Source organism: Lupinus angustifolius, chromosome LG12, assembly GCF_001865875.1.
Source record: "Lupinus angustifolius cultivar Tanjil chromosome LG12, LupAngTanjil_v1.0, whole genome shotgun sequence".
NCBI classification, from domain to species: domain Eukaryota; kingdom Viridiplantae; phylum Streptophyta; class Magnoliopsida; order Fabales; family Fabaceae; genus Lupinus; species Lupinus angustifolius.
The window spans coordinates 12,288,693-12,358,020 of record NC_032020.1 but is presented as its reverse complement, the minus strand read 5'-3'; the positions used below and the strand labels follow the sequence as shown (position 1 = coordinate 12,358,020).

Genomic DNA, 69,328 nt, shown 5'->3' with positions numbered 1-69,328 from the left:
TTAACTGCATATTTCCAAGTGTATTTTCAAATTGCAAAACTCAAATATGTTATGCACTTAATTTATACATGTTCAACACTAAGTTTATGCCTAGGATGCACATATTACATTTATTTATGTGATGCATGAACATATTATAAATGACATATCTCAAAACTAAATTTTTTTAAAGTTTTATGCATATGAGACATGTGTTGAGTTTACCTAAGCCTTAGACTCAACCTAAACTAATCACTAGTCTAAGTCTAATACCAATCTTGAGACTTAAGCACGTTGATTTGTTGATGATCTTCAAGCTCTTATAAACACAAGTTGTCCTCATCAAAACCAAAACATATAGTGAGAAAGCTTTCCAAAGTGCTCCTCTTGACATGCGCACTTTCAGTTTCTTCGGTCTGGACCATGGTTGTTCCATTTGGGTTTATGTATGGGCATAAACATTAGGTTATGGGAACAAAGTCATAGTCATAAGGACTTCCGCGTTTAATCTATGGATTTCGGATGGAGATATTCTCCAACAATATTACCATAAACATGACAGGTAATATGCATGGATGCAATTAGGCTTTGCCCTATTGTTGTGGCTGATATCTACAGAAATTCATCCACCCAACAAACAATTACAAGACACAAGAAGAATTAAAATTATCTTATCACATTACTAGTATCTATTCCTAGATATTCTAAGCCATCTCTTCAATCCATATGTTCAACTTTGTTTGTTGGTTATGTAGTAAACAAAAGTGCAAGGAAATGTATTAGGTAGAAGGTTTGATTTTATTTATCAACAAAAGACATAATTTATACGATATAAACAAGAAAACTGATACAAAAAAGAATAAACTTCTACTTGAATAGTATAATGAGCATCAATAAGTGCTCATAAGAATGTGAAATATTTGTAATAATCATATTGACTCTTTATTGACTCGTGAATAAAAACATAACATTTTCTGAATCATGCTAATTAACAATTCTAGCTTATACCATCCACTATCAGCTCTAAATACATCTATTTTGGAAGATTATTCAATTCCTGTCCTAGAAAATACCATAAATTTGGAAGCTATTATACATTTCTTAGTGGTATTACATTTGTTTAATACTGAAACAATAATTTTTTCTTGAATTATTTCTTGAAAATAGTTTTGTATTATTAATTGAAAAGATGAGAATAGTTTTCATTTAAAAATCGTAGAAATAATAAATTAGGGTCATACAACAATATACGAATGTTGAAGAATAAGAATTAGTTAACTTTATCAAACACATAATTTATATTTTAAATTTGATCGTTCAACCACACATTAATTTCTATTCAACATATATAAATTATATCAGGGAATATTGTAAAAAGATTGATCATAGCGATAAATAAAAAAATAAATTCAATATTATCTAGATATATGGATATATATTAAACCTTTTCTAGTTATTCTTTATGTAAAGTTTTTTTTGGATACAATAGAAATGAATAAAAAACAAAAAACTAGGAATAAAAATATATGTTGTATAATCATTTAATACTCAAAATATGCACTTTATTAAATTATTTCTTTAAAAATATTTTTAAATAAAAAGTTTAACAGATAAAAATATAGAAAAACTAATAATTAGATATCTATTAAAATAATTCTTATATAAAAATTGCAAATACAATAAAATTAAATTATAGATTTATGTGTGGACGATTAAACTTAAAAATAGGTATACATCATCATTAAAAAATAAAAATTATGTATATCTATCATTTAATTTTAGCAATTTAAATAAGATTAAACAGAATAATTTTATTATTATTCGAATCACTTTTCCTAATTAAATGTCATTCATACTCTACCTACCATATATATCAGTCTCTTGTATCAATCTTACATGTCTATATTTAGTATATATATTAATATAATATATTAATATTATATTTGCTTTGACTGATTGAAGAAAAGAAAAAAAAGATAGACACAAATTAAATTTCACATCATGTGATGTGACAACAACACATAATGATTCATCTTAGGAGAAGATAAGACACGAAGGAGTAGCAATTCTAACATCATCAATAAGATAAAACGTTTAATTTAATATATTCATTGATTATATTTTTTTTAATTTATAGCACATGTTTTTTATCATATGGGTAATAAATTAATTTTTTTTGGTTGTATGATTGATATTCTCAACAAGTGTTATTCTTAAGAATCAAACTTTAATTTTTTAATCATCTTGATAATCTAATAAAACCTTATGTCACTATACCAACATTTTGTTAGCATATCTTTTAATTTTGATTTTACATTTTTATTAATTGTTCTTATTTCTCATAACAATAGTTATTCTCATTTATTACATTACCATAATTAGATATGACACGTATCTGACTTATAACACGTACATGTCCTCTATATGGACATCTGTATTATTTTTTATTACAACAAATACCTATATAAATTAAATTATATTAGAGAACCCAAAAAAATTAATAAAAGAGATATATAAAATTATTTTCTTTTATTACATTGTCATAAGTAGATACCACCCTTATACTTGACCTATATAACATATAATTATCCTTACATAGAAATATTAATTTCCATTTGAACCAACACTATATAAATTAAATTATATCTAAATAAGAAAAATATATAAAATTATTCTCATTTATTATATTATTATGATTAGATATGACACTTATACTTTCCTATTATCTATATGGACATTCATATTAATTTTCATTCGAATCAAGCCTATATAAATTAAATTATATCAGAGAACCTGATAAGAAAATCGACAAGAGAGATAGACACAAAAATAAAAAGCATCTAAACATGTTGAACAGAAGAATATGGAAGAACTCAAGGAGAAGTAGAAGCAGAATCAAGAAGAAGGGAGAAGACAAACTGAGCAATTTACCTGATGAACTCATTCACCGTATTCTTTCCTTCGTTGATGCAAAAACTGCTGTTCAAACCAGTGTTCTCGCTCATCGATGGAAGAATATTTGGATTTCACTCCCTTTTCTTAACTTGCATAGCTCTTCTTTTGATCATGATTTTCTTTTCCAAGATTTCGTTCTTAATTTTCTTGCCAATAGAAATTCTGACTCCAAAATCGATGTTCTCAAGTTCGAATGCACCGGTGACGAACTTGAAGAAACAGGTGCACCCACCGTTGATTCCGTCGTCGATTATGTTGCATCAAAGGACATTCAGAATTTAACTATCGTTGCTGATTATGTTCTCGAGAGTCTACCTCGATTATTCACTTCTCGAACCCTAACTGTGCTCAATCTCAGTAACATATCCACTGAAACTTCAACCTTTGAATTTGTTTCGCTGCAAAAGTTGTCTCTTGTTGATTGCAAGTTTGAGATTAGGGACGTAGAGATTCTTGACCCTTTTCTCGGTTGTCCTAAATTGAGTTTTCTGTTATTTGACTGTTGTCAATTTTATGGAAAATTTGATAAATTTAAAATTCATGCTCCTCAGCTTACAGAGTTGAGCATATCATGTTTAAGGGTGGATGAAGAGTTTGATTCTGAGTGTGTGATCGAGCTTTTCACGCCGAAGCTTCGGTATTTTAGCTATGATGATCCCTTGAATCTTTATGCTTTTTCCATTCAGGCCAAGCTTCACTTTTTAGAGAAGCTGGTTATTGATGTGGATAGTTCAGAGGTACTTAATGCATTGGACAATACTGAGGGCACTAAATTGTCTATGAAGTTTATTGAACTGTTTGAAGCAATGGGGAGTGCAAAGTTTGTATATCTCTCACCCGACGTCGTCAAAGTATGTATATTTCTTTGTCAATCAATAGTTGTTAAAAGCTTAGTGCCTGATAAAGATAGTAGAATTGGATTACAATTTATACCTGTTATAAGTTTTCTGGATAGAAGCTTTTTTATGCTATTACTTTTATGTCTAAAGTTGCTTTCTCATTAGAATATTAGATTATTGAAATATTTCATGTTCGCGTTTGTCCATGATTATTTTTGCTAATGATTTGGAAGCTGTAATTTCTTGAATCTTAGTTCTTGTCTGTCTCTTGTTTCCTAGGTTCTGTCTTTGTTCCCTGCTCTATTCATGGGTCGGCTTTCTCCTTTCACCAGAGTTCAGACTTTTAAATTCATTGTGGATGTATATTCCTCCTTTCCTTTACCTACCAATGTCATGGCATACTTACTTCGCGGATCTCCTGGTTTTACCTGCTATCGAAGACAAGGTATAACTTTTATGGTATTCTTTTATCACTGATAGTAAATGCTCAAGCCTCAACATACATGTTTAAAAATATGGATAGCACTTAGCATTTATGTATCACTGATGGTAAATGTCCAAGCCTCAACATACATGCTTAAAAATCTAGATAGCACTTAGCATTTATGTGCTTACGATATCTGTGTTATGCATGTTGCGCTTCATAAATTAGGTGTGAAATTCAGCTCAACTTTCAATAATCAAACCGAGGGCTGAGAAATGAGAAGGCACATTTCAATCCTGTTTTGTTATTCCAAATTCACTATTTTCTAAGTCAAAGTGCATTATGTTGCACTTGCTATTGTAGTAGCTCTTTTGATGGTCAATATTGATCATATGCTAGAATTTTGTGTTCCAAACAGCATGCAGAGAGCAAGTTATGGTATAGTCTATTATGCCCTTGTTGAAATCAGTTTACAAATCCTTTATTTTGCTTTCAATTACAGGTTCATATAATGCTAAACAATCTGGTTGAAGAAAGATTCAGCTAATTTATGAGGTTTTATCCCTTTTGGGATTAATAGATGTTTTTTTCTGGTTATTAACAAAGAAGTCATGTTTTCTTCAAGGGATAGTCAGTGGGGGTGTGTTACTGACAAGTTTTGCAAGTGTGCAGCAAAGCAAATAGGAGTTGGGCTATTGTTCTTTATTCTGGCATTATATTTTGTTACCGATAGTCATTTTGTAATTTTTATAGGATATTTTGTGGTTGATAGCCTATTAGCAGAGCCTTTTCGGCTTCATTATGTTGTAAATATCTTAATATGTACAATGACAGTTAAGTCGGTTTCTTTTTTATGAGGATAAGTAAAGTTTTTTTTTTGGGTGAAAGTATAAGTGAAGTTTAATTCAAGAGAATGAGTAATTGACCTTTATTTAATATGTAATAATTTATATTGATTCTCTACGATGAGTTTGGTGCTGGTAAATATACGTTAATATTGTTTTTTAGGTGAGTATGTGATATATTACCATAAACATGACAAGTAAAATGCATGGATGCTATTAGGCTTTGCCCTATTGTTTTGGCTGATATCTATAGAAATTCATCCTACCAACAAACAATTATAAGACACAAGAAGAATTAAAACTATCTTATCACGTTACTTGTATCCATTCCTGGAGATCCTAAGCCATCTATTCAATCTTATCGTTGGTTATGGAGCAAAAAAAAGTGCAAGCCAATTTGATGTGTTCCTTTTATGGTTTTGTACCAGAAAATGTTAGTCATGCCTTTTTTGGTTGTAGTTCGTCAATGATTATTTGGAATTTAGTGACTAGGTGGATGAGTGTCCAATTTATAAATATAGTGTCTCCCGTTGAAAACTTCATGTATTTCACGTGTCTATTTCAAAATCAAAAGCAGCGCATGTTTGGGATGATCATATGGCTCTCGGTAACATGGTCATTATAGTTGGCTCGGAATGCTTCTATTTTTAGGAATGAGAATTTGGATGTGTTGCATGTATTGGATTTAATTAAAGTTCCTATTTGGCATTAGTTCAATAGTATAGGTGAGTTTGATATTTTCTTTGCAGACTAGTGTATGAATTCATCTGCTTGTATTATAAGTGTATGTTGACTCTTTTGTATTTGGTTGAGTATCCCTAGTACTCTCTTCTAATACATCTTGTCTTATCAAAAAAAGTGCTAGGAAATGTGTTATGTAGAAGGCTTGATTTTATTCATCAACAACATACAAATTTATTTTATACAGTATAAAAAACCGATACAAAAAAGAATAAGCAAGGCATATTGACTCTTCATTACCTAATGAATAAAAACATAACAACTTCTGACTCATATTAATCAACAGCTCCCTTCACTATCTGCTCTAAATACATCTACTTTTGTAACATTATTTGATTATGTCCTACAAAATACTACAAATTTGGCAGCTATGTGACTGAAGAGTACCTGCTGTTTAAGTCTTCTGCACTTCCATGTGTGCATAACTTGCTTGTTCCATTTTGCATACTGAATTGGAAACTCTTTTATGTTTAGCTTATATGCACTCAATTTGATTAGACTTTTGGGCAAGTTGCTGGAGAAGAAGAGACAATCCCTTATCTCCATTTCATATCCAATGAGTGAGCATAAGTCATTTACTATGACAACATTCACTCTTTGTTGTCTATCTCTGAATTACATTGATATTGTTATGACACAAACACATAGGACAATTTTGAAGTGCCAATGTTTGGTGTAGGCTAATGAAGTTGAACTATTTATTCCAACTTGGTAAGAATTTCTTTATGATATGTTCAGGTGGGTCAAACAAGTATTGCTCTTCATGAACTAATGAGAAGAACGTGACTTATGTACTTTACTATCTATGCTTGAAGATTTTATTCCATGCAGAATTGTTTCATATAGCAAATCCATGAAGGCATCTTATGCTCTATTCCTTTTAAACATTTCCACATAGGCTGCTGATGTTGATAGTATCAAATTGATGGTTTATACTATGTGGTGCATAACTTCTTAATGTTATACTTAGAAGAAGGAAAAAATTAAGTTATAAAAGTTATTTATGGTGCATTACCAAAGTTGGTGCACAATTTTTTTGTGCAAAAATTAGGAGTTAGTGTGGACCGAAAAGACCAAGATATAATCTCAAAATTCAAGTGGTCACGATTAATGGGTGAGGACTAAGGGAACTTCCAACAAAGGTTTTTGTAGCAGGGTTTTGGTTGGCACGTGGACTAGCTATTGATATGTGAGACGAGATTACCTATAGCAAAGGAGACACTAGGTGAATTTAGAGACTTAGGGACTTATAGGTAAAGAATAATGGTGATAAGGTAAAAGTATCCAATACAAATTTAAGGTGAAAATAGAATGTTATAAATCTCGATCCTTGTTTAAAAGTACTAATAGTTGAGAAAAAAATACAAGACATCTAAGAAAGTGACGACAATCTCACAGGGGATGTCTTAGAATTATGATCGTTTTGGCTTGAAGTCTTGAACTTTTTAAGTTGTAATTCGGTTTTGATGAATTATGGGGACTTTGAGATTTTTTGGTGAGGGAAATGGAAAAGATTATAAGGGGCAAAAATGTTTGATAAGCTAGTGTTATTTGCCACAAGGTAGGAAGCTTGATAAGAATTCATCAATGGTGACCACAACCAACAATGGAGTTTTTTAGGAGAATTCTCTCACCTAAAATAAGCACAAGGTTTTCTTAAAATTAAACTTAACTTTTATTAATGATCAAATAAAATATAAATAGCCAATATGTCTTGCTGAATAAAAATAAGACTAAGATAAAATCTTAATTATCTTCTAATAAACAAAATAAAATTCCTAATTAATCATGTAAATAAGATCCTAACTGATTATGTGCATCAAATTAGGTTGGTTGAGTAGAAATTGCTTGCTTGACTTGGTCTTCACGTTTTTGTTTGATCTCCAATGTCAAAGGTTGCCAAATTCAATTTGACTTGTGGTTGGCTGAATTGTGATGATTAAATCAACTTAATCTTCACATTATCTCTAAGTAAGAATATGAGATTAATTCCGATAAATCAAGCATGTTGGATTTCAGACTTTCATCTCCACATTATCTTCTTTAATTAATTTCCCAACCCATATTACATGAATAATTGAAATAAACACTTGAACATTTAAATGAAATAATTCTTAAGACAGAATTAAATCCTAAGACTACCCATGAAAATAAATTCTCATTTATTAAACTTAAGAAAATAAATAAATAAACTAAAAACTTTCATAATTTCTTTCCAATAATATGAACTACAAGTGGCTCTCCTAATTGTACGATTGTCCTCCACAAATCAAATATTGTCCCTCATCCCTTGGTTTACATCAGAAAGACACCAAGAAAGCAGTGAGTGAAGCAAGAAATGGGACATGCGAGGAGTTATACGTATCACCGGATAGCGTAGGAAGGGAAAGAATAACGGCTCACACAACTATTGTGATATATTAATTTGGTTTCACAAAGACTCCTCTTGCCTCTAATTCTTAGCCTTAGGAGATATTAGAGTCTCTCACTGAACTAGATTCCAACCACACTTGTAAGATTTGATTACCTCTATAGTTTTTTATTACTTTTCCCTAACCATTCAAGCTTGGAGCATAGTTGGTCTTGAATCCAAGAGATCTACTAATGGATAGATATATTTGGTGGATAATCCTCTTTATAATGGGATAGTTGTATCAAATGTAGTAGTAGGATCCATCAAATCATTTGCAAGTACGTGTGAGTATAAATTATAGACCGAAACAAACTATTCCTTCTAAAAAATACATTTTGTTATTTTGGTTGGTAACCCATAACAGAATGCATTCGATCAAATAAAGCAGATACTCCAAGTATCGCTTAGATGAAATATATCATGTTTATTGTGATATTAAAAATGTTTTGAGTAATTGACTAAAGAACTTTTGTATTGATTTATTACTCCAAGTTCTTTACTTTCCAAGTAAGGGTCATTTCCTCAACCTAATTGTATAATAACATGTTCAAATCTCTGAATAGGAGTTATTGTGTGACTAACTTCCTTTATTCCAAAATTATTATTTGGTTTTCCAACACATTGAAAACATGTCCTATAGTTACTCTTTTGAGTAGAACACTAAGAGGAACTCCAATGTCAATTACTTTCAATATTCTCAATAGATCATGTGAAACACAAATAATAACCCTAACTCAATTATTTCCTAATAATTTTTAAATATCATTAATTTACCAACGGGCGTTGGTTCAAGTGGTACATGTTTGATTCCCCTTAAGCAAGAACTCGGGTTCGAGTCTTGTGGATGGAAAAAATGTATGTTGGGAGAGTTAGCCCCACATACCTGTGGATGTTCCCGGCTCGAACAGGATTGCCTCCAGTGCAAGGATACCTGTGGGAAACCAAAAAAATATCATTAATTTGTTGACGAACAATATATTGTCCCTTTATCAAAGCTTTGACAATATATTTCTTGAAGGGAAAAACTACATTAGAATTAGACAAATCATTTAGACTCTACTTCATATTTTGTATTGATTAAGCACACAAATTGTAATAATAGAAGTGATAACATTCATTCTCATTATTAAATATATTCATTTTTATCAAAATAAATAATGAAAATCAAATAAAAGGAAACCCTTAAAAAGATATTAATAAATTTTGTCAAGTTGACATGTAAAAACTATTCATCTTAAGACATAGAGATAGGTGAAATGAGTTTTGCCTCTACCAAAAAATATTATTCATACACTCTATAAATATCGAAGTCTTGACATTAAGTTTATTTAACTAATCCATTTACCACTAATATTATGCTAGGTTAATAATGACGAAACAAGTTAATCCATAAAACTCAAATATTTTACCTATTTAATTTGTATGTTAAACCAACCAAAACCATTTTTAAAACTTGAACTTAACATAATATATTATCTAATACAAGTATACAACTAATACTTTATATTTCACAAATTAAAATACAATTTAGATTAAATAAAAAGATTAATTTAAATTCAGGCATTCAGCTATATATTATTTTTCTGCTTTTTTGCCATTCCATAAATACAAACATACACAGAATTTAGGTGTGTTGTGATTGCGTGAAGGTGAAAAGGAAGGTCGAAACCTACGAACATGGCATCATCATCATCGGAAGAAGAGGTAACATTAACGGTGAAATGGAGTGGAAAAGAATACACAGTGAGAGTGTGTGGTGATGACACTGTTGGTGAATTGAAACGCCGAATCTGTGAGTTAACCAATGTTTTACCCATTCGTCAGAAGCTTCTTTATCCAAAAGCTGGTTCTAAACTCAACGATGATTCTCTCTTTCTCTCTCAACTTCCTCTTAAATCCTCTTTCAAAATGACCATGATTGGGTATGATTATGGGTTTTCCCCTTTCTATAATTTCATTTATTTTGTTGCAAAGTGGATTATTATTGTGAATATGATGATGGGTTATGCTGTTAGGATAATAAAGGTTATAACTTTCTGTTCAAGTTCTCAGCTTTTTTAATTTGGTAATGCTTATTTGGAGTTTGGTCTTATAAAACAGTAAGGTTATTGGAGAAGCTTATGCCCTTATGTATATGTCTGCTTATTTTGTTGTGTGATGTATTGGGGTTCGTTGTTTAGGCTTAAGAAAAGTGATTCTGAAAAAATGATCTCTTTTGAGAAGCTGATTGGGAATAGCTGACCTTCCAATAAGCTTGTTTTTTGTTTTTTTCTTTCTTTCTATAAGCTGATTAGAGAAGCTTATGAAAATATGTTTTTCAGATTATTTAAAAAGCATTAAATTAAGTTGTTTAACCTGACACATTTATTTCACAGCCTCTTGTCTTGTGTTGTATAATGTATCGGCCAATTTATTTAGGCTTAAAAAGTTATTCTTTTGAGAAGCTGAGTAATATAGTTGATCAAAAAAGATGAATTTCAGCTTTTATGCACCTTCTGTTTTTTTTTTAATTTTTTTATGTAAAAGCCCAAACAAATGAATGTGTAAGTGTCATAAGCATAGTTATACGGTTCTCATTAACTTTCCGGACCAAATTTGTCATATTGTGTACCACATATCGGTCTCATTAATGTATAGAAAGTATTGTAATAGTAATGCAAAAAGGGAGAAGTTGTGTATCCAAATGAACCACAGATATGTACCTGGTTATTAAGGTTAGATGTGAGTTTTTTATTAAAATAGTCACTTTTTTGTGAAAACAAGTTGAACAAAAGGGCCCTTATTGATATAATGATATTAAAACTTCCTTGCAGTACTACTGAAGAAGACTTAATTGTTGATCCTGTGGAGTCCCCTGAGATTCTTGATGACTTTGAACTTGGTAAAGAAGAAACTGTAGACATCAAAGACATGGAAGTCAACAAGCAAAAGTTGATCAGACGTATCAGTCAATTCAAGGTAATTAAGTACATTTCTTCTGCATTGTTTGAAAAATTATTCAATTTGATCAGACTATCAGTCAATTCAAGGTAATTAAGCACATTTCATTTCGCTGTGTCTGAAAATTTATTAATGTTATGTCTTATGATCTGGTATTTTTGCATTGCATACAGATTGAGGTTCAAAATCCATGCCGGAAAGGAAAGAAACTCCTCGTTTTGGATATTGACTATACCCTCTTCGATCATCGATCAACTGCTGAAAATCCTCTTCAACTTATGAGACCTTGTAACCATCATCTTTATAATTGTGCATACTTTTGTTGGCTTCCTTGCTTTCAGTTATTTTTGGCTTGTTTCGAAGTTTTCATTTTCTTGTGCAGACCTTCACGAGTTTCTTACATCAGTTTATTCAGAGTATGACATTATGATATGGTCTGCAACAAGGTGACATCATTGATTATACTCACCCTATTGTTTATAACTGTATATTTGCTATCTAATTCTGTAGGGATAACTATGGAACACGTGAATTCTATACATGATACTAACTTAACTTTTACCTTTTTCATGGATTGAAATGGTTTGCTTCATGTAGCATGAAGTGGATTAAAGTCAAGATGGGGCAACTTGGGGTTCTGGACAATCCTAACTACAAAATCACAGCACTTCTTGATCACATGGCAATGATCACTGTTCAGTCATCATCTCGTGGTGTCTTTGATTGCAAACCACTAGGTTTGATTTGGGCTCAGTTCCCTGAGGTATAACAAATACCATGCCATTTATCTTATTTAACATGAACAAATTATTACCATATATCTTATATATTGTATCGTAGATTCCCATCCAGAATCAAATTACTGGTTTACTTTCTACCTAGGGTGATAAAGGATACCTAAAAACTGCTGCTACAATTCATCTCATCCTGAAAACTAAATAGATATTTAGTGGTGCGGCTGCACTATTGTGATTTCGGTAGTCACTGCACCCGCACCGTGGCCATATCAATTTCCCACAATTGTAATGCAATATTATCGCAAACATGATGGAGCCAAAATTCAAAACCAAGCGTGTGATAATAATCATTGGTAATAGCCTAGGTGGGTTATAGTAGATTATGTCAGAAATTGAAAATTTGGCTTTTTAACATCTGAGTTGTTGTAATTTGTATGTTTCATTTTTGTAACATTCAACCATGATCTAATTGTTTTGATGGTGGTTTCTTATTTCATTTCAGTTCTACAGTGCTTCAAACACTATCATGTTTGATGACCTTCGAAGAAATTTTGTGATGAACCCACAGAATGGTTTGATAATTAAACCATTCAGGAAGGCTCATGCTAACCGACATAGTGATCAAGAGCTTGTGAAACTTACCCAGTATTTGCTGGCCATTGCTGAGCTTGATGACTTGAGCAACCTTGATCATAATAATTGGGAGTTACTCACTGAGGACAATGGTAAAAGGCGTCGGCACAGATAAGTGATAGTGGAATGCATCTAGGAAACTGGTAAACAAGACACAGTTCTAAACTTTATACAAACTGCAGTTTTATAAGCCAGAGTATTTCAATCTTTCATTTGAAGTAATTATGTTAGGAAGGGGTAAATGATAGAAAGGAAAGGATTCCTTGTAGCAGCAGTGTGAGGTAAACTAAGATGACTTGTGCTACTAATAATTTATATGCCCTTATTCCTGAACAGAATTTGATTTGATGCATCACAAAATTATATGTTTTCATAATTTGTTACAAAGCTTGGATAAAACATCTTTAACTTCAATGTATATTCCTTCTTTTATATGATTACCATTTGCCAAGTCTGGTTATACACATAAATAAACACTGTTGCAAAATGAGAATGATTAGTTGTGTAACTATCCAAAGTAATAAACAAATTCTACTTCTCACGAGATTAGTTACTATCCAAAGTAATAAACACAACAAAAAGTAAATTGTGAGATTCTGATTCTTCTATTATGTTATAAGCAAAAAAAGTTTAAAAAAATAAGTGATTTTATTGAAAAATAATCTCAAACAAACACATTCTGAGTACGAGACATATTAGGGTGAGTGTCATTTGCAAAATGTATATGTAACGTGTGTGATGTATGCAATGTCAATGGGGTGGTCATGGGCATTAGATATTTAATTATTTGTTCTGGATATTTAATTTGTTGAAATATTAATATAAAAATTGTTTGACAAAATTTTACAGTGTAAACATTAAAATGAATACTTGCACATTTAATTTTTTTGCTAAGTTTTCATATTGACATGATAATAGATTGTGGATATTCAGATATCTTCTTTTGCGAGACTCTTTTGCCTTTGCAAAATACTCTGTTCACACTTAATAGGACTTCTCAAAAACCTGCTTGACTGTACTATTATTATTATTTCATCTAATATTCTCACTTCAATAAGCTATACATACTATCTTTTAATAAATATTTTTTCAATAGAAATAACAATTTAATTATAAATTTGATATTTTATAATACTAAATCATCTTCAAATCAGAGTAAATTACACTGATACTCCTTGAGTTTTAGTTAAATTACACAAACCACCCCTCATTTTTCTACACCTACACAAACCTCCCCTAGTTTTTATATTTTCGTTACATTGATCACTCTGCATAAGAAATAAGTGTAATCTTTTAAACAAAAAATGTGATAAATGCAATTAAGTTAAACAAAACATGATATATTGTGTAGACAAGTCCAAATAATATACAAATTAATGTATCTTTATTATTTTTGGTTACATAATGCATCAACATTTCTAAAGAAATATTGTTTAAATAGCTCTTATAATATAGTGTAACGAACCAAAAATAATAAAGAAATATTGACTCATATTATTTGGATTTGTCTCCACAATATATCATGTTTTGTTTAACTTAATTGCATTTATCACATTTTTTGTTTAAATATTACACTTATTTCTTTTGAAGGGTGGTCAGTGTAATGAAAGTATAAAAATTAAAATTAGGGGAGGTTTGTGTAGGTGTAAAAAAGTAAGGGGTAGTTTGTGTAATTTCACTAAAACTCAGGGGGTGTCAATGTAATTTACTCTTCAAATAATGAAAAGGAACACTAGAGTTCCATGTTTTTGCATCTACCATTGCATAGATTATTGAGTTCCTACAGAGACCTGGATTGTGAATATCAAGCATATTTACCAAAGACACATTTCATGTATTGCCAAAAGCTGGTTGGTGTGAAGTATTGGAAGAAACTCCAACCGGATATAAGCTGGTTTTGTTGCCAGGAGATGCTTTTGTTTTGGTTCTTGTTTCTTTGTTCCTTTTCCTTCCTAGAAGAAGAAATAAATAAAAAAAGTAACACTTGAACCCAAGATACACAAACTTTGTTATTTGCACACCAAGTTTTGATACTAGTATACATTTATTAATATAAATTTCTTCTAATTGTGTCATTAGTTCTACCACTAATCAAAACACTATTTCTAAAAAGAAAAATGCCCTGTCCTGAAGCAAAAAAATAAGAACTGAAATTTGTAAGAGTAATATATATAAAAAGAGGGAGAGAAAGCTAAAAAAGAAGTTCATTTCATAGAGGATGCCATAAGCAACTTTCAGTCTTCATATTCTGTTTCTTCATCATCTTCTTCGTTGTGTCCTGCATATCTCCAACCATCTTCAACATTGTCTCGATCCTCTTCTGTTTCTTCACTATCTTCCTCATCATAAGTTTCCTGTTTCAGAGGCCAAGGTTTTTTAGCTCTAGCAGCTAAAGAGGCAATAGAGGGAGTGGATGACCCTTTGCGTTTTGCAACTTTTGATGGAGGCAACTTCAGGTTTGGTTTCGGCTTACTTTGCTTCTGGATTTTACCATTTGAACGTTTCCCACCACTATAGGCATCTTGGTCACTTGCTTCATCATCTATTTCATTGTCAGCATTAGCCTGGGCATGTTCGTTATGCTCGGGATGCTCCCTTTTCAAATGGAGTTTCAGCTTGTATTCATGGATGTATGCTTTCTCACAGCCTTCATAAGGACACGCGTATGGGCGATCAGATGATGTGGAACCATATGCTCCTCCAGAATGTTTATTTTTTGTTTGCTTTTCTGAAGCTGGAGTGTACTTTGTCACATGACTCACTGGAGTCACATCCACTGATGGATTCTGTAGGATAAAACAGAGATTGTCTAAGATGCATTACAGAACTTTTACATCATTTGACTTGAAGCAACACTGGGAATTAATTATGAGTTTGAATTAGAGACTTTTTATACAGATATCCGAGATACACAGAAACGTTGCATATTAAGATATTAACATGTGAAATCATACTAATGTTTACAAACCCAGTGGACTTATTAACATGCCAGATATGATTTATAGATGACACAGATACACCATCCATTATGAACAGATTGAGTGGTAAAAGAATCAAATATGTACCAGTTACACTAACATAAAGAATACCAAACCTTTCCGTGATGAGATGCAATGTGATTCTTTAGCTTGTATTCATGAGCATATCTCTTTCCACAATCTGTGTATGGGCAGATATGATAGTTCTCTTGTGAATGTGTTTTCATATGAGACCTCAGGTTGAAATCCAGGGAGAAGGCCTGCAGATTGATAAATTTGGTCAGTGAGATGGTTTAAGCACAAGCATACACTCACAAAAGGCATTTCCCAAGAAAAGGAATATTACTATATTAGAGCTCACCACAAGTGAAATACTTGATAATGATTCGAGTCAATATCATACAAATACCAATCCATCCATTGAGAAGAGATAAGTGTACACTTTGAAGAAGGCCCATTGACAATTATGCTAAAAAGAAAAATTGAAATGTTGTATAGATCTTCACATATATCTTGAGCCATGAACTAACTTGACTTCATGTCAGATTCATCTGTCAGCTTTTGAAGTGATAGGTTCATATTGGGAAAAGACATTTTTTCATATTTCATGATGATAATGGTAATGGTGATTTAATGCAACACAGTCACTATCAAACAAGGCTCAGCGCATATAGTTCAAAATTGATAAATTGCAAAATTTGTTGGCCATCTTCTATATCAGAATTCATTGAACTATCCAATATATTTTGCTGTGTTGTCATAGGCCTCATTACCAAGGGCTCAAGTTTTGCTGCTTGAATATTGGATAAATCCAATGAGAAGACAGACCAGAACATACATTCAAAGTGTACAAGATCAGACTGAATTGATGAAGATCTTAATGGTAGGAAAGAACATGCAAACCTTTTAGAACAATAAACCAAACATGCAATACCAACTACGAAAAGAAAGCCCTCACAGAAAACATGAACAAACCCTTGTCAATGGATAGAGTTATCACCTTACCACAGCCTTCATGAGGACACACAAAATCTCGTTCCCCTGTATGAATGAGAAAGTGTCTTTTCAACTTTGAGCTATCCAGAAATTTCTGCAACAGAAACAAAATACTTTCAGCAACGCAAAATAGACCTGACAATAATGTAAACCACGACAACCTATGATACCTGTGACAACTTGACACATAGCAGATAGAACTGAATGAATAAAAACTGTGATTAATATATGTATGAAAATAATTGGAGAGTGTTAAGATCTATTGACACAACTACCAAGTGTATTCCAATAATTGAACATAACATGCAAATTCTTAAAAGTTAAAACCTTCAGATAAAATGCAGTACATAGAAGGTAATATTGCTTGCTGTTTCCCTCCTTATTCTTTCCCTTCCTTTGGACTTATATCATACATTATGGTCCCACGAAATTTCCCTTACAGGTTACAATTCTTTGACATGAGCAATAGAACCCTAAGCACCATGTATTAAAACAGAAACAAGAGATACAAGAATGTAACTCCCAGAAAATGTAGCTAGAAGCTGAAACAAAACAGGAATGATAGACGTGTAGCTTCTCAAAGTAAAAGCAATCACAAGCAAAGACCCAAATCCATGGCATGCAAGAAGGTCAAACAGAGTTCCTATTCAAGAGTGTTCAACACTGTTTAGTGACTAGAGGCTATTAATATTAAACTCATCATTGGATATAAGAGTGATAAAACAAAGGTTACATTGTTTCTGCTTTTGCAGCATGCTGCAATATTAATTTTTACTTCAACCTTGGCCGTAGAATGGCATATTACAAGAAATGCATGTGTTACGCATGGACTCTGAAGTAACAAATCACTACCTTTCCACATCCCTCATAGTGACAAACATATTGCCTCTCTCCATGGATGTGAGAGTGCTTCCTCAATGCACCAGCATCTATAAATGTTTTTCCGCAGCCTTCATAACTGCAAAGAAAAAGGACTTCAGTATTTGGCTCTGGTTCTGTCTGAGGCACTGATGGTTCTTTTTCCTTTTCTTTCAATGCCTTTAAGGTGTCCTCTAAGGAAAGTGAAACAATGAGAAATTTCAGATAGAGAACACGATAAAATAACAATCACATGTAATACAATGTTACCGAATAAGTATTCATTATTGAATCAGTACAGTATAACTATTAATAAACAGCACTGTATTACAACTGTTACAGAAAAAGAAATGCATGAGAATCATTGCATACAAATGCTCTTGATTGCAAACTATAAAACAATATGAAAGCACTCTGTATCGATTGTTCTTCTCCTTATTTTTGGCAATGCTAGTTATAGTAATGCTCTATCTATTTATAAACTAAGCAGAATAGAATAGCAAGCATTAAAAAAAATCAGTGAACAAACAATGAATAGAGTCAGGACTCTAGAATGAGTAATCGAGTAAGCTTGCTAGTGTTGGAAAGCAAAAAGGACACTAACCTGTTACCCATCTTAAGAGCAAGCACTTCCCCCCAGTTGCTACAACATCTTGGGGAACCCTGGCAGCAGTATTTTTCAGAATATTAGCATAATACACTACTAAGATTAGAAAAACAGAAGTCACTCAGAATATCATATAAAATATAAGCCACCAATCAAAACTCAATTACGTTCTGATTCAAGATATAGAATATCATATATTCATACTCTATTACAAAATATCAAATTTAAACATTTATATAACTGAACTCCATTAACTAAATTTCTTTCTTCCCAAAATGCACAGTACATCAAAGCTACCACAAACAATTACAGAGGGAGACATGATTTTGAAAGCCTAAAACAGAAAGACAGAAACTTTAAGATCAAAAGAGGTTTAAAATCATGAATTGATGAAAAAAGAGCAATACCATTCTTTGACCCATTTTACTGCAGGAGCCTTAGATTTAATGATGGGACGCCTTTCAAAGTAACTCTGACTGTAATGAATTTCCATCTCTTATTGAAGAATTGAACAGCAAAATCTGATTCTACCGTTTCGATTTTTTAAAAAATGTGTGAAATTGTTGGAAGCTTTTTAGGGTTTGGGTTTGAGGGAGAGAATAACTGTTAGAAAAAGAAGATTGGGATTTGGAAGGAGAGACACAGAGCTTGAGAATTGAGATTCCATGTTCATGTTGGATTCTGTTCGGTTCGATTCGGCTTGCTTTGTATTTTCTCTTCAACCGGAAATCGAACCGTACGGAACCGGCTCCGGTTAAATCCTATAAATTGTCAATAACAAAATAATAGCATATCTCATCAACTAATATTTATTTCTCAATAAAACAGGAGATAACTGGAGGCAATCTTGTCCGAGTCGGGCACATTCATAGGTAAGTGGGGCTAACTCTCCCAACGGACATTTTTTCCATCCACAAGACTCGAACCCGGGTTCTTGCTTAAGGAGAATCAAGCATGTACCACTTGAACCAACGCCCGTTGGTAAACAGGACATAACTTTGTTAGTAAAAAACTAATATTTAGTTATTAATGATCAATTATGATGGTGTAAAAGAGTTTTGTATAAGATATATCATTATTCTAGTAATAGGGATGACAAAGAATCTAAATGATTCTGAATAGTACATTATTCAGATGACCAGATCTATTATGTTCACTCAATTTTGAATTTAGACTCATCAAACGTGTTATTTGCTAGTACCTAGAAATTAATAAACTACTGAAAATAATTATGTGTAAGGCAACATATGCAATTGATCTTTTACTCAAACAAACATAAAAAAAATTCCTTATTTCAACACTGTGGTAAAAATTTATTTAGTAAAAACTCTTAAGCAATGTGATATATTACATCATAATTATAAACTAAGAATAAACATCGAACTCCTTAACAACATAACATCTTAACGAAGAATTTATTTAGCAAAACTTGTTCAATTAATGTATTACATAATAATTATGAATTAATACCTAATTCATACAGATTCAACGATTTCAAAATCTTTGATTGAACCCAAAATTGACCTGTTGTAGGTACTATTGGTGGCACCTGCAGATCAGGGTGCCCATTTCCATTGCTGTCCATCAAGAATGTTTTATTTTTTTACTTTTTAGGGATATTAAAATAGGCATCCAGAAAAATATGATTAAAAAAAGAACGATGAAAAATGGTAGTATTTCATGCTTTTACGTAGCTAAAGACATCATCAAAAGTAAGTTTTTCTTGGTTGTGGATAATTTGAGTTGAATGACTTCAAAAAAACTCACTTTTGAATCAAGACAAAGTGGGAGCATCACTACTTTGCTTCCAACCCAAGTGAGTCATCTTCTATATTAGTTGTAGAAAAGATATGCATATTTTTGTGTGGTGATATGACATTCCCATTCGTGTATTTGCGTGTATGGTGATATCAATTTCTTACTTGAATAAATTTCTTTGTGAATAATAAAGTTCCTCAATTTTGGTTTTGTCCATTATAATTTTCATTGTGTATAAGTTTATAAGGATTTTATGGTTTATTTTTCATTGTTTACGAGGCAAAAAATTAGTCGATTTTTTAGTCGTTGATTCTTGAGTTAGTTAATTTTAAAAAACTATATTGTTCTTGATTCGACCCAAAAATCAACATAGGATTGTGACTCCATTCATTTCGGTTCTATTCGATTAAACTCAGTCTAATCCTTAATCCTTTACTAATACAATGAAAATTTTATTCTAGTCAATCTCCTATGAATCCATAAACAACTATTTTTCATTATTTTGTTTTGAATTTATATTAATCTTCCAACTTTATCGATGTGACTAAATTGTCAAATAATTATATTTAATTTATTTATCAATGTTTATCTCAATTTTTAAATAATTGGGATTAGGGGTGACAAATGGATGGATGGAAAGCTATCCATAAATTCATATAAATCAATTTAAACTACATTTTAAGTTATTCAATTCATCTATATCTGCTGGATTCCAATCTATTCAATTTATCCATGACTCCCTTTTCATGGATTTGAATGGATGGATATCCAATCCATTTTATTTTTTTATGGGAACTAGAAAAATATATTGAAGAAAATCATTATTTTAAAAACTACTATTTCAACTAAACATTTTTTAAAATCACCTTTTAAAAAAACACTTCTAAAATAATTTAGAAATTAATTTTTTTTAAAAATGTTTTTTTGAACTTTTATGGAAAATATATTTTTTTCAAAATTCTATCAGAATATGTCATTTAAGGTTCTACGTGTAAATTATTTAACAAATACTTTTAGAGCATAATACTTATGCATTGTGAGTATAAAGATTTATACATAATTATTATATCATTCACTATTCGTTTGGATTACTTTTTTAGAATAATCAATGATAATTTAGATATAAATGATAGATAATGCAATGATAATGTATAAAACTCATATATTATATTGGTCAGTGCATACATTTTTATCATACATTTTTATGTTATGTACTTAAGAATAAAATTTTAATATTAACCAGTGTTATTAATATGATATCGCTCATCTAACCAGTCATGGTACTGTCGTACTGATATAGTGGTTCAACCAGTGGTTCACTAGTTAAACCGCATACCGACGAAATTAGATATACATATATATATTAACATTAATGTTGAAAAATTAATAAAAAGCCAATATTTTTTTATTTTCATTAAAAAATTAATTTATATAAAAACTGGTCGGTATTACTAGTATGGTTCAATTGAAAACCAGTCGTTATGATCGGATTTGTCCGGTATGATTGCATGACCGATATAATTATTATACCGTACTGGTATTAAAACTGGTTCACTGGTTTACCAGTATTAGAACTGGTTCACTGGTTTACCGGTTCAACCGACCGATACGAAACGGTTTTAACAACACTGACATTAACTACATACACATTTCCTATAATTGATATCAATTTAATAAAATATTAAAAGTGAGAGTGAGGATCATGGATAGATTTGCTTGAATTTAGTTTTATAAATGAAACTGAAAATGCAAAGAAAATAATTTTTTTATTTTTATTTCTGGGTGGATTGGATATCCATCCAAATGGATATGCATTCATTCATTATCAACATTATCCATTGGATTATATCTATTTAAATCAATTAGCTCTAACAGATAGATTTAGATGAATATAATTTGGATAGATTATCGATAATTTGCCACCTCTAATGGAGATAAACAACTAGTGATGCCCTTTTATCCAAATACAAAACAAACTCATTTTCAATATTCATGAGGGAAATCATATTCAAATAAGAATGAAGCAAATTATTCATAGCTAAATGACAATTTAAACATTTACTATTCTATTGTTTTAACAAGAATCACAATAAATTAATCTCATCTATTATCCTTTTCTTGAATCAAGGGAAAAATATGTTTGGGTCATTTATATGTTCAAATACTATTTTTTTTCTAAAACATTCTATAGTAAAAACGTAAATGATTTTAAATTTTTATAAATTAAATACTTTGAAAAAAGATAATAAAAAATAATAAAAATAAATGACCGTGATTCTACTTTTGAAAGTAGATCTAAATAATTTAATGAGAAGTAGATTCTACTTTTGAAATATTAATAAAATAATAGTTGGATAGTTTAAGGGTCATCTTAGATTATTTAAAAGTTTGAAATTTTTCATAATATCAATTAACAAGCAAAATGTCTATGTACTATTAGTATAAAATTATACTAGCTTGTTGACAGATATTTCGTGTTTGTCGACCCGCATTCTTATTTTATGATATTAAGTATTTTTATTAAGTATTCAATTTATATATGATTTATTTCAGATACTTATAATGTATTAGATGAACTTTATGTTATAATTTTATTTTATTATAATGTTCAATTTAAATTAATATATATTATGATAGTATATCATATTATATGGTTTTATTATACAAATAAAAAAATGTTAAGGACAAAATATGAAAGTAGAAATTATACCATGATGTTAGTTACTTTATGTTTTGACTTTATATATAGTATAGATATATGTATTATTAATCTATATATATCTATACTATTAATAAAGCCAAAATATTTATCTATACTATTAATTCAACCGTAAATTTAGCGCAAAAAATTATATTTGAATTTATAAAATACAAACTATACATTACAAACGATAGGAAAGCGGATTGACAGACACGACAGTGCATGTCAACACGCTAGTTATTAATAAAGCCAAAATACTTACTATTAATCTATACCATGACATAATTTTTATATTCTAAGTTTATCCTTTTGTAATCTCTCTCAATAGTAACTACTATAAACTTCCACATATTTTTTCTATTGCTTTCATTTTTTATATTATTATATAATTAATCTTCCACATATTATCTTATTTCTATCTTCTCTATTTCTCAACCCAAGAAAAATATACAATAACACAAAAAAACATTCAACAACTCTCTAATTAGAGGCACAAATTGAGAATTTGCATAAATTTTATGTTTATCATATCAATTACCAGAAGTTATCTTATTAAATCTTTACTCTCTATCAAATTTATATGTTGCATTTCTTATATTAAATTATTTTTCTTAAATAACATAACATAAGGATGATACATTCTATATCGGAAAAAATAAGAATGTAGATCGGCAGGCACGGAGTGCCGGTCGACTACACTAGTAATAGCTAAAGGGAGAACATAAAATAACTACTCATTGAGTAATTTATGTTTCCTTACTTTACTCTTTCCTATTTATAATTTCATATCTATACTATTAATAAAGGCAAAAATAAGTAATAATCATCACCATGTCATAATTTTTATATCCTAAACTTATCATTTTGTAACCTCTCAAATTAATAATTATATATACTATTAATAAAGCCAAAAAATGTAATAATCATCAACATGTCATAATTTTTATATTCTAAACTTATCCTTTTGTAACCTCTCAAATTAATAATTATTATAAACTTCCACATAGTGTTTCCATGACTTTCATTTTTATATTAACTACCGTATCGACAGACATTTTATGGCTGTCGATCTGAACATTTTTATGTTATGTACTTAAGAATAAAATTTTAATATTAACCAGTGTTATTAATATGATATCGCTCATCTAACCAGTCATGGTACTGTCGTACTGATATAGTGGTTCAACCAGTGGTTCACTAGTTAAACCGCATACCGACGAAATTAGATATACATATATATATTAACATTAATGTTGAAAAATTAATAAAAAGCCAATATTTTTTTATTTTCATTAAAAAATTAATTTATATAAAAACTGGTCGGTATTACTAGTATGGTTCAATTGAAAACCAGTCGTTATGATCGGATTTGTCCGGTATGATTGCATGACCGATATAATTATTATACCGTACTGGTATTAAAACTGGTTCACTGGTTTACCAGTATTAGAACTGGTTCACTGGTTTACCGGTTCAACCGACCGATACGAAACGGTTTTAACAACACTGACATTAACTACATACACATTTCCTATAATTGATATCAATTTAATAAAATATTAAAAGTGAGAGTGAGGATCATGGATAGATTTGCTTGAATTTAGTTTTATAAATGAAACTGAAAATGCAAAGAAAATAATTTTTTTATTTTTATTTCTGGGTGGATTGGATATCCATCCAAATGGATATGCATTCATTCATTATCAACATTATCCATTGGATTATATCTATTTAAATCAATTAGCTCTAACAGATAGATTTAGATGAATATAATTTGGATAGATTATCGATAATTTGCCACCTCTAATGGAGATAAACAACTAGTGATGCCCTTTTATCCAAATACAAAACAAACTCATTTTCAATATTCATGAGGGAAATCATATTCAAATAAGAATGAAGCAAATTATTCATAGCTAAATGACAATTTAAACATTTACTATTCTATTGTTTTAACAAGAATCACAATAAATTAATCTCATCTATTATCCTTTTCTTGAATCAAGGGAAAAATATGTTTGGGTCATTTATATGTTCAAATACTATTTTTTTTCTAAAACATTCTATAGTAAAAACGTAAATGATTTTAAATTTTTATAAATTAAATACTTTGAAAAAAGATAATAAAAAATAATAAAAATAAATGACCGTGATTCTACTTTTGAAAGTAGATCTAAATAATTTAATGAGAAGTAGATTCTACTTTTGAAATATTAATAAAATAATAGTTGGATAGTTTAAGGGTCATCTTAGATTATTTAAAAGTTTGAAATTTTTCATAATATCAATTAACAAGCAAAATGTCTATGTACTATTAGTATAAAATTATACTAGCTTGTTGACAGATATTTCGTGTTTGTCGACCCGCATTCTTATTTTATGATATTAAGTATTTTTATTAAGTATTCAATTTATATATGATTTATTTCAGATACTTATAATGTATTAGATGAACTTTATGTTATAATTTTATTTTATTATAATGTTCAATTTAAATTAATATATATTATGATAGTATATCATATTATATGGTTTTATTATACAAATAAAAAAATGTTAAGGACAAAATATGAAAGTAGAAATTATACCATGATGTTAGTTACTTTATGTTTTGACTTTATATATAGTATAGATATATGTATTATTAATCTATATATATCTATACTATTAATAAAGCCAAAATATTTATCTATACTATTAATTCAACCGTAAATTTAGCGCAAAAAATTATATTTGAATTTATAAAATACAAACTATACATTACAAACGATAGGAAAGCGGATTGACAGACACGACAGTGCATGTCAACACGCTAGTTATTAATAAAGCCAAAATACTTACTATTAATCTATACCATGACATAATTTTTATATTCTAAGTTTATCCTTTTGTAATCTCTCTCAATAGTAACTACTATAAACTTCCACATATTTTTTCTATTGCTTTCATTTTTTATATTATTATATAATTAATCTTCCACATATTATCTTATTTCTATCTTCTCTATTTCTCAACCCAAGAAAAATATACAATAACACAAAAAAACATTCAACAACTCTCTAATTAGAGGCACAAATTGAGAATTTGCATAAATTTTATGTTTATCATATCAATTACCAGAAGTTATCTTATTAAATCTTTACTCTCTATCAAATTTATATGTTGCATTTCTTATATTAAATTATTTTTCTTAAATAACATAACATAAGGATGATACATTCTATATCGGAAAAAATAAGAATGTAGATCGGCAGGCACGGAGTGCCGGTCGACTACACTAGTAATAGCTAAAGGGAGAACATAAAATAACTACTCATTGAGTAATTTATGTTTCCTTACTTTACTCTTTCCTATTTATAATTTCATATCTATACTATTAATAAAGGCAAAAATAAGTAATAATCATCACCATGTCATAATTTTTATATCCTAAACTTATCATTTTGTAACCTCTCAAATTAATAATTATATATACTATTAATAAAGCCAAAAAATGTAATAATCATCAACATGTCATAATTTTTATATTCTAAACTTATCCTTTTGTAACCTCTCAAATTAATAATTATTATAAACTTCCACATAGTGTTTCCATGACTTTCATTTTTATATTAACTACCGTATCGACAGACATTTTATGGCTGTCGATCTGAATTCTTATTTTATGATATTAAGTATTAAATTTGTATTTTTTATTTTAGAGAATTAGAATCTTTTTTTATTGGATGTACTTTATGTTATAATTTTTGTATTTATTATAATATTCATCTTAAAGTGGGATGTATTAATTATAGTTATCTAGAATTATATAGTTTTACTTTATAAATAAAAAATATTAAGGGCAAAATAGAAAAATATAATCATGATGGTAGTTATTTCAAGTTTTGACTTAATAAATAGTATAGATATAACATTAATCTTCTACATATTCTCTTATTTCTATCTTCTTTATTTCTCAACCCAAGAAGAATACAAAATAACATACAAAAACATTAGGCACAAAATGAGAATTTGCATAAATTTTATGTATATCATATATCAATTACCACAAGTTATCTTTTAGAATTTATATATTGTATTTCTTATGTTTAAATTACTATTTAATATAACATGAAGATGATATATCTATCTATTTATTTCCTATATAACAAAAAAAAGGTACTCGTGATATGTGTCAACCTCTCAGGTCCCTCATGACATGTGTCAATCTCTCCATCAAAATTTGCTCTCCAAAATATGTCTATGTCATTGTATCTTCCCTTTTTGTACATTGTACATTTTAATTCTAATGATTAATGAGTCCATTTGTTATGTATTCTATGAAGAAATTACATCTCACAATAAAGGGGATTGAATCCATTTTCACATGTGAATTACTTATCCCTCCATTATCATTTCATATCTCCATCTTCTTATCCATTTATATATACACGCATTTAGTTACAAGTTACAATATTGTATTTGTTTGTTTATTATTATGAACTTATTTATCTTCTCATCTTATCTCATCTTTAGGCATAATAACTTCCTTTTAATTATTGTCAAAACGATCTTAATGCATAATGATAGATTACAAAATAAGTTTGTTCACACAAAATAACTCTGTTCAAGTACTTTCTCAAATTTTAGCACTTTCACTGACAAAATTAATTCACTCATATAAACCTACCCACCCATATGAAAAATCACATAGAAGTACATTTTGAAATGTAATGATGACGTACTTTAATAGTGAAGTATGAAATCCAAAATAGAATAACTAATTTGCCATCATGATTTACAAATTCATGGTAGATTTTGTTGTTATGTATATCGTAAACTTTTTTTGTGTATTCATTTATGTTCCTTAAATTTTGTTGTTTTCCACATTTTTAGTTGTTGGGAACTTTTGCACTATTCTCCTTATTATTCAAAGTCCTCACATGTAATGAATTACAAACAATTATGTAGAAACGAAGATTTTGAAGTGAAGTTTAATTTATTGAGATTCAACAAAAAATGTTAGTTATGTCGTTAAGATTTATTACTTTAAATTATTCATTCACATTTATTTCTGCTTTTATATTATAATTATTTTGTTTTACATGACTGTTTGTTGTTTCAACTCATATAAGTACCACAACTTTACTATTTATATTGTATTATTAAACTAATACATGTCTATGTTTAACTAACAACTTGAGTATTTTACTTAATTATAATTTTAAATATATTTTTCAAAACCAGCACGAAATGGCCCGTACAAATACACGGATATACTACTAATTTTATACTAAAAAAATAAGAATTATAATAAGTAAACTCAATTGATTAAATAATTAAATAGTGATTAAATATAATGAATAATACATCATGTATTATTTTCCTTCTCAATCAATATTAACAAGAGAAAAAAATATACTATGTAAGAGATTTTTACATTCATATTTTATCATCTATTATATATAAATCTTACAAGAATAATATTTATGCACTGATAATGTAAAGATGCATACATAATTGCATCTTCAATTTGATTATTTTTTTATAGTCAATGAAAATAAAGAATGAACGATAAATATTACAATGATAATAGTATAAAAAACGCTTAGGGTGTATACATCTTTTTCTCATCTTATAATGTGAATGCATTACTATCTATTAAAAAAAAGAAGCTGTTTGAGGGGCATAGACCATAGAGAAGAGGGCAAGGAAAGTATTGTTATAAAGACTGAGTTGGGTTAGGAATGGCATCTTCTTCTTAATTTCCCATCTCTTCATTCCTTTATATTATCTTCTTCTCAATTTGAAACTCTAAACCTCTTTTTCTTTAATTATTCACTCTCTCGTGCCAAGTTTGGATTTTGATTGAAAAAAAATGGATGAAGAGTACGATGTGATTGTGCTTGGGACTGGTCTCAAGGAATGCATTCTCAGTGGTCTTCTCTCTGTTGATGGACTCAAGGTTTGTAAAACCCTTAACCTACTTATTCCATTTGCTTATGAGTAGATCCACTGTGCTCAATTCAAAACACTGAATTTGAAGTATAATTTGTATGTTTTGATGATGATTTATTCATTTGGTTGAGTTAAGGTTCTTCACATGGATAGGAATGATTACTATGGAGGAGAGTCCACCTCCCTCAATCTTATTCAGGTTAGTCTCTTATAATTGCTTTTCATAAAAGTTGTGATTTTTGAACTGTGAAATGAAATTAAATGTTGATTATGGTTTCTTTGTGTTGTTCAGCTTTGGAAGAGGTTCAGGGGAGATGACAAACCCCCTCCTCATTTGGGATCTAGCAGGGATTATAATGTTGATATGGTCCCCAAGGTATGGTTTTTCCATGGAGAAATTGCAATGATCTCCCTTTGGGTTTAATTTAATTGATTATTAATTGCACCCGACACCGATCTCACTTCAAAAGTTGCATTCACTTCCCTTTGGGATGTCAGTGTAATTTCAATATCACCACCCTTCAAGGGAGATGAGTGTAACCATAAATATTTGAAGCAAGAGGGGGTACTTGTTGTAATTAAACAAAATTTAGTGGAGTTCGGTGTAATTTCTTCTTATTCCATTCACCTCATCCTTCACCATATTATTTTTAATTGTTTTGGTACACTGTTGCTGATGCATACACTCATGATGGATTAGTTTATGATGGCGAATGGAACTCTAGTGCGGGTTCTCATCCATACCGATGTCACAAAGTATCTCTATTTTAAAGCTGTGGATGGTAGCTTTGTTTTTAATAAAGGAAAGGTATGCTTGTTTGTGTTTTCATCAATGATTTATCATACTATAAAATTTCTCCTTTTATATTTAAGTGTATTAATTATTTGCTGATTGGTAATGACATTGTTATAGGTTCACAAGGTGCCATCAAATGACATGGAGGCTTTGAAGTCCCCACTTATGGGTATATTTGAAAAACGTCGAGCACGCAAGTTTTTTATTTATGTTCAAGATTATAATGAGAGTGACCCTAAAACTCATGAGGGTTTGGACTTGACCAGAGTGACTACTAGAGAACTGATAGGGTATGTGTACTTTTTGCTCATGTTGTGTTAATTATCATTTCTAGAATTCATATCCCATGATTTGTATTCATGTGATGATCTGCATTAACAATATTGCAATTGGTTTACGAATAATCACCTATCAATAATTACCATGTCTTAATGTCCATATACCTTTAAGTGACATCATATCTACTTTGTCAGTTCTTTAGTTATATAAGAACCACTTATATATATATATATGTGTAGAGTAAATATGTGAGACTGAGTCCAAATTACAAGTGTGATAGCTTATACTTATTTGGCCTTTTTGTTTGTGTACATATATGTATTTAATGGTGCATATCATGATATTTATATATGCATGTTCATCATTTAAGTCTCTTCATCCCTGTATTGAGAAGGAAACTACAGCGTTGTGTTGATGGTGACAGAATATTTTTAAATCCGTTTGTTTTTCTTGTTTTAAACAGTAAATATGGCCTTGATGATAACACAGTAGACTTCATTGGTCATGCTATTGCACTTCATAGAGATGATCGCTACTTGAACGAGCCAGCAGTGGACACTGTCAAGAGAATGAAGGTAAATGTGCACTGGTTTAATATACACTTGTTTCCTTTTCAATTATGGATTTTTGAAATTTGAAAGTTTCATCTTTTCCATTTGGTTGCTAAACTTTTGTCACACTCTTCATTGTTATATTTCCAACTCATAGTTATATTCAGAGTCTCTTGCACGGTTTGAAGGGGGATCACCTTACATATATCCCTTGTATGGTTTAGGAGAGCTTCCCCAGGTATCCCTCTCTATATTTCTCTTTGCCCATTTGCTTCATCTCTTTTTAGGGTCATTTTGTTAGAAACTATTCTGCTTGAGGTTCGTTAATATATTTTATATATTCAGGGATTTGCACGGCTTAGTGCTGTTTATGGGGGAACCTATATGTTGAATAAACCCGAATGCAAGGTACACACTCCATTATATACATTTCTCTTTCTCAATTTACACTAGTGTAAGACATGGTGCACTTTTAAAATTACAAGAAAATGATTTTTTATAAATCCTTACTTTGAAAGTATAATTATCATTTAGATCTTGAATGCCATATCCTTACTTTGTGAGCATGATACACTGTCTACAGATTCTAACCCAATTTATATAGTCTCTTCAGTTGATTGAACTTGTTATTTTTGCTGCTAACTATCATATATTTGGACTTGCAAACCTCTGTCTTTTCTTTGAACGGCCTGCTGATATGCATTATGACTCAGGAATTAATTTTTAATTTGCTATAATGCCAGGTTGAATTTGATGATGAAGGAAAGGTTGTTGGTGTCACATCTGAAGGGGAAACTGCAAAATGCAAGAAAGTTGTTTGTGATCCATCATACTTGCCGAACAAGGTAATAGAATCAATTTCCATTTTGACTATTTACAACCAATTCATGTATGGCGTGAGCTTATACTCCTAAATACCTCAATTTAAGTATAAAAGCCATGCTAAACTCATATTCTTGTTACAAAAAAACTAAATTATTGGCAAATTGTGACCTGATTTTAATTTTCGAAATAACCCTTGTTGGTAGACTGCATCCTTTTTAAAAGAAAATTGTAACATTTTCAACAGGTTCGGAAAGTTGGTAGGGTTGCAAGAGCAATAGCCATCATGAGCCACCCTATCCCCAATACCAATGACTCCCATTCAGCACAAGTTATTCTGCCCCAAAAGCAGTTGGGTCGGAAGTCAGATATGTAAGTTTTCGTGCGGCGTATTGAAAAATAGATACTTAAATTAAATTTGTAGAACTCACTGCAATACATGTATAGTAGATCAAGAATATCTATCCTGCAGATGGGACCAGTAATTAGTTTGGGTAAAAAACACTTTAGTCTTGACTGAAGGCTTTATCCCATCCCATCAATTCCAACAGATATTTCAAGTTTTCCTCGTTTCATTGAATTCTTTACTCTGTTGTCCTTTGCAGGTACCTATTTTGTTGTTCATATTCTCACAATGTTGCCCCAAAGGGAAAATTTATTGCATTCGTATCAGCAGAGGCAGAGACCGACCACCCCGAGTCTGAGCTAAAGCCAGGAATTGATCTTCTAGGACCTGTTGATGAGATATTTTATGATATCCATGACAGATATGAACCAGTCAATGAATCAACTTTGGACAACTGCTATATATCAACTGTGAGTTTACTTTATCACATGTATTCATTTTATGTTGATAGGTTGACGATAACATCTTAATTTTTTTTGGACAGAGTTATGATGCTACTACTCACTTTGAGTCAACTGTACTGGATGTCCTCAACATGTATACATCAATAACTGGAAAGGTAAGTTTCTGCCATCATGTCCTCCTGTTTTCTGCAATTGAATTAACTTGCCACTAATGGCAACACCACTGTTTCACTTAGTCATTAGCTCCAATGGTTAATACAATTTATAACTGTATTTCATCATATTTTATCATCTATTTACAATTTCAGTAGCCTGCAAACTTACTCACCGTATTGTAATTCTTCCGAGTGTCCTAATTTTTCGAGTCAGTAGCACTCTGACTTGAGTTTTTTTACATTGCTTCTGGTTTTTGTCAATCAATTTTCTTCAAAAAGCTAAATTTCATCCTTCCGTCCCCTCAATTTAAAAAAAAAGCTGCATACTGACCAAGTTCAATCTGTTTAGGATGTTTAGGATATCTAGTGGTTGTTTTGAGTATTCTTTTGTAGGTCGTTATCAAATTAGCATCCAATTTGCATTGCATTGTGAATTTCCATGTTTCTAATTTATACAATGTTCAATCTCCTTGAAAATAAAATGTGCTTGCCTATAAAAAAGACTCTGCCTGGAAAATGGTAGTTTTATAGTTTCAGTGATTATTTTGTTAATAAAATCTATTTTTTATTCAATAATTTTCTTAATATGAAGTTTTGGTATCTTTCAGGATCAATCATATCCTTTCAACTAAATTTATTTCTACATGACTTTCTTAAAATGTTGACTTAATAAATTAGCCTATAGTTGATTTTATTGGTAATTGGAGTAACTTGGTGATTCTTATATTCTTCAATGGTTGATTTTGAACAGGTTGTTGACCTCAGCGTGGATCTGAGTGCTGCAAGTGCTGCTGAAGAGTAAACAAAACAACTGGTCCCTTATGGTGTTATGTTTCTGATGTATCCTATGACCAACTTTATAAAACTTTGGCAACTTACCCTAAAATAAAACTTGATATAATATATGTTTCAAAAATGAAGTCTAAAGGTTGTCTTGTAGAATAGAATTGTGTGTTGGAAAGGGGAACTTTTTCCCATCAAGGTGCTATGCTTGTGTGCGATTCACTTATACATTCATATACGTGATGTTATGCTACCAAAAAATGTGATATCTTGTTGCTTTTGTTTTGTTTTTTCTGAATGCAGCTATTTGTTTTTTAATGTATACACCGTGTAAAGATTTAAACACAATCAATGCATTATCTACCATTTATTTGTATTACACTTTCTGAAAAGTTGATGATGATAAAACATAAATGATGAATGATGCAATTACAATGTTTAAAATTCATACTGTCAGGGTATAAATTTCTCTTTGTTTTCACCCTACCAATTCCATGTCGTTCAAAAGATGTCTTGTTACCTTTGATTGTAACAAGAGCTAATAAATTCAAGCGCGAACCAAATGAGCTCGTTTTCATGTTAAATTTGAGTTTAGGTTTAGTAGCTGTACGACACAAGAGTGCATGTAGAATGTGGCGACTTGGAGTCTCCATCTGAGTTGTTATAGGCAATGTGGTGGTCCAGTTTCTACCTTCTCAAGGGACTTGATGTCATACAGATTTCCTATAGTTAACTTGTGATATAGCATGGCTAAAAAAAGAGCAATAAGTCTTAATTCTGACATGGGTAAAAAGAGTAGCTAGGTTCTAATTTCGGCAAGTACATAATTTTCCTATGTCCATTTCTGTCAAAAAAGGAAGTTTCCTTATATAAAAGAATGAGATAAAAGAGGCTTAGGTTGGGGATTTTGTTTTGTTAAACTCAAATTAGTTTTGCTTGTTCAAATATGGGTCTTGGGCTCTTCGGTTTAAAGAATCAGAAAATTTTATGAGAAACAATTAGGTAAAAAGGAATTGAAGTTTGAAGAAGGAAGTTTATTTTTTCTGGACAAATATAGTCTATTTTCTATTTTTAATTTGGTTAAATATTTCTTTGGGTCTTACTGAAATTCTTTTTGTCACAATTGTAGTACTATTGACTTATTGAAATTAAATGAAAAGATCTCTAGAACTCATCTATCCTTTTTTTGAAGAATATAAGATTTAAACTTTAAAGCAAATTAAGGACAACTTGAAAATAAAAAAAACTTAAATGACCTATTTCAAATAAAAGATACACCTCGCTTAAAAATTGAAAATAAGGTCATATGGTCACAACCTACCGGGTCAACCCCACACTTGTAGTGGTCCTACAAGCTGTGACCCATTAACCCAAATAGAATCCCTTTACACCACGTATAAATCTTGAATACTTGCACATAACCACTTGTTAATTCATGTGATGGTCATATATACCAAATTTTAGATATTTGTAATAAAAGATACCTACTTATTTTAAATATCATCTTATGTGTGAAAATAGTGATGCAATAAAAGATCACTTAGTTTTTTTTCAACATTTGGATTGATTAGTTTCTTATATCACAAGAAATTATTAGGTGTAGCATTGTTGCTCGCCCCTCTTGTGTATACTTTGTTCATATACACCACACACTTTTATTTTTATTAAAAAAAAAACATTTTTGAGAAATATTTACTAAACATGTTTTTATATTTTTGATATATTTTGGGCCCTCTTTGAAGGTCGAGTGGATCAATCTTTGGGGGTAAGTGTCCAAGACTTACACTTGGGGTCAACCGATCCTATCTCCAACTTATATATCACATAACTTTGCTTTTACCAAAAAAAAATATACCCAAGAAATACGAAGGTGACAAAAAAGAAATAATTTTTTCTGACAAAAAAATCTTTCCACTACATTTGCACAATACAGTTCAAAAGACTTAATCTTTATAGTTTAGAAGGCAAGAAGAGAAAAACTAGAACCTTTGCAAGCCACAAATTTGATCCTTCTTAGTTTTTTCACAAACTTCATCCAAGTGGTAGGGATTATAAAGGAAAAGCATATCCACGCAAGTACTTGGAGTCCACACCTGACTCACGTATCAGTGCTACGCGCCCAGTTCGTGCCACCTGAACCAAAAACAAAATATTATAAAGAATGAATTAAAAGTACTGCTACAATACTAACAATTGCCGATCAAAAAAAAAAAAGTACTGCTGCAATAGGAAACAGTAGCAAAAAGAATAGTCTAAAACAGAATTAAGGGGGTCATTACATGCAGCAAATGCAAATGCACAGAATATGAATTTTGAAATATATGGTATAAGTTGCTTAATCAGGTAAAAGTGTTTCAGCAAAAGTATCTAGCATGTAAATGGAGAAGATTTTCTGCACAGACCTCACAAATGCCATATGGTTCTAACAATCTCTGCAATGCAACCATCTTGTCTAGATCTCCAGTGAGCTGAGAAAAAGCATAACAATTAGTTCAGAAATGCTAAAGGAACAGAAATCAATAATTTTATTCAGATTTATTGTAGAAGTTGGAAAAGTAGGAAATATTTTCTAATAATTAAAAGAAACTTTTTCCTTCATCGTCATAACCTTATCAAAGTGAAACGCATCAACCTTCTTTTTAATAAAGGAAAACTCTAGTTGGAACGGTGAAATTATTAACTTCGAACTAACATCAACAAGTTAGCACCGATATGGTGTCATCAGTTGTTAACTTCAACTATAGTATGCTTCTTTGAGGAAAACAATAAGGATGGCCTAGTAGCAGCTTCATCTCATTGCCCCAAATCATCATTAATATTTATATGAAAGAAGGATAATATAGAGTTACAAAGGTGGGTACTGGGTTTAGTGCTTATTTACACCTAAAATTATATACACTAATATGAGAAAATAAGAGGCTGTTCAGTTTATTTTCTGTTTTTATTTCTAGTTAATGTGTTCACTAAGAATTTGAAAAATGGCACCCTATTTCCAGTTTATATGGTTGCTAAACCAACATTCTCCCTATGGTAGAGTAGTATCCATTAAAGTATTAACACAAGTTAATATTAAATATCCTGTATCATTTGGTAAAAAGCGTCCACAACTCACCTCAAGGGTAATTGTGTGACCAGATACATCAACAGCTCTAGCCCTAAAAATGTTGGCAATATCAAGGACATCACGTCGGGCAGCAGCATTTACTGCAATCTTTATTAACATCAATTCTCGTTCAGCAAAAGGCAACTGAGTGATATCACGAACCTGGAGAAATGTCAGTTAAACATGTGAATGAACAAGCAAGCAAATAGTCAGACACAAAGATCAAAGCTGTAAACAGTTCATTTATAGGATATGATGCATTCTTTTTTAGGGATTTTGAACCTCATGTAGATCTACGAGCTTGTAGAGTTGCTGCACCAACTTGCCAATTGACGCTTCTGTTCCAGGAACCACAGTGGTAATTCGAGAAATTCCTTCAACTTCTGCACGTCCAACAGCTAAACTCTGAAAATAACAAAGGGCAGATTCAAGCAGATTAGAAAGCAAAGAGAATATTAAAAGGCTAAACATAAGTGTATTGTTTTTCACACACAAATGTAAAGTAGAAAACAACACTGATGAAGCAAACCTGAATATTGTAGCCCCTTCTAGCCAAAACCCCTGTAACAATGTTGAGAACTCCAGGAGTATCACTCACAAGCATGGATAAAGTGTGTGATTGAATTCCACTAGTCTGAAGGCATTATCACAGTCCAGAAAATCCATAATAATTACATGTTAAGGATTAAATTATATTAGGCTCTTGACAAGCATAAAAATATCTAATTAGCATCAAGATTTTACAGGCGAAAAGATTTATGAATTCCTTTATAATTTGGTCCACTCCATGAAGCCTTTTATCCTTGGTTTCTAAAATGCAAAATCATCTTAGCTAAACTAGAATTATTATAAGACAAAAAATAGAGTCGTCATAAATTGTACAAGCTTCTCTAACACCTAGTAGAAGTTACATAGCAAATTTTTTTAAAGTGAAACACGAAGTTTCAACAATCGAAGACTTCAAACCAAAAAAATTCAACCTATGTGAAACAGATACTTCATTTAAAAGAATAAACCACTCTTATAGGTAAGTATCATTTGTAGCTAAACCTCTGTTAAGACATCACAAGCAGGTTTATGTTATCCTCCCTTAAGAAACGATGATGCAGGACCTTGAACCAGGAGAAGCCATATTCGACCTGTGTTCAGCTTATTAATTTAATTTGAAATATTTTAGAAGTGGTGTCTAGTGTTTGAAACTGAGACGATGTGCAACTTAGCACCACAATGACCAACTATGTGTGTAATGATTTTTTCAGCCTTGGACTTAGGCAATACCAATAAAGCTGCCAGGTGCATGAGGCTCCACCGCTCCAGCTATGTTAGTAAAACTATGGTAACAGAACTTTACAACTCAGTGAATATCTTCGAATATGTAATAAAAAATCAAACGGGACTTCATTACTTTTGAACCAAACTCTAAAGGTGGAACATTGAGTAGAAGAAAACCAACAAGAAATTGAAAATGAGGATGATTTAGGTATTACATCTACAATGCATTAAAAGGAAAGAAAAATGGGAAACACTTAAGGAGAATAAGTAATGATAAGCCATCTTACATCCTCTTCAATGAGAACACCCCAGTGAGCGTCAAGTACAGGATTGAATGTAAAACCATCTGAGGGCTCTGTAGGATATACATCTCCCTTCACAGAAGTAAACATTTCAAAAGAAAAGGTCAGAGAGATCCGAATTTACCAATGATCAAATAAATCCAAGTACAGAAGAAACAGCAAATATTGAACTTTATCCGTGCAATAGTTACGGTCTTACAGATTTGTTCTTTAGTCAGTCATCAAAATTTTATAAACTCAAAAGTTAGAACAATTGATGATAAGCAGAGGCAATAAATGCCTAACAAAATAAACCTTGATCCACAATATTTTATCATGGAAAGTGACTAGGATTATATCATTCAATTTCTACCAGAACCTGACAAGAACCAATTAACTGCTCACAATTATGGTGCCAAAAGGAAGCTGGAGACAAGAACTGAGATCATGACTGTTAGCCATCAAGGGATTAGCCAATATCCACAATCTGTTCTAGATTCCTTGGGCATCATAGTAAAGAGCACCAACTACCTTTTAGACTCACCAATGACTTATGAGAGGGGGGAAATGAATAATGGATCATTAATAGAAAGAAACAAACCACAATCCACTATGAATACAGGGGCGCTAAAGGTCTATGTGTAAAAGGTTTTTCTTTCTTCTTTATTAAAATTAAAAAATAAAAAACAATGAGAAAGTAAGGAAAATACAGTCATGTGGAGGACGAGATACTCTCCAAAATAGGGGAAAGAGACGAAACAAGAAATATGAAAATTTTGAAATTGTAGAAAGGCTGTATAGGTGCATGTTAAAAATTATTACCCCCTTAAAAAAGCACCAAGCAGAACAGCAAAGAGGACAAACACAATCCTATTCCATAACTAAGTCACAAGGTTAAGGGAAAAGAGACATCCATAAAGATGAGGCCATTATGTTCCAGCCAGATGCACAAGAGATTTGCATTAACTGCAAACTTCCGTTAAACTTTGACCTGTATGCTTACCACAACCTTTCCATCAAACTATCAAAAAACTGCTCAGAAGCATAAGGGATGAAAGGTGTCCAATTTTAAAGATCATTAACTGGAATGTGAATAGTATTTGAGATACAACTAAGTGTTGAAGTCATGTGAAAAATTTGCCAGATAAAATTATGCTTCAGGAATCTAGTTCATGACTTCTAAATGTAACACCATTGATAGGATTAATTAATCATTTCATTTCATGAGAATGCTTTTAAATTTTAAAGATAGTGTGTTCGAAAGATGTGTTAAAGAAAAGAAATTATAGGGTTAAAAGAGTACAGAAAATCATACCCCCGCAGGAATATCAATTTTACTAACAGGACTCTTGTTTCTTGTTGCTACAAGGGGATTAATAGTTCTTGGCCTTTCAAGATCTGGATAAGAAGCAGCTGAATACCGCCAAAATGGAGCAGAAGCACCTATCTTTTCCCTTCTTAATGCAATCTATTTATCATTACATCATCAGATAATAATGGGTTAGTAAATTTAGAAAATCTGACAGCATACTCCACGACAAAGTGAAGAGGATAAAATTTGAGGAAATTTCTTAGGTACTGAATTTAACTTTCCAACCTTTCCGGTTCTGGCTATTTCTTTAATTCCAAATTTGCTTAAATTTCTTTGCGCTGCAACAATCTTCCCTGGGTCTCCAGTGACCTGTAACATTTGCAGAATAACTCAGCTGAAACTATGACTTGATTGTATCACCAAGAATAGCTAAGGATAAATTGTAAATAATGATCGTAAATGCTGATGACTAAATAATAGTTAGAAAGAAAGCAAAATATGAAATAAAATACGAGAATATAAGGGTGAAAATATCCAGCCAGCTCAGTTTGGCATACAATTCATTCCTGGTATAATTTAAAAAGTAAAGACTATATATGTCCTATTCGTGGACAAAATGAAAGACAAAAAATCAAGTACAAAAACTATAACGTAACAAGAGCCACTCCGAAAAGAGTATAGTCATACCCCCTATCTTAAGCATGTCAATTATGTTTTTTTGTTTATGCAATGAAAGGTAGACTATATCAACACATCTAGCATATTCCATAGACAAGCTGATCAGTAGGCATCACCACTATTCCGTATTGCAATTTATAACTCCAATAATCAGTGATTACCTTAACAAAATAAAAAATCCCTGACACAAAATAAAGGCCTAGCAGCAAGATACCATCCCATACAATGAGTTACATTTGATGTCACTTTCTATCCAATTTCTGCCAAACAATCCTTTGCCACAGCCAATAATGTTCGATCAACTGACATATTAGAAGATTTGAACTAATACTAACGATTAAGCTTTTAGCAGCTTATTCAGAAAATTATGGCAACTGTTAAGTGGTGTTTTGTAACATATATATGAGGTACTTATAGCAGTTTCTATGAAACATGAATACAATGTGCTATTATAAGGAGACAAATATAGCCATAAAGAAAACATTATGAACTCAACCAGCTAACATTTTCAATTTTTGATCCAGCTATAACTTGCATTAATTACAAGAGAAGTCAACAGAATATAAAAAAAGCTTTTTTAAGACAAAAAATATAGAAGTTTTCTGTCAATTGAGGATTACTGGGTAAAGGAGATAGAGGATAATTTAACTCGGAAGCAATCATATTTACATGTAATGCATAGAGTCCAACCACAAGCAAACCCATCAATTATAATTAGTTTTACAGGTTGAGTATGCATAGAATAGATGCACTAAAATGTCCAGTAATAACCTCAATTGTCACTGAAAGTTCCGACAGGTCCACAATCTTAGCTCTGAAGATGTCCACCAACCACTTTATCTGAAAATTTCAAAGCAATAAATACACAATGAAGAGAAGCAAACAAGGAAATAAAAACCCAGTACCCACACATAGACACATAGCAGATGTTTGTATAAAAGTAAAACACCAAGGCACCCATGAATGATAAAACAGCTACCTCTGCACGGTGTTTAGGATCAGCGTGCACTTTTATGAGCATTAGTTCACGCTCAACCTGGGGCTCACTCGAGAGATCTTCTACCTGCTCAGGAAATGAAATGCTTGGTTTAAGTTAAATTTTTCCAGCGCTTATAAACTCCGGGTTAAGTCTTTTTCACAGAAAATAGTGATTTCTTTTCTTTAAAATTATTACTTCTATCACTTGCACATTTGTCTGATTGGACTTTTACAAAAAAAACAGAGACGACATGAAAAGTTGAAATTCAACTTTTTTATATTCTTTCAGCTTATCAAAAAACCGGCTCGGCCAGTCATTCTGAATCACTATTTTTTAAACATGGACAAAGAGGCAGTCATGTTTCCAACACACAGCACAGGGACACCTGGAGGAGCTTATCAAGAGTTTATATGGGCTTATTCGAAAAACTTCTTTTCACAAGCTTACAAAAATGGGTTATGACCTTCCTATAAGCTCATATTAATTTATTTATATAACCTTATTATTGAAACTTAAGGAAATAAGCTCTTTCCAGCTTATTCAACAAGTGCTTAATTAAGTTGTTCACCCAATCCTACCCTATGAACATTACCAATGGCATGAAAAATAAAGTTAGAAATACAATACTATGATATGACAAAAACATTAAATAACACAATCGCCATAACCATAATGAAAATGAGAAATGAACCTTTAAAACGTTAACAAGCTTATTAAGCTGTTCCATAACTTGCTGTAACACCCTATCAGTGCCGGAAACAACAATGGTAAACAAAGCCTTATCTTCATTGAGACCAACGGCGAGAGATTCAATGTTATAACCCCTCCTCGCGAACACACCAGCAATTCGATTAATCATTCCACTCTCATCGCCAACGAAAACCGAAATCGTGTGTCTCCGAACTCTAACAACAAAACGACGTCGTCGCATGCATATCAAATAATCAGGTACAATAAGAATAATAATAAGCAGTTATTACATTTATGAAAGTGTAGAAGTTAAAGATATTTACTTGGATCGAACGGAAGAGTCTTTGGTGGAGATCGGAGTGTTGTTGTCAATGAGTTTGGTGTTGTCAGCGGCGGCGGCGATGTGGAGGTTGTTGGAGCGGGAAGTAAAAGTGAGGGATTTGGAGAAGGAGTTTTGTTTGGTTGAGAAGAGGGTTTTGGAAGAATGGGAAATGGAGGTTAGGAATGGAGTTAGAGTGGTCGCCATTGCAGAAGAAGATACCAAATGAAATGAGTGTGGTGAGAGTTAGTGCCTTCAATGAGTTTTTGTTTTTAGCTATATTATAATTCTCAAAATTCAAATTTTCCTAGTTTTTAGTAATACAAAACTATTTCATTCGGACGAGTGTCTTTCAGAGAAATCGAACATTCGACATTGAAATCATCTAATGGAACTAATACCTAGTTTGTTATATCAAAAATTAAAAAACATAAAATAAATAGTTCCATTGATTTGTTTGTAAGTTGGAGTTTGAAAGGAAAGGAAGAGAAATAAAATGTTTTAAATATTAATTTGGTGTTGGTTTTTATTTTATTTTTAAGTAGGGTTATTAAACTCTAGACTATTTAATGATTCAGTTAAGATATTGGGTCAATAAGTTATTAATTGGATAAATGAGTTACTGGTTGGACCATTTTGTCTCACTTTATAATAAAGATTCTAAAAAAATAATATTAACTAATATTATTTAATAACAATATGATTCAAATTTAAAAATATTATCATATATAATTAAACATCTACCAAAGAAGATTACACTATCATAAAAAAAACATTGTGAGACAACACATGTGTTATGCTTTAATAGGAACAAAAACGTACAATAAATTTCACCGCTTTTAGACTTCAATAGGTCAAGTTGAACCGATTCAATCCAATTTTGATGCAAAATTAGTTAGATGAGAAGTTTGGACCAGTTAGATGAGAGGTTCACAAATGAACCAATCTGTCCGAACCGAGTTTTATAATACCATTTTTTAGGGATTAATTGGTACATGAATTTTTATAAGTACTAAAGTGGTATTAAATTTGTGCTAAAGTGTAAATAAAATATTACATCATATCAAAAGGTGACATGTGTCATATTTTTTAGTTTTTAAAAATATTTTTGTAGAAAGTAATAAAATATAATATATATCATAATTTTAATGGTAAATGAAATAATTTATCTTTTGATATAAGAAAATATAAGTCATTAAGCTTTTCTCGCATTTCTTGTTTTTCTTCAAAATTAATTTATGCAGAATATATAAGTAGTAAAGAGATTTGGTAGTGTTTTTTTTTGTAGTATAAAATATCATTTACTCATGGTTAAGAAACTAATCCATTTTGTATGGTTGTTCGGTGTTCCTCTTAGATCACGGAAATCAAATTTTTGACCTTGTGGGAATCTAGCGGTATCTTACACTACTATATCGACATCTTGTTGATATGAATTTGTCAGTATTTTTTTACCAATGGTATTTTCTCACTTTTTTTGGTAAAAAACTAAACCTCTCTAGTAGAAAATAAAATATTACACACTATTTTATAATTTATTATAACTCCCTATGAAAGAGTAAAAATGTTCTTATTCCGTTAAGATCAACCAATGTGTTTGCTCTATTTCCTTTCGGAGTTCGTAGCTACCCCTCCTATCATGCGTCCTCTCAAGAATCGAACTCACAACCTTGAGGGTTGAGGATCCAATATAATCTTACACTACTAAACTAATATTTTGTTTTGTTGGTAGGAATTTGTTAGTACGAGTAAACCTATATTGGAGAATAATTATGCACTAAAATTACCTTTTTAGTTCAATTAATACACGTTTATTAGGGGAAGTATTTTAATAATTTGCTTCTTAAAGAGAGATAAGTCAAAAAATAATTTTTTTCCCTCTTTCCTCCGACCTCATCTTATTTTTCTCTAACTTCCATTTTTTGGAGATTGAATAGTTTACTTCTTCAACAACACCGTGTACAGAAACATTAACGATTTTTACTTCTATACCAAACATTAATGTTTACCACCAACTTTTTATCTATGGCGAATAGACTTGTGTATCCATATTTTTAAATCCCTTTCAATTCATATGAACAATGAAAATGAATAGTATATATTTGATATATAAATCCATTCATAAAAAAAACGTGATTAGAAGGCAAATGTAGTGACAACCCTATGTTGAACTTTTTAAAAACAATTATATTATTTACAGGAAAAAAATATATACATTGAAAGTGAATGAGTTTCATACATTGTTACAATATTATCTATCATTCATATTTAATCAATATTCACTCTTAAAGTAAAAATAATCTAAACAAATGATAGATTATCTAGTGACTATATATAAATATTTAAACATTGCATATATATTACACTCTTACTTATAACTCTACACGAACAAAATTTATTCTTTTATAAATGTCATCACATGCTTATTGAAAAACAAATAATCATTATTATATTAAATTATTTTATAATATTATAGATATGCAACTCGAGGAACTTCATAATCGGATAACCATGACAAATATCCAGTTGTTTCTTTGTATGTCTTGTTTGAGTCTAGTTGACTTTTTCTCTAGTTTTTATATGACAAAGGTGATGAAAGTTGTAAAGTTCTATCCACATAATTTTTTGTTCAACTGATTTTATGATGTTTGATAATCAACTTGACTTACATCATTGATATGCATAATAGTGTTGAATTTATTTCTTTGAAATGAATAAATAATCTTAAGATAAGTTAGTTGGAGGTGGAAGACACATTGTTTCCCCGTTAATTTATCTTATTTTAAAGTTAATAACATAATTTTAAAAAGAGTAGTTTTTTTAACTATGAAAATTGTAAAAAATAGATTATGTAATCAAATAGAAGATGCACGAATGAATAACTATCTAGTGACTTATATTTAGTGAGAATTATTCAACAACATTGACAATAAATTAAAATGTGAAATCACATAACATTAGTTATAACATATATATTTTATTTAATTAAATATATTCAAATTTTGTAATTTTGATATCAATATTTTTATTATTTTATAATTGATGATATTTATTATTTTTATTTTAATCTATATTGTTCACCCTACTTCTATGTCCTACATTCGTCAATGGGCAAATGTGTCATATATGTTATCAATGCAAATGGAGCACTTCCCCATGCGTCTTGATTAGTAGAGATAGTATAGGAGGGAAGGAGTGGGTGAAGGGTGAGAAAAAAGAAAAAAATGTAATTTTAATTGTGCAAATAAAATTACAGACCGAAAACTCCTAATAATAAACATTTCTTAATTATATAAAGAGAATAAAAAAACTAAAAAATAATACATGTGTCATAATCTTAATAGTTGTAGAAAATAACTTATATACTAGTATAAGTAAATATTTTATTGGATATTTCTTGTCATAAATGTTTGGTTCACAATGCTTATTCTAGGAAAGAAGAAGAAAAGGTTTACTAATATGAGAAAGAAAATGCATACACCGATAATGTAAGAGATTTTTATACTGTTATTGTATCATTTATCATTCATATTAATTATACTCTTATATAAAAAGTAATATAATAAATTATGAATGATTCACGATAACATATAATTTTTTTATATTGTAAGTGCATAGATAATAAAATATTTTATATTGGAAAATTTCATAAGTAAATAACTTAAAGTATATATATTTGATCATTTATTTTAAGATTAATATATATTATGGTAATTTACCTCACAATTTTTATTTAGTTCTAATTTTTTTTTACTTGCCCTTATTTAAAACAAAGTTCTTTTACTTAATTTTTTTATAAGCAAAAAGATTCAATAAACAAGTAGAAAGAGTGTTAACCCAAAATACTAGGAAATAATCCTTCAAGAGCAATTATTGTTACTGATTGAATAATACAAGACCAGAATTAATACATCACTGCGCAAAATCATATAGAATGATGGACATCATAATGTTGCACCATTCGTTCTTAGGGAATGTTGATAAAACCAAAATGTTTCCCTTAACATAATAAAAGAAAAAATAAAGTAAATGTTCGATTCCTGCAATACTTATTGAAGCAACTTCACACATCGAAAAAAATTAGTTCATTACTCGTAGAGTAAGTAATAGTAGAAAAAGACATAATAAAATAAAAAGATTCAACCCTCCTCCATATACTTATCCATTTATTGGATATGCATTGTTGAAAGGGGATTAAGCATAAAAAACGTGAACAGAGGGGTTAGTCATAACGTGTAGAGCCATGTATTTATGATTAACTTTATTATTGTCCTGAATTTCACATTTTATTTTATGATTCTTTATATAAACAAATGTGATAGTTATGTGTGTGATTCTTCACTTTACCAATTTTTTAGTTAAATATGATTCATTTGTCATAACCATGATGTACCCCAAAAAAATTGTCATAACCATGGAAGAATAGTTGAGGTTGCATTATGTTTAATTGGTGAAAAGTATCTTAGAAATTTATTGATGATTGCTGAAATACTAATTCTAGGATCTTGAATCCACGTTCATTGATATATGTTTTGAGAGAGTTTTGGTATGATGACATTCCTCAACCAAATCCTTAATTCATTTTGGGACTTTCGTTTTCTCTCTGTTGAGGAGAGGTGAAAACTATTTGTGATTTGGTGTCTTGGGGACCATAACTGTTCTGTATGTGTTAACTTATCGGGTTCTTATTATCCTCTATAGGTCATCCGTTTAGGTATCCACTCATTAAGTCCATATCCGTTATCAATTTTAGAAGTTCTATGAGTTGTCAGAAATTAGATCACTTATTTTGTAATCCACAATAAATAGTAATATAATTGTATTAAATATATGATGTCCACCTTAATTAGAAATTATGAATTTATAACAATCTCCCATTTTGACTTCATATTTTGACTGAAACAATTATATCACATATTCTTTAGGCGCGCATCTGTAAGCTATTTATATTTAGACTTCTTCTTAATACAATCTGGTTCATCTCATATATTAAATATGGAACCACCACGACTTTCATCACATTCAAACGTGACTAAACCACGATGATCAACATACCATTATACTAAATAACATAGATCAAATATGGACGAGTGACATGAAAATTTTATGCAATTTGATCTTAAACATGTCTATTTTCAACTGATCCTTCTTTATTTTTTAGTGAGATCAATCCAAAGTCCTTAATTGCAACACAATAGTTACAATACATAAGTTCAAAATAGAATAATAAACTATCAACTTTATTATGCATAAAACTATATATGACGTCCAAAGTAAATTATAAAACATATAGACTCCCACTGAACTAAGGTATCCTAATGAACAATATTCATATAAGCAATATGCTCATGAAAAACTTTAGGTACCAAACCCTTAGTCAGTGGATCAACTAGCATAAAATTTGCCCATATATGTTGTATGGAAATTAGTCAATTTTGAACACTTTCTTTAACAATCAGAAACTTGATGTCAATAAATTTTGACTTTATAGAACTCTTATTATTGTTGGAATAAAGAACCACAGACTTACTATCACAACAAATTCTTGGTGGTCTTTTAGTACCATCAACCACACGTAAACTAGTGACAAAATTTCCGCAACCATATGCAATGGTGTGATGTTTCAAAACAAACCATGAAATTTACAACCATGATTGAATGAGCTATGAGCGTCTGTTTAGCAGACTTCCAAGAGATATCATCTTCAACCAAGATAAACACATATCCAGAGGTGAAGTGTCTATTGTTTAGACACCCAAAAATCGGAGTCAGAGTACCTAATGATCTCTAAATTCTCAGACATCTGATAAGTGAACATGTAATCATCTGTCCTCTTTAATTAACACATAACATGTTTGATTGCCTTTCATTGATGCATTACAAAATTGCTCAAATACCTTTTCAAAACTCTTACGACAAACGCTATGTCGGAACGTGTACAAACTTGAGCATACATTATAATGCCTACTACAAATGCATAAGAAATCTTTTGCATCTCGGATCTTTGAAGGTCATTTTTGGAACACTACTCGAGACTAAACTTGTCTCCCTTAGCTATAGGGTTATCCTCTGGTTTATTGTCTTTCATGCTAAATCTATCTAGGACTTCATCTATATAGTTTTCTTGTGACAACCTCAGGATACCTTGAGAGCGATTAGTATTTGAATACTACAAAATAAGCTTCCCCAAGATATTTCATTTTGAAATTCATCGTTAGAAATCTCTTGGTCTCATGCAATAGTCTCAAATCACTACTAGCTGTAACGCCCCAAAAATTACTCCAACAATATTGCCCAAAAATGGGTAAAAAAAAATTTTAATGTAAAATTATCCATTTACATTTAATTCCTTTTTGGGACATCACATTTAGTAACCTAAAATACGGAAAAGACAACAATAATTTGTGGAATGGTCCTTTATTGAAATAACTGAAAACATATACAAAGGCAAAGTGGAATACATCTTAATCCAAACTGAACTATATATAGTAGTCTGGTTTATTCAGAACATTATAAGTACCCTACACCGATACTCGCCTCAAGGGCAACTAGAAATAGAAATGACCCCTAGCGACTAGCTCCGAGGTTAGCGGGTGTACTAGAACACTCATTGGGGTCCTCCTCCGTCTCATAATCAGAAGAGAGATCCAACATCAGTGGGTCCCTGAGGGATCACAGACTGAATGGGTGGCGCAGTAGGCGCAAATCTCCGAGCAGACAAGGTGAATGAAGCCTCCAAGTTTGCATGCTGAGAAGGAAAGCGCATCGTAGAGTCGTCACAAACCATCTATAGCTCTAAGGCACAAGGGCCTGTGTAGGTATATCTATGTCCATCGCTACTCCATGTCCCCTTCTAGGACATCGAGAATTGGTAGCTCCGAATCCTCGCCGTACAATCCATCTAAACGAGAACGCGAATCGAGAACAAGCAGAAAGAAAAGAAAAGAAGAGAGAGTAAGACATCTAATGAATATAATTCATTGACGGTATGGAATTACACGAAATATCACATCCAGACAGACACACATAATATACACAATATAGATCACAAACATAATGCACAATGATGAATGCAGTTATAACTCAAATCCTCGGGATTAATGTCCATGATCTCAATGTATGAATGTTATGCTTATTTCATCAATCCTTACACCAATATCCTCCCAATATACTATTGAAATAACCAAGAGTACATGTCCCATAACAAGCCGATTTGATCGCACCAAAAATTATTCCTCACAAGGATATATATGATCGATCGGTTCCGAAGAATGGTTGCAAAGAATGGTTGTCAGAGATCGTCTAGTTTGTGCTGCGAGAACTGTCCGATCCAACAGAATACCTCATCCAGGAATACAGGGGACTCGTCTCACCTAGACTCTCCCTCAAGACTTTGCTGACAAACCACCATCATCACCGTCCCTCTCAACATCACAGGACTCGTTCGTCTCCCAAAAATTTCCTCTCCACTACTTTGTTATTTATAATGAATATGCACACTAATCAAAGTTAGCCGATTAAATATTTTAATTAGTCTATTAAAATGATCGGCCCATCCTAAGACATCTCCCAAAGGAATGCTTCTTGTGGGACCCGATCTTACGTTATCACGTAATATAGGAATAACATCCCTACCACTACGAACCATCGTTGAATTACCCTGGACGGCCACACGGCCAAGCCTCTTACGATTATGACGATCTCACTGCGTGGTATCATGTAATCCTTTTTAGGCATAGCCTTGCTCACGACATCCTCGTCGAATCCTTGTCCATATAAAGCGCAAGAACAAAAGTAACAGTATAAGTTTGTTGATTTGGGCACCAGACTCAATCCTTTGAGCCACGGTCTTTCCCAAGTGTAAATACACTTCACACCCAAGCTAGGGCTATTGCCTAAGCAATAAATCAATCAAAAACAGTCACAATTTATGTTTGCCTTTCGCCTAAGCGAGAGACTGACGCTCAAGCGACCAATTCATAAAAACAAACTCAATTTCCTGCATGGTTCTCGCTCGAGTGAGGGGATTGCTGCTCAAGCTAAAAATCCATAAAAAACTGGCCAAAATACCTGTCCGGTTTTGCTCGGGCGAAATACGGTCGCTTGGGCGCCAAAAACACCCAAAATGGGCCCTCGCCCAAGCGCTATTTAGAACCATTCTTCTATGTTTCTCCCTCGCCCAGGCGAGGCTAGCTCGCCCGGGCGAGGTGGTCCAGTTACCAGGACCATTTTCTTCGCCCTTTTGGGCTACCAGATCAAAACTCTCCGCTGTTTTCGATCCCAGTGCATTTTAGTTTCTCGAGTGGTGTTCCTTCACGGATAAACCACAAGAGTTGATATTTTATACTATCTTAGGGGCATACAGCCTAAAGAAACATCGTACTTAATCCAGACATGAAATCATTTGGTTAAGTATGAGTTTCTAACAAAACAGAAATAACTCCCAACTTTTGAGATAGTTGGGAGATCCAGGTGTCATATTCGGACACCACTATGTTACGATGTATTTTCTCTCACCTTGGGTTGTAGCGTGGTTGATTCCCTTTCCGTGAGTGGATCGGTTGTCCGACTTCGAACGCCTCGAAACTAACAAAAAACACAAATCAATGATTCATGAGTAAAATTGCTTTCCTACTAACTCTAAGATAAAAATATCATTTTAATTCATTCTAAGAACATCCGAGTCTTTCATCCATCCGGTCTAAGATTCATATTCTTGAACTATCATTTATCCTCGAAAGTCTCGTTCCTGATCCCTATCGTGTCCATGATCATTTCAACACCTTTTCACAAGGATTGATCTCATGATCAAAACGACATTTCGATTTAAAATATTTCTTTGATTTAAAAATCATCATCTTTCATCAACATAAACAACATGCATATTTTCAAACACTAAAACAGCCCCATGAACAACAAGATTTCAAGGTTTCAAAACAACAATTTCTAGATTCATGAAAACTCATTTTTCACGCTCTTGCGTTTAACAAAAGATAGAAAGGTTATTTAGAAAATTTTGACGGTTGAAAATGTTCGTAACATACGCATAAACATCATACTCGAATATCGAAAACAATGAACAGCTAGATTTCTAAGAGATTAGGAACAAAGAACTAAGAACTTACCTTGGAGTTCTTGAGAAAAATCTGAATGAAGAAGAGAAAAATGAAATGAAATGCCAAGGGTTCTCCAAGTTAAATGGTTCTTTTAAGGTGCAATGAATCAGCTTTAGAGAGGCAACCCAAGAGTTTTCTAACTAGAGTGACTCTTTTAAAGGAATTGAATCAGATTTAGAGAGGCAAGCCAAGAGTTTCCAAGATTAAATGGTGAAAGGTTAGATGAAGAGTTTAAGGGGTTTAATGTAAAAGATGATTATTTTTGCTTGCTTGCCCAACAAGTTTCACTTGGGAACATGAGGTGGCTTTTTGATAAAACATTCGCAATGAGACCATGCCTGAGTATTGTCGTCTAATACTTGGTTAGATATTAAAATATTTCGATTACGGTCAGAATTTCGAAATGTCGAATTTAGAGTGAAAAAATATTTAGAAATGCATTTTGGATAAACTTGATGTCTATCCTGACTCGAAATAATATTTCAAAGCCAAAGGCGCAATTGGAGTTCGATTCCGAGCTACATAACTCAAAATACGTTTTTTGGGCGAATTTGGGCCCGACAACAGTCCAAAAACTTTTCGTCGCAGAAAATTACGAAAATTTATCACAAGATAGGAACTCACAAAACAAGACTAACATTCAACTAAGGTTTAGCCTAATTCATTACCGATTAATTTCTAAAATTATTTTTTGTTAAAAATAAATAATTAATAAAATATATGGAATTTTAGCAAGCACTATATCATCGACATATAATACCAGGAATATAAAATTAATGCCACTGAACATATGGTCACACAATCATCAACTTTATTTGTCTCAAAATCATACGAGGTAATAGTTTGATGAAATTTGCGATTCCATTGACATGAAGCTTGTTTAAGGTCATAGATGAATTTTTTTAATTTGAATATCATAGACTTTGAGTCAATTGACATAAATTTTTCTGGTTGCGTCATATAGATCGTTTCTTTAATGTCACCATTTAGAAACACATTCTTAACATCAATCTGATGTAGCTCTAAATCAAAATGAGCTACTAGTGTCAATATTATTCTAAAAGAATCATTCGAAGATACTGAGGAGAAGGTTTCTTTATAATGCATCTTTCTGAGTGAAACCTTTAGTAACTAGAAAAGCTTTATATATGTCAATATTACCCTTCGAATCTCTCTTGGTTTTAAATTTCCATTTGCAACCAATAGGTTTCACACCTTCAGGTAATTCGACAAGATCTCAAACGTCATTATCATGCATAGACTTTATCTCATCCTTCATGACATCGATCCACTTTTTAGAGTTAGAACTTTTCATGGCTTGATAGAAGTTCAATGGATCATCTTCTGTTAACTCGATGTCATCCTCATGTTCTTGAAGAAATACAATATAATCACCAGGAATTGCACTTCTCGTCTCTCTAGTGGATCTCCTTAATGACACTTCTACTTCTTGAGGTTGTTGAATTTGTTTTATAGGTACTTGAGGGAGAACCTCATTGTTGTCTTGTTATGAAATATTGTCAATGACAATATTCTAAACATTGTCTTCTATTACCGAATTTATTCTTTGAATGGTAATAGGCACAAGAACTTGTTCACTATTAGTGACACGTTCTTCCTCAAAAACAACAATCTTTATGTTCATTTCTATCCCAAAATCAACTTCCTCAAGAAATCTTGCATTTCCAGTCTAAAAAAGAGAGTCTTGAAGTGGGATCATAAAATTTATACCCCCGAGGGCATTCAACATAACCAACAAAATAACAGTTAATTGTTCATAAGTCTAGTTTTCTTCCATGCGGCCTATAAGGCCGCGCCTCAGCTGGACAACCCCAAATATGTAAGTGTTTTAAGCTTGGTCTTTTATTAGTCCAAAGCTCATATGACGTTTTGTTAACTGCTTTACTTGGCACCATATTAAGGATGTAAACTGCAGTCTTTAAAGCTTCCCCTCATAGAGATTCTGGTAAGGAAAAATGACTAATCATACTTCTCACTATATTCTTAAGAGTTCGGTTTAATCACTCAACAACACTCTTCATGCTAGGTTTGCCTAACATAGTGTATTGCATAACAATTCTACATTCAATGAGGAAAAACACAAATAGCCCTTTCACAACATCCTTATTGTTCTTTTTTATCTTATTCTGAGAGGTCATAGCTAAGTGAGCAGTTTCAGTCTTATCTCTCTGCGGTCTCTCTTCCTCTTGCACATAGTCCTTTTGGGTGTTATAAATCACTTTTAATTGCCCAAAGTGTGTTTGCGGTCTCTCTTCCTCTTGCACATAGTCCTTCTGGGTGTTATAAATCACTTTCAATTGCCCAAAGTGTGCAGGAAGCGAGATCAAAACCAAGTGTACAAGCAAGTCATCACCAAACTAACTTAAGTGACTTGAGTTTTGATGCGAGATTAGACATCTCTATAATATACTTCATTATGTTCCATTTGCCTTTATACTTTATGGATATGACTTTAGCCAAACGGCTACTCGTCTCCGCCTTTTCATTTTTTGGCAAAGCATGGTTCTATTTCTTCAAGGAACTTTCTTGCACTCAAACCCTCGAGAATATAGCCCCACAACGCATCTGAAATATAGCGTTTCATGATCATCAAACACATTCGGTTAGAGCGTTCTTATTCATAAATTTTAACTTCATCGAGGATATCTGGAGTAGAAATGGATTTCTCCACCTAAAGTGTCAGATCAAAATCCATACAGTCGAGAATAATTTATACGGCTTCCTTCCAGACTTTAAAGTTTGTCCCATTCAGCAATGAGATGTTCTTAATTTGAGTAGAAATATTTGCAACACTAGTAAAAGAACAAAACAAATTGCAATCATTCTTGCAATTAAACTCACATTCAACTTTAATACTTAAATTCAAATGATAATGATGCACATTACGAGTTACCTAGCACAACATTAATATTCAGTCTCTAGACAAAAATATTAACTTGAAAGTGGTACATTCAATGTAGTAATCAAATATTGATAATCAATCATGTCAAACAATACGCATTTCTTTGGACCGACTTACTATTTACATGAAAAACTATATCATTATCACATATTTATTGCTACAAGTATGTTTGTAATATGGGCCAAATAATAATCTTCCTTTGGGCCAATCACTATTCGCATAAAATGCAAACATACAATTGGCTTTATATTCCATATCAATCACTAATAATACTCTTGTTTGTAATGGTCAAACATTTATCATAACGCATGTCAAATAATAAATCCTTCTTTGGACTGACTTATCATTCACATATGCAACTTTATAATAATCATATGTTTACGATCATATGTGTGTATATAATTCGGCCAAATAATAATCTTCCTTTGGCCGATTAATACTCACATGGATACATATATACACATTTATTATTAACAATTCATAGAAAATATGTCACTTTTGGCGACTTCATGTTTAATATGTTTACTTAAAATGTCAAACTATTTTATTTTCCAAAAGAAAAAACCATTTAGTTGATTTTGATTCAACATAACCTTAATCCAAACCATATATTACTTATATATACATATAAATACATATATTCATTATAGCCTATTGGTATCATTGCATCATTTACATCACAAGGATCTGCGTTTTGAATTCCAGTAATGATTCTTTTGAATTTTCCTTTAAAAATATATTATCATTTTATACATGACTAAACATGATAGGACACATTGTTCAAACGAAAATAGTGCTTCAAGAGTAACAACCCCTTAATAATGCAATTAACCACCAATCAACGTAACAAACCATAAGTATTACAACCATTTAAACAAACAAGTCGGATAATATATATACATAACAAGACATGTTCACATCATAGACTCATCACAAGATATCGAACATAACATCAACTTCTAATATTTGGACAGAGAAATTAATTTGTAAGTTATACTCTCAACGTAATGATCAAATATTAACAATTAGTTCTGTCAAATAATAATCTTTCTTTGGATTGACTATTATTCACATAAAAAATTTATAATTGTTACTTATTTAGCATTACATGTATGTTATTACTTGGTTAAAATGTGTCTTCCTTTGGGCCGAACACAATTTGCATAAATAATCTCATACTCATCTGTGTAATCTTAATCAATTTTCACAATAGATGTTACTTTGACAACATATTGCATCAATTAATTCAAAATAATTACAGACATAAGGAAAACAATATGAGTACATTATAAAAAAATTATGATCTTGAAATTAAAAAACCTTCATATTTGATATCTTTTATGATTAAAAAATCTAAACACATAATATAATTTCAAATAAAAAAAAAGATATATTACATATATATCAATGCATAAAAATAGATGCAATCTTAATCAAATGCAAAATAGATCCAGATTGAAAAGCATAAAAAATATATGAAAATCATTATCGAAATTCCAGATCGAATATAATCATGCATATCCTTAAAACATATATGTAACAATATATATACACTTTCACACACTAACATAGTAAAATATATATAATTATAAGCATTAACCGTAATCATTATATATATATATATATATTAACTTTAATCAGTAATTCTAGACATCACAACAACATCAAGTTGTAAACAATTATATATGTATATTTTAATTTGCAATATATATAAGATCATGAATTCTAGATTATATGTATATAAAATAAAAACATATCTTAACACGTATATATCTTATACATATACTTCAACAAATTGCAAAATTGTAAAGTGACAAGTCAATGTCCAACATTAAAACATTAGTGCACATATTATATACATATGGCATAATAGAGTCATACAAGTTAATACAATATTCATGCACAGATGTAAATATATACTTCAACAGATGTTGCAATAATTCATAATGCAAATTATTCATATTCAAATAGGCAGGAGCACATGAAAGTTATCATCATTATTCATAAATACCAAATTTTCATAACCAATAGTAGAAGCATAAAAATCATCAAATTTAAAAAATTAGAGTTCATAAAAAATTTGGGGAAAAACATCTTTAATGGAGAACCATAAAATTTAGAACTCAAAGTTCTGATACCACTTGTTAGATAATTCCTAGTGATTGGTGAAATATCAATCTTAGGATCTTGAATCTCATGATTCTCACACATAATATAAAACAAGGATACAAAGTCATACATGAATCTTTGAATCCATGTTCTTTGATATACTCATTTGATATATATTTTGAGAGAATTTTGGTATGATGACCTTCCTCAACCAAATCCTTAATTTGGGACCTTCATTTTCTATCTGATGGGGAGATGTGAAAACTATTTGTGATTTGGTATCTTGTGGAGCATAACCATTCATTATGTCTTAACTTATAGGATTCTCATTATCCCTTATACGTCAATCGTTTAAGTATTCATTCATTAAGCACATATCCGTTATCAATTTTAGAAGTTATATGAGTTATCATAAATTAGATCACTTATTTTGTAACCCAAAATAAATAGACAATATAATTGTATTAAATATATGATGGTCATCTTAATTAAAAATTATAAATTTCTAACATGATCTTTCCCGTAACTTGCATGCTACAATACTCAAATATATGGACATTGCATATAAAGGCTAACCCTTACTTATTGAACTTCTTTCATAGATGAAATATTTTTAATAGAGAATAAAATATTTCCCCATATTAGAAGATAAGTTATATTTTCCTACTACTAAAAATCATGTAACATATTTGACTATTTTCTACAAAAATAGTTTTCAAAACTAAAAAAAAGTGGATATATGTTATTATGATTATAGTGACTTAAGAAATAAATTATTTTCTGATATTTTATTCTTTTTTTTATGAGTAAAACTTTTATTAATAGAAACCAATATTTACAAGAGAAAGTTAGGCAAAACAACAACCTACTCTACATCATTTCCAACAAAAATAAAATAAAAAATAAAACATGAAACCTTTCAAAACTGAGAAAGATGAAAAGTCATCTACAATATCATTGTAGGCTTAGAGTTGGATTAGAAATCTATTCAAACCAATATATATTAGCATGTTTATATTTTCTTGATGCAAACTAAGATTTGAGTTTTATTTCATCCACAATATCCTCCAAAACAACTTCCTTCTTATTTGAAAACAACATCATTCCGGTTATTCATGTTATTCTCCTTTTAATATTACCTCCAACCCATTCTTTCAATTTTCATGAATTTGGAAACACAAGAAGCAATTGGCATTATCCAACACACGGCATGCTTAGGAATTCAGGTCAGTCCAAGTGACTTAATTGAAAATCATTATTATAGTGGGAAATGTCAAAAATATGAGGAATTATATTTTATTTGAATAGCTAAAATTAAGAGACAAATATATATAACATTTTTTAAGTGATTATTAACTAATCTTAATCATACATATATAAATAACTAAATAACTAAATAACTGTGTGATATTTTTATATGAGAAATGTTTATATTGAAGTCGTTGTTTTCCATTATGTATGCATAAATACGCCATTCTTATGGATATGAACTTGAAAAGATGAAGTGAATCATGGCCAATTGTTCACTAAGGGATATAAGGTTAAGTAGAAACCTAAAATATGTTGATAAACTTGTTTTGCATATGTTATTTGTTTGAGGAAGCAATGGTACCACCGTCCAAAATGGAATTATGGAAGAAGCTAATGAATCCATTGTTCTCAATTGGAGAGAAGATTTCATGGGAAAAACATAACATGAAGGTTATAGATTTCACACTCTTGATTCATTGTAACATTATATCTGCGTTAGGATCCTCTAATAGGGAACAAATTTCTCCTATCAAGGAATCAAACTATAATTATTCTACTCCTAAAGAAAGGGATCCTATCTAATACTGAATGGTCTAATACTGGAATGTGAGGTTCAGATTAATTTTTTCATTTATAATAATTTTTTATCTAAATATTAGATCCTTAGTATGGGATAAATCCATTTTCCTTATATGTGTGGGTTACTTCACTTGTAATATGATTTTTCAATGCCATATTGATTGCTAGAGAAAAGGACTAGATGTACCACCCCTATTAAGTAGTGACTACGCCACATGTAACTTTCAAGCATAACAAGCGATATTTCCTTTTAAAAAGATTAGTAGTAAGGCATTTCACATTCAACACTAGAAGGAACAAAGTTCTTAATTCCAAAAACCTATTTTATACATATAAAAATATTTATATTAATTAAAATTTTATCATTATTTCTAAAAAAAATTGCTGCATTATCATTTGCGCTGAATAAATCTATGATGAGAGATCTTTGTTCAAGCAGAAGTATTTATTGTTGCCAACTTTGCACGAGGGGACAAGATGGTTTCTTGGTCATGGAGGATGGCTTTGGGTTTTGGGGATTGAGGACAGTTGCTAATTAAAGTATAGTAGCTTGACATGTTTGGATTTCTATCATTTCCAACTGCCAGAATATAAAAAAGAAAAATAGTTCCTACATTTTTTCAATTCTGTAGAAAGACCAAAACTCAAGGATATAATAGTATTTGTCAAGATGACGAGACAAATAATTCATTGTATGTTTGTTTTTATTACGTGTACAAATAATATAATGAAATTCATCATATAATATTGACATGTAACCTATCATGAACAGAAATATACAAATAATGGACAAAACTTATTTTCCATTGCCACGCAGTTTTGTCTATCTTCCCGTGATTAATTGCTTTTGCACTTCCATTAAAAAAATAAGGATATATGATCCTATACATTCTTCAATAACACAAAATAATGATATATAATACCTTTCATGAGTGATGAAATAGTACATTTCAGTTCAACGTCTCTTAACAAATATCGCTTAAATGAATTAAATTATGAACTATTTGATTATTCTAATATTTTAGGGATCTAGTAAAACATTAAATTACTAGATTAATATCTTATTAATACTTTCGTATACGACAAAATTTATTTTATAAAAGGATATATCATTTTTTTTTAAGTAATTATCCCCACTAACCCAACTTACGCACCACCACCTTTTAGCTTTAATTCTTGACCTTACAAGTGTTGGCAAAACACATGAGGAAGTGAATCCCAAGACACCAAAAAATGAATAGAAAAGATAGACATTAACGGCTTCTTTGACGGGGAAATAAAGAAGACTCCCCATTCTCATCGCCGTTTGTGGATGTAAGTCAACCCACTCACACCCCCTCATAAAAAGCCAAACCAATTTAATCACTTTTTCAATTCCCAATTTGGCAACAAAATTATAATTATAATTCTCACTCCCTTTTTAGCCTCTCAATCCAAACATGCCCCTACCCTCAAAATAGATCATAACTATTCCAATGCAATAATTTCATCATCATTCTTACTTTCTCTTTCCATTGATTGATTATTTTTCATTTCTCAATTATGGAAAGCATTGCCGCGCAGTTGAAGCGCGGCATATCCCGCCAATTCTCGTCAGGTGGCGGCGCATCTATGCGTCGCCACCTGAGCAGACAGTTTACGCGCCAGTCCTCGCTGGACCCCAGACGTAACAGCCTGAGGTTCAGCTTTGGAAGGCAGTCGTCGCTCGATCCGATTCGTCGTGGGAGTCCTACGCCGGATCACATCGAGCTGACGGTGCCGGAGAATTTGGACTCGACGATGCAGCTGCTGTTCATGGCGTGCAGGGGGGACATGAAGGGAGTAGAGGATTTGTTGAACGAGGGCATTGACGTAAATAGCATCGACCTTGATGGCCGTACAGCTCTTCACGTTGCTGCTTGTGAGGGACATGTTGAGGTTGCAAGGCTCTTACTTTCTCGTAAGGTCAATATCGATGCTCGTGATCGCTGGGGCAGTACGGTAATTTCCTTATCCCCTTTTACTCTATTGAAAATTAAAAACCATACTAGATCAAGAAGGCCTTACTCTAATGGTGTAAGACCGGTTAGATTCAACGGTTCGATTCCTATAATCCCGGAAGTGATTATTTCCCTACCTTTTGAAGGGGAAGTAGTACCCAAAAAAGCTATCCTTGATTTAAATTGCTACTAAATTTGGCCACAATTGTAGTCACCACACGATTTTAGAGAATACCTAAACCTTGACATGCAACTTCCTGTACCTTGATTTTAAATGTTGAAAATCTAATTAACTTGTCATGCATGATTAATAATTTTTAATTTGGACCTTATTTTTTTTAATTTCAAAATCATTTTATTCATGCTTAACTACTAGCTTAGGCTACCATAACCAAATGGATTTAGTTCTAAGTTTTAGAAATGCAATTGCGTTAAAAATCCGATCAAGAACATTGCCCCATGGTCAGGCTCAAATCCAGATTATTTGGTGATGGTTTATACTAAAAAACTGCTAGCTTTAAGGCAAGGTGACTAGTGTTGTGAATTTTAAAAAAATAATCGTTGATAGAGTTTTGGCTCCTCAAATGAGTTTTCCAACTCGACTCAGATTAGTTGATTCAGAGTTAGTTTTAAGATATTGAGAGTCTCCTACAAAAAAAGAAACTGTTGGCATAAGATTTTAGGAGAACCTCTAGGAGTTTTCAGTCCTTGTAAGTTGAATTTCAGCATAAGATGGAGGGACTCATTTTGTTCATGGTTAACTGCTAGATTAGGATTTTAGGAGAGTTTTGGTCCTTGCATGTTGAATTTCATTACAAGATGGATCAGATTACTATTTTTGTATACTGTATGAAAGAGTTGATACGAATGAAACATTGAGTCAGTTCATTTAATGTAGCTCAAAATTAGAAATTACATATGTGTGGTCTAATCCACGTTCTTAAAATTTTGAACATTTTATTTTTAACATGTAATATATGATATATGGATATGCAGGCAGCAGCTGATGCCAAGCATTATGGAAATTCAGAAATTTATTATATGCTGAAGGCCCGTGGAGCAAAAGTGCCGGTATCATTACTATTCTTTGAATGTTATGTATTTATAAATGTAGAATAAACTTAATTGAATTTAGAGACATTGATTAATAATTTCTGATGTGGTTAGAAAGCCAAGAAGACTCCAATGACTGTTGCAAATCCACGTGAAGTTCCAGAATATGAACTCAATCCATTAGAACTCCAGGTCAGGAAGAGTGATGGTATTTCAAAGGTATACTTTTTCTCTCTCGTGACTGATTTTGTTCACTTACATTTAATCATTCAAGTTATAATGTCTAAGCTGACACATTAGTCAACTTGGTTCCACTAGGACATTTTACTTGTTTATGGAATTGCATATTAATGCTCGGAACTGACGTGTACCTACACTCGAAGCAATTTTGACACCTTTTGCTTTTTGCGTTATTACCATACTAGTGATTTGGTATAAGATGTTTACTGCCATGCATTAAACTTTTGCTTTGTCATTATCTCAGATATGCACCGAGTTGTCTAATGTCTTACAATTAATTGATTATGCTTTTCTGACATGACAAAAGTTGCCAACACTTACTGGGACCGAGTTCACTGGATTTATAAACATATGTTTGTATTCAGCTAAAGATAAATACATGTTAAAATTACTATCAATCTCTTTGCAGGGTACATATCAAGTAGCTAAATGGAATGGCACAAAGGTTTCAGTGAAGATACTCGATAAGGACAGTTATTCAGATCCTGATAGCATGTATGTATATACCCCATCAGTCCTTTACTCTGTATGACTGTATGAATATGTATGGTATGCTTCTTGCAATTCAAAGGGATTGTTTGCTGCTTATTCTGCTTAGCTAAGTTTTCATCTGACTGCATATGTCATTCACTACTTTTCACTTGTGATTTCTGGTCAAGTAGATGATTCAAATTGTTGTTTGTTTCTATAATTTATTACTCAACCTTGGTACTAATTGTTTTAATACCATTTGCATAATTCACTCAGAGATGTCTTCAAACACGAGCTTACATTATTAGAAAGGGTACGGCATCCTAATGTGGTTCAGTTTGTTGGAGCTGTCACCCAAAATATACCTATGATGATTGTTAGAGAATATCATGCTAAGGTAAAAGCTTACCTCCCTCCCTCTCATTTTTTGTAGAGGGGTTTGTGTGTGTGTGTGTATGTTTGTGTTTGAGAGAGAGAGACAGAGAGAGAGAGGATGAAGATATCAAACATGGAGGAGCATGAGAGCTAGGACATCTTAGTGAGATGAGAAAAATTAGTGAAAGTAGCATAGCAAACCCACATTTAGAAATACAGTGTTTCTCAGTACAGTATCTTGTATCTAACTCACTTTTCATTGCTCATGTCAATGCTGATTTCTCAGGGTGACCTAGCAAGCTATCTTCAAAAGAAAGGCCGTCTTTCCCCATCAAAAGCTCTACGATTTGCTCTTGATATTGCCAGGCAAGTAACTATTTTAAGTAGCTATGCTGTACAAATTTTTGTGAACACATCTTTAAAAAGCTTTCACATTCTTATTTTATTTTCTTATCTCTTGTTGTATATGGTCAATCATTTGCTAGTGGTGTCTCTGGTCGTTTTCTTGGCTTGCTAACTTTACATGCACTGAATGAGTATAAATTCATTGAACACTCTTCCTGATTATTTATATAAGGTGTCCATAATTTATTGTTTGCAGGGGAATGAACTATCTGCATGAATGCAAACCAGATCCAATTACCCACTGTTGCTTAACGCCAAAGTAAGACCACTTAATACAATCTTATGTTCACTTACAAGTGAATTTCAAATTGTACTTTAGTCATTACTACTCCTTTAATATATGAAATTTTGGTAAGGTGCCAGAAATATTTTGCTGGATAATGGAGGGCAATTGAAGATAGCTGGATTTGGCAATGTGAGATTAACACAAATGTCATCTGATAAAGTAAGGCTGGTACAGCCAGAGGCTAATGTTAACCTTTCAAGTAAGTTTGCAAGTATGTCTACAATTTTTGGATTTAGATTTCATCTTCTTCCAAATTGATATGAAGGTTTTATACTTCTGTAACCCATTTTCTTGCACTAAGCTTCAATTAAATTATAGCTGGTTGAATGCATAAGATTTGTAAATGCAATAAGAATTTTCCTTCAAAGCCTGAATTAAGTAAAGACATAAAGATTGAATACGGAAATTTTTGTTCGCTGCCCTTAGCTTAGGTTGTGAAGAAAAATGATAAAATAGACAGTACAGTTGATTTTTGCAAATTATCTCCTATGAAATCATAATTCCAATATCGGTTTTGGATTCGGAGTCAAAACCCACTGAGAGATGGCTAAAACGGGGAGGGAAGAGGGGTGTTGTTGGATGTAACATCATTTGGGATATGGAATTTCTGACTTTGCACATACTGTACCTCCACATGGTATTGTCTTCTGGTTTAAACCCCTTTTTACCAACCTACTTGATTTTGGTAACTGGCTTACATTAGGGTTGAATTGAAAAGGTGTTGGGGGTAATCCAACAGAATATAATTAAATGTGAAAATTTACGTGGAGGACAGGGACTATCATTTTGAATGGAAAAAGTCAGCAAAAATGGTCAAGCATTGTGGGAAGTTTAAGCGATACAGTTTATTACTTACAGTAACTGTTACTGCAATAATAAAAAATATCTTGCAACTAGAGTTGTTAAAAATATATTTTTTGGGGTTCAATTAATGATTTGGCTGTATTCTTTGTAGATTTGTACTTGGCACCGGAGATTTACAAAGGTGGAGAATTTGATAGAAGTGTGGATGCATATTCTTTTGGTCTCATTATATATGAGGTACCTATTATTTGCTACACCTGTAATATAGTTAACATGTTATGATGTTGCATATTGTCAGATTCATTAATTTTCAAGATAATTTTGGCCATTGAGACTGCACCTTGCCTCCTCAAGGTCCCTGTGAATCTGATTTAGGTTGATGCATTGAGGTGGAAGATGTTGTGCTTTGCCTATTAACTTTAGTTTTTAGCTTAGTGACAAGTGTCGACACCTCATCTACAAGTGGCGTCATAGCCAATGTCATGAGTTCGATACTCAGAAAAGCATGGGCCACACGAGATAGTTCTTGGGGTGGTATGGGAAATTTGGCATCAATATCGTCTAGACATTTACTAAAATCATTTAATCAAACTTTTTATGTAGTATAGCTGATAGTCCTATTGTTAGTTGGGACTAAGTTCATAACAGTAGTTCCTTAAAATTACTGACGCACTTATAGTTTTATGGAGAAACCTCAGCTTTTCTACATGCATAACTGTTCATATCTCATCGCAGTGATTTGATTTTAGGAGCATTTAGATTTTGTATATTTATCCCACTGGTCTTCATACATTGGTCTTCTATTAGTAGAAGGTAGAAACTCAGCAATTCCTTTTGCAATATTTCTTTTATGGGCCAAGATGATAGAAGGGACACAGCCCTTTCACCCCAAGTCCGCTGAGGAGGCTGCGAAACTCATGTGCTTAGAAGGGAAAAGACCAACGTTCAAGATCAAAACCAAACATTATCCTCCGGATTTGAAAGAGTGAGTCAGTTTGAAGTAAAAAATAGATCATCTAACTTCACTTTAAATTTAATGCTGTCTAACTATGTTGGTGCAGATTGATTGAGGAATGCTGGGATTCAGAGCCTGTTGTCAGGCCAACATTTTCACAGGTCATTGTACGGTTGGACAAAATTGTTGCAAATTGTGCAAAACAAGGATGGTGGAAAGATACTTTTAAACTTCCTTGGTATGTCTCCTATACCTCATTATCCCTTTAAAAAATTTAATTTCTACGGACGAATTCAAAGCAGTAGAGTTTTCATGCATAACTTGAAATAAACTATCCCTTGTGTTTAAAGACTAATAAAGTTTAAAATGACATAAATCCTATCTGTGTGTCTGACTAACTATTCTGAAAATTAAAATGAAATAGAATTGACGTCTAGTGTGAAAAAAGATGTGTGCTGATCTGAGCAGTACTTGTTGCAAAGAAGACTGATATGTTCTAGTCATTTATGAACTTCAGTAGATGTCTTCTAAAGTGGCATTGTCATATGAATATTTCATTATGTACAGGAAATAAATAACAAGGGAAGTACTATCATAGAAAGGAAGACATAAAGAGTTAAAGATCAGAGTTCCACCCTCAGAATCAATTTGTGAGCTTCATCTTGATGTACTGTCAATACCCATTGCAATTAATAACATCTGAACTCGAATATTATTAACTTGAGCATGGATTTGATATGAAAAGCGAACTTCCATGGCGCCACTTTGTTCTATGTCCACTAGAGGTTCTGGAACAGCTCCTCTTTGTAAAATGTGACATAAGGAATCCATATGTTTTAGAACATTTATCAGAATTTCTTATCAATAATGTATTGTCTATCATCTATTATTGGAATACCATGTGCTTCAAGTTAGAACCATGGAGTATTTGTGACTGTTCACACTATATATGTTGTGTAGCAACCTCATAATGGGAAGCAAAATGCTTACTACCAAAAAACTAAGCATAGCTGTACTACTCCTAACAATAAAGAAAAGGGTGGAACAGTATATGAAACTTCTACCTAATGAAGTTAGGGGAGGATGAATTTACATAGACTTATTCCAAAAATGAACAAAACCAAATTAAAAGATTAGTTTAGAAAGGAAATATGATACTTTTAGTTATTAATTAGATAGTTAAATAGGTAAATAGTTATCAATTCTAGAATGTTTAAATGCACCCCATTTTAGGAAGTTTTCATCATACTTTCATAAATATCATTTTTTTTTATCTAACTCGACCATCTCATTTTGGAAGGTTTTATGTATCTGAGTTAGGATGGAGGTTTTTTCAGGGTGTGTATGTAAGGGTTTTTGGTTGTGAATGTGGGAAATGAGAGAGAAATGTGTGTCACTTTGGTTTAAAAAAGATATTTTGATGAGTGAGGATTAAAAAAATTAAGAACTTAGTATGTTTAGACTTTTTGCAGGTGGTAAATAAAATTGCCCATTCAACATTTGATTTTCACTATATATAACATAGCACTGCAATTACATATTTATTCCCATCTTCCGCGGGCAAAGTTTACAAAAGTCAGATGTCTACTAATGAAACATCACTTGGAGACCATATACTTGGGGGTTGCACTAAACTTCTGGTATCCTTTGATGACTTTATTTGCTGCACCTAGTTAATCTCTAGACATTAGAACTATACTGAATAGTTACCAATAACAGTTACTTTTGTCTGATTAGAAATCAACACATTATCAACAAATATGATTTATGATACTGAATATTTTATTGCACTCATAAATCTACTTTCTTCCCAGTAAGTTTATATTCAATTTTTACCCATAATTGACCACTTTTGTCTGAGTATTGAATATTTTATCGCATTCAAATCTATTTTCATCCCTATTTTGGTCTGGAGGATATAGTAAAAGGAATTAAAATCAGCAGGGGGGGCAAGGGGGAGAGAAAAATCAGAAGAATATGCACCAGATGGCAAAGGAATACTTTCAACCATTTCCAACAATTGGCAGAATCGCATCATGGTAAAGTAGTTCCTGAAATTTAAGACCTTAACATGTAATATCAGTCAAATAATGGAAACTAAACAAGATAGGTGCAATAAGCCAAGAAAGTGTTTCTCTTTTGACCTCACTAGCCCCAGGCAAGAGTGCAATGATCCAGAGGTTGGAGTGAGCTAAGGACCTGACTAGGAGAGTAGAATATTTTCAGAGTTCAACAAAGCATCCTAGAACTAATACAAACACAAATGCAAAAATTACAAAAGCAGAAGACTGGCAAGAAAAGTTATCTCAAGGAGAATGATTTTCAGTCAGATGCACTAACTTTTCACACAACATACTACCAGCTACAAAATATTGAAGTTTATAATGGTAATCCACTTATAACAATATGAAGCTAACAACATCCTAAAGAACATTCCAAAACCAAAACTTGATCCAGTTACGGTGTACCCTCGCTTACGGTGGAACCTCCCTTACGGTGCCCCACGCTTACGGTGCACCCTTGCATATGGTGCGCCCTCCCTTACGATGCGCCCTCACTTACGGTGCACCCTCCCTTATGGTGCACCCTCGCTTACGGTAGACCCTCGCTTACGGTGGAACCTCGCCTACGTTGCATCCTCGCTGACGGTGGTCCATCCTCCCATACGGTGGTTCATCCTCTCATACGGTGCATCATCGCTTGTGGTGAACTCTCGATTGTGGTGCACCCTCGATTGTGGTGCACCCTCGCTTGTGGTGCACCCTCGCTTGTGGCTTACAGTGCGCCCTCGCTTGCGGCACGCCCTCCCTTCTGGTGCGCCCTTGCTCGCTAGCGCGCCCTCCCTTGCGGCGCACCCTTGCTTATGACCCACCCTCGCTTATGGAGCACCCTCTCATACTGTGCACCATCGCTTACGGTGAACCCTCGCTTGTGGTGCACCCTCCCTTACAGTGCACCCTCGCTTACAGTGCACCCTCCCTTGCGGTGCACCCTTGCTTACAGCGCACACTCCCTTGCGAGCACCCACCCTTGCGGCGCACCCTCCTTTGCGGCTCACCCTCGCTTATGGCACACTCTCCCTTACGTGCACCCTCGTTTATGATGCATCCTCCCTTATGATACACCCTCTATTACATTGCATCCTCCCTTACGGTGCACCCTCCATTACATTGCACCCTCCCTTACGGTGCACCATCGCTTACGTTACACTTATGCTTACGGTGCACCCTCGCTTACGTTGCACTCACGCTTACGGTGCACCCTCACTTATGGTGCACCCTCACTTACGCCACACTCTGCTTACGGTGCAACCTCGCTTACGACGCACCCTCGCCTATGTGAGGTCGCACCGTAAGGGAGGGCACACCGAAAGCGAGGGCACACCGTAAGCTAGGGCGCATTGTAGCGGGGGCGCATCGTAATCGAGGATGCACCATAAGGAAGGGTGGTACACCGTAAGTGAGGGTATAATAGTTGTTGAATATAGTAACCTTAAATGACTATTGTATTTGTATTATTTATCTGTGCATCCTTCACCATTTATTTGTATCACTTTTATTTAATAATCATTGTAATAAAATATGAATAATTGATAATATATTGACAGTGTAAAAAATTTTAAACTGTTAATAAATACATCTTTTTCTTGTATTAAAGTGATATAACAACAATTTTACTAAAACTCAAGGTCTTCTTCCTATAATTTACTCTAAAAAATAATAGTGAATAATTATTACATGACATTACCCATCTTTCAATTAAGAAGCTGAAGAAATTTGACTAAGACATTTTGTCAAGGGTAGCGTATGACAGGGTTGGGAAAGTCCAAAATCCAAATCAAATTATGGGTAATGGTAGAAAATTGTCTTGTTCTATCACTTCAAGTTTCAAAACTGCTTGAACCAGCACTGAGATAATTCAAACCACGTTTGGCTTTTTATTATATGTAGTTTAATTAATTAATTTTGATTTATTTTCTTTTGGATTAGTAAATGAGAAGTAGTATCCTCAAATACTTAACTATACACCCAATTATTATAAACTAATTGTGCATGAGCAAAGTTGTGGTTATTTTATTCTGCAAAGTTTTCTTTCAAACTGGCACACTCCAAGCTATTTAGTAGTTTTTCTTTCTGTAATGCAAATAGATGTGTTCTCACACAAAAACCCATGAAAACAAGAAACAAAAATAAAGCCACAGGGATGTGACTATAGCAAATAGTTAAGTACTTAAGTTAATGTATCTTAAATTATGGAAAGAAATTTATGCATTGATATTATAAAAAAAATTATATTGTTATTGTATTATTTATCATTCATATTATTTAATCAAATGACTCATAAATAATATGCTAACCTTATATAAATTTTTATACCAACAGAACATAGAAATTACATTCATATTATATAAGTGCAAAAATTATAAGCAAGAATAATCTACAATGATAAATCATGCTAGAGCCATTATAGTTCATTGCATCACTCACTTGGTAAAACATATAGCATATACCAACAAAGTGAACCACTGCTGCATTGGGCTGCAGTGCAAGACTTAAATGTGATTTCACCTGGAATTTAACTTGAAACTATATATGTTAAAACTGTTTGGGTTTCAATTTTGTTATTTTCAACCCGGGGTAATACTAAGCTGATATATAAAATCTTTAATGTTGTATATGAAGGTTAAATACAAAAATAAAAAAGGTAGACCCAACCCTTTTCAGCTCTGCATGTCTCCACAGGCTTTTATAATGTGCATGGGGAAGGATGTGCAGATTGAAAAAAGTGATTGAATTGAAAATGTGCAGTAGAAGAAGTGGGACACTCCACATAAAGTTGAAAATGCAAACAAAAGTACTGTCAAACACTCACATACAACCTTTTCACATGCATCTTAGTTTTTTAAGACAAAAATCTACAAGTACTTCTTGCTTTCTCATTTTCCTTTTCCTTATCCTTTTAATGGTTACTTACACTTTAATTTTCTTTAACTGTGACTGATTCTGCAAGCATTTGCATGGTACCATACTTAGCATTCAAAATTAAGGAACAATATAAGTAACACATTCTAGGAGTTAGATATAGTTTTGGTAAATTACAGAAGACTAATATATATATATGGAGGAACTCACTTCATTGTCATTGACAACACACTCCAATAGAGAGGAGTGGAGGAGCAAATAAAATACAAAGGGTGTCATATAAAAAGGCCTGTTTCTTTAGGCTTTTGAGAAACTTGGCCACACTTCCCCACTGTCTTGAGGGATAATCTTTCAATATAAAAAGAAAAACAGTCAAAACTTTCAACTACAGAACAAGGGTATACAAGAGAAAAAGAAAAGGGCTTTAACACTAGGGTGGTTGAATGATACAAGAGGCTAGAAAATTTTCTTTTTTTTCTCTTTTTAGTTCATAATCTTCTTTACTCTCATGGACAATTTGGGTTTTTACCAGGACCTCCATAGTAAAAGTAATGACCCCAATTATCATTACTTCCTGTTTGGACATCATAGCAATTTGATTGCTCAGTATAGGTGCCAAGGCCTTTGGGAGTTTTGAGAATGTTGGAGCTATCAACCACTTGAATATTCTTGAAGTAGCTTGCCTTGCC

General features: G+C 31.8%; 7 protein-coding genes across 12 annotated transcripts in view; 4 read left to right on the top strand and 3 right to left on the bottom strand.

Annotated features, from left to right (window-relative positions):
• On the top strand, nt 2,782-5,090 carry LOC109361540 (F-box/LRR-repeat protein At3g58900-like). The gene is made up of 3 exons (XM_019607026.1): nt 2,782-3,785; nt 4,053-4,218; nt 4,700-5,090. Exons 1-3 carry the CDS (start codon nt 2,826-2,828, stop codon nt 4,726-4,728), a joined length of 1,155 nt encoding a protein of 384 aa, XP_019462571.1. The 5' UTR covers nt 2,782-2,825; the 3' UTR covers nt 4,729-5,090.
• On the top strand, nt 9,793-12,920 carry LOC109363022 (ubiquitin-like domain-containing CTD phosphatase). The gene is made up of 6 exons (XM_019609179.1): nt 9,793-10,118; nt 11,010-11,154; nt 11,310-11,424; nt 11,519-11,582; nt 11,734-11,899; nt 12,376-12,920. The coding sequence occupies exons 1-6, from the start codon at nt 9,874-9,876 to the stop codon at nt 12,619-12,621; spliced, it is 981 nt and encodes a 326-aa protein (XP_019464724.1). The 5' UTR covers nt 9,793-9,873; the 3' UTR covers nt 12,622-12,920.
• LOC109362995 (uncharacterized zinc finger protein At4g06634-like) lies at nt 14,491-18,652 on the bottom strand. Its single transcript, XM_019609130.1, has 6 exons — nt 18,353-18,652; nt 17,943-18,001; nt 17,333-17,532; nt 16,485-16,574; nt 15,601-15,744; nt 14,491-15,292 (listed from the first exon to the last, which is right to left on the bottom strand). Exons 1-6 carry the CDS (start codon nt 18,436-18,438, stop codon nt 14,741-14,743), a joined length of 1,131 nt encoding a protein of 376 aa, XP_019464675.1. The 5' UTR covers nt 18,439-18,652; the 3' UTR covers nt 14,491-14,740.
• On the top strand, nt 28,170-32,821 carry LOC109362864 (guanosine nucleotide diphosphate dissociation inhibitor 2-like). The gene is made up of 13 exons (XM_019608920.1): nt 28,170-28,348; nt 28,478-28,540; nt 28,634-28,717; nt 29,042-29,149; nt 29,255-29,427; nt 29,880-29,991; nt 30,125-30,205; nt 30,313-30,375; nt 30,711-30,812; nt 31,037-31,161; nt 31,395-31,605; nt 31,680-31,754; nt 32,506-32,821. Exons 1-13 carry the CDS (start codon nt 28,262-28,264, stop codon nt 32,554-32,556), a joined length of 1,335 nt encoding a protein of 444 aa, XP_019464465.1. The 5' UTR covers nt 28,170-28,261; the 3' UTR covers nt 32,557-32,821.
• On the bottom strand, nt 34,409-41,441 carry LOC109362798 (acetolactate synthase small subunit 2, chloroplastic-like). The gene is made up of 12 exons (XM_019608816.1): nt 41,176-41,441; nt 40,854-41,067; nt 40,163-40,246; nt 39,955-40,023; nt 38,791-38,874; nt 38,509-38,661; nt 37,200-37,286; nt 36,170-36,274; nt 35,923-36,045; nt 35,650-35,802; nt 34,940-35,005; nt 34,409-34,670 (listed from the first exon to the last, which is right to left on the bottom strand). Exons 1-12 carry the CDS (start codon nt 41,376-41,378, stop codon nt 34,587-34,589), a joined length of 1,425 nt encoding a protein of 474 aa, XP_019464361.1. The 5' UTR covers nt 41,379-41,441; the 3' UTR covers nt 34,409-34,586.
• Nucleotides 58,441-64,637, top strand: LOC109362836 (dual specificity protein kinase shkC-like). 6 transcript variants are annotated; one of them, XM_019608872.1, is made up of 13 exons: nt 58,446-59,129; nt 60,125-60,199; nt 60,296-60,400; nt 60,831-60,916; nt 61,169-61,289; nt 61,554-61,633; nt 61,869-61,931; nt 62,036-62,169; nt 62,914-62,999; nt 63,623-63,747; nt 63,824-63,955; nt 64,285-64,300; nt 64,340-64,637. In XM_019608872.1, exons 1-12 carry the CDS (start codon nt 58,692-58,694, stop codon nt 64,289-64,291), a joined length of 1,452 nt encoding a protein of 483 aa, XP_019464417.1. In that variant the 5' UTR covers nt 58,446-58,691; the 3' UTR covers nt 64,292-64,300; nt 64,340-64,637. The 6 variants fall into 6 exon arrangements, with proteins under 6 accessions (XP_019464420.1, XP_019464422.1, XP_019464421.1 ...); XM_019608871.1 differs by having other exon boundaries at nt 58,447-59,129; nt 64,285-64,637; XM_019608873.1 differs by having other exon boundaries at nt 58,449-59,129; nt 62,036-62,157; nt 64,285-64,637.
• The window catches only part of LOC109362780, a 3,207-nt gene continuing 2,691 nt past the window's right edge, over nt 68,813-69,328 (bottom strand). The window contains exon 7 of the mRNA XM_019608802.1: nt 68,813-69,328. This exon is cut by the window's right edge and continues 195 nt beyond it. Within this exon, the coding sequence (XP_019464347.1) occupies nt 69,146-69,328 (183 nt within the window). The 3' untranslated portion in view covers nt 68,813-69,145.

Excerpts from the sequence above, each read along its gene's own strand:
- LOC109362798 (XM_019608816.1), bottom strand. The coding sequence starts at position 41,378 with ATGGCGACCACTCTAACTCCATTCCTAACCTCCATTTCCCATTCTTCC. Across the intron at positions 37,287-38,508 it reads AAATTGATATTCCTGCGGGG|GGAGATGTATATCCTACAGA; the intron begins GTATGATTTTCT and ends ACTTCTGTGAAG. Across the intron at positions 36,275-37,199 it reads GTGTTCTCATTGAAGAGGAT|ACTAGTGGAATTCAATCACA; the intron begins GTAAGATGGCTT and ends TAATGCCTTCAG.
- LOC109362836 (XM_019608872.1), top strand. The coding sequence starts at position 58,692 with ATGGAAAGCATTGCCGCGCAGTTGAAGCGCGGCATATCCCGCCAATTC. Across the intron at positions 60,401-60,830 it reads AGAGTGATGGTATTTCAAAG|GGTACATATCAAGTAGCTAA; the intron begins GTATACTTTTTC and ends ATCTCTTTGCAG. Across the intron at positions 63,748-63,823 it reads TATCCTCCGGATTTGAAAGA|ATTGATTGAGGAATGCTGGG; the intron begins GTGAGTCAGTTT and ends ATGTTGGTGCAG.
- LOC109363022 (XM_019609179.1), top strand. The coding sequence starts at position 9,874 with ATGGCATCATCATCATCGGAAGAAGAGGTAACATTAACGGTGAAATGG. Across the intron at positions 10,119-11,009 it reads TTCAAAATGACCATGATTGG|TACTACTGAAGAAGACTTAA; the intron begins GTATGATTATGG and ends ACTTCCTTGCAG. Across the intron at positions 11,900-12,375 it reads TTTGGGCTCAGTTCCCTGAG|TTCTACAGTGCTTCAAACAC; the intron begins GTATAACAAATA and ends ATTTCATTTCAG.
- LOC109362995 (XM_019609130.1), bottom strand. The coding sequence starts at position 18,438 with ATGGAAATTCATTACAGTCAGAGTTACTTTGAAAGGCGTCCCATCATT. Across the intron at positions 16,575-17,332 it reads ACTATGAGGGATGTGGAAAG|AAATTTCTGGATAGCTCAAA; the intron begins GTAGTGATTTGT and ends TTTCTGTTGCAG. Across the intron at positions 15,745-16,484 it reads CTCATGAAGGCTGTGGTAAG|GCCTTCTCCCTGGATTTCAA; the intron begins GTGATAACTCTA and ends ATCAATCTGCAG.
- LOC109361540 (XM_019607026.1), top strand. The coding sequence starts at position 2,826 with ATGTTGAACAGAAGAATATGGAAGAACTCAAGGAGAAGTAGAAGCAGA. Across the intron at positions 3,786-4,052 it reads TCTCACCCGACGTCGTCAAA|GTTCTGTCTTTGTTCCCTGC; the intron begins GTATGTATATTT and ends CTTGTTTCCTAG. Across the intron at positions 4,219-4,699 it reads TACCTGCTATCGAAGACAAG|GTTCATATAATGCTAAACAA; the intron begins GTATAACTTTTA and ends TTTCAATTACAG.
- LOC109362864 (XM_019608920.1), top strand. The coding sequence starts at position 28,262 with ATGGATGAAGAGTACGATGTGATTGTGCTTGGGACTGGTCTCAAGGAA. Across the intron at positions 28,349-28,477 it reads TCTCTGTTGATGGACTCAAG|GTTCTTCACATGGATAGGAA; the intron begins GTTTGTAAAACC and ends GGTTGAGTTAAG. Across the intron at positions 29,150-29,254 it reads TTGTTTTTAATAAAGGAAAG|GTTCACAAGGTGCCATCAAA; the intron begins GTATGCTTGTTT and ends ACATTGTTATAG.